The sequence below is a fragment of the Pongo pygmaeus genome, chromosome 11 (assembly GCF_028885625.2).
Source record: "Pongo pygmaeus isolate AG05252 chromosome 11, NHGRI_mPonPyg2-v2.0_pri, whole genome shotgun sequence".
Classification (NCBI taxonomy): Eukaryota; Metazoa; Chordata; class Mammalia; order Primates; family Hominidae; genus Pongo; species Pongo pygmaeus.
The window spans coordinates 124,093,816-124,165,904 of record NC_072384.2 but is presented as its reverse complement, the minus strand read 5'-3'; the positions used below and the strand labels follow the sequence as shown (position 1 = coordinate 124,165,904).

General features: G+C 39.9%; 1 protein-coding gene across 1 annotated transcript; it reads left to right on the top strand.

The window, feature by feature from the left end:
• The first annotated feature begins 32,587 nt into the window (after window positions 1-32,587).
• SCG2 (secretogranin II) lies at window positions 32,588-38,044 on the top strand. Its single transcript, XM_054479042.2, has 2 exons — window positions 32,588-32,773; window positions 35,758-38,044. The coding sequence occupies exon 2, from the start codon at window positions 35,772-35,774 to the stop codon at window positions 37,623-37,625; it is 1,854 nt and encodes a 617-aa protein (XP_054335017.1). The 5' UTR covers window positions 32,588-32,773; window positions 35,758-35,771; the 3' UTR covers window positions 37,626-38,044.
• Window positions 38,045-72,089: the final 34,045 nt, after the last annotated feature.

The window sequence follows — 72,089 nt, the reverse complement described above, 5'->3', positions numbered from 1 at the left end:
AAGTTTCATGTTTTCAGCAGCATCATCATTATCATCATTGAATTATTATGACTTTGAAATAAAGGAAAGTTACCCTCAAGACTGTGCTGTTTGTGTCTTTGAACGTTATTTTGGACATATGAATGAGGATACTTAGACACTCATATCAGTTAAGTGCTACCAAGAGTGACAAGTGAAACAGAATGATCCTCTAGTGAAATCAGACAGGCAATGCAAATCATCTAGACAATTTGGCATGAAAGAGCTGATGTAGCAATTTCCCATTCTTGTCATACCTTACAGGAGAGTTTGAAGGAAGTAAATAACCATTCAGTATTGAACACAAACAGCAGCTCTGAGCTCAGGCCCAGGAAAGAACTTTGTTCACTCACTGGAAATTAAGGCTATGGGCCGAGTATGTTCCTGTGCTCTGATGAGGGTGGTCATGCCACCCAGACAAGGATATGGGATCTATCTACAAAGCTGGGGAAGCAGAATGGTTTAGAGGCTCTAAAGTTAGACTCAGCTTGGACTCATCCTGGCTCCATCACTCACCATCTTTGTGGCCTAGGACTACTTACTGACCTCTCTGAGCCTCAGTTTTCTCAACTGTACAGTGGGGATGATATTACTATTTATCACAAAAGGTGGTAATGAGGATCGAGCAAGGCAATCACAAAAGGGCTTCACATAGTGCCTGACATGGGTTAAGTGCTCAAGAAATATTAGTTGTGATTCAAGGGTGATATTGAATTGTTTACTAAGTGATAGGGCATGAATAGAGACCAGTCTAAATTGTCACTCCCCAGAGGTCTCTTCTGTGCCTGAGGTTATACTTTTGGTAACTGGATGGTGGGCAGGCCCTGGGGGTAGGCAGGAAGGCAGATAGCTTTTGGAAGACTTGAGGCAGCTGCTATTAACCAGCTGGTATGGAAGTATTTCAATATTTTAATAACTTGCATGGCCACTCCCAAGTCTCAGGCCTGGCTGTTATTCTGATGATTATTCTTGCAAAGGAGCATTTTTCTGGAGGCACGAATGCATCACATTACATAGCTTCTCTATGCTGATGACTCACAAATTTACATTTTCAGCCCTCTTCTGCGCCACTGCCTGCTTGACGTCTCCACTTGGCTGTCATACAGGTATATCCGACTGAACATTTCCAAAGCAGAATTCTTGACCTCCTCCGCAGAGGTCCCGTGCCTCCTCCTCTTTCTTCCTCAATTAATGGTACCAGGGCCCTGGTGCATACACTGTGTGCCTCTCTCTTCATGTAAAAGGGGCTCAAGGCTGGGCATGGTGGCTCACACCTGTAATCCCAGCACTTCGGGAGACTGAGGCGGGTGGATAGCTTGAGCCCAGGAGTTCCAGACGAGCCTGGCCAGCGTGGTGAAAACCAGTCTCTACTAAAAATACAATAAGTAGCCAGGTGTGGTGGCACGTGCCTGTAGTCCCAGCTACTCAGGAGGCTGAGGCATGAGAATCACTTGAAAACCCGGGAGGCAGAGGTTGCAGCAAGCCAAGATTGCGCCACTGCACTCCAGCCTGGGTGATGAAGCGAGACCCTATCACAAGGGTCTCAGCAAGTGAATAAACAGACATGTGGTGCCTCACCATGGCTACAGTGTTAGCCTATGAAATGTGGAGCTGGAGGCCATCTGGCAGAGTGAATCCGTGCAGTGCAGCCATGCAGAACTAGACTCGATCCCAGCTTTGTCATTTGCTGGCAGTGGCCTTGGGCAAGTCTCCAGACCTTCATGGTTAAATCATTTTCCTGTCTAATGGGAATAATACTACTGCAGGGTGACATTGTGTATCCAAGATAATATACATGAAGTGACGGACACATAGTAGGCACACACAGATGATGCTCTCATATTTGTTATTACTATTATATTAATGGCCAGAGTCATTCAGATAAAATGTCGGGAATCTCCAGGACAGGCCAACTGGCCAGGAAGTGAGAACTCTTCTTCGTTTTCTTTTCCTTAATCACAAACTTCCCATCTCTGATCTTGAATTTCTCACATTGCACTTAATTCTGTGTTTGCTTAGAGCATCTTTCCTCCCGTGCATTCTCTCAGAACTTTTTCCAGAGTCTCAAATCCTCACCTTTGAAGTCGAACGATAATATTTTCCACTTGTCAGGCTGAAATGTTTGGAGAGTTAAGAAAATGGTCCAAAACTTGGAAATAGACAAAAGGCAATCATTATGGACTGAATATTTTTGTCCCACCCCCCTCATTCCCCCCTCAAAATTCACATGTTGAATTCCTGAGCCCTCAATGTGATTGTATTTGGAGGTAGGGCCTTTGGGAGGTGATTAGTGTTAGATGAAGTCATGAGGATGAGACCCTGATAATGCGATTAGTGCCCTTATATGAAGAAACATCAGAATGAAGTCATGAGAATGAGACTCTGATAATGGGATTAGTGCCCTTATATGAAGAAACATCAGAATGAAGTCATGAGGATGAGACCCTGATAATGGGATTAGTGCCCTTATATGAAGAAACATCAGAAAGCTTGCACAAAGGGGTCATGGGAGCACACAGTGAGATGGCAGCCACATGCAAGCAAAGAGAAGGGCCTCAGAATAAAATCGAACTTGCCGGCACTATAACCTTGGACTTCCAGCCTCCAGACAGAATGACGTTTCTGTTGTTTAAGCTGCCCAGTCTGTGGTATGTTGTTATGGCAGCCTAAGCTAGCTCTGACGATATTACTGAGTATCCTTTCGGGGCGGCATTGCCTGTTGCTAGTAGTCAGTCCCATTCCTCCTTGGGATGATCTAATTTTCTAGTGGGTATATCAGTCCTCCTATTGGTTGATGATTAGGCAATTTCACAAATCTGTAAAGGTAGAAATTAACTTGTAGAAAACTGACAGCAATGCAATTTGTGTTTGTTGGAGGGCAAAGCAAATAATTCCTATCTATAAGATAGATCACTTCAAAAGTTACAGTTTATTACCTACTAGGACATTTGTCAGTTTTATAACTGATAGCAAATTTATTTCAGCTTTCTATTGACTGTCTGACTCAACTCCCCTCTGAATCAGGGTCAATGTCTTATTGGTTTCCTCGTTAATTAATGAGTTGAATGGAATATTTGATGCATTCGTTTTGTATTTATATGAGAATCGTTTGAACTTTCTGAAAATTAGACTTTAATAGGAGCAGTAATGAGTTAGTGTTTAGAGAACACTAAATCTCTGGGTGAAGTGTGTTGCCTCATTGATCAGCATTATAAGAAAGAGCACTTGTAACATTCAAAATTCCTTTCTAAATAGTGTCTGCCTTTCTAGGTTATATTTCAGTGTCTTTCATGTACCTTTGAAGCCATTCTGCAGATTCTTTTTTTTGAGGAGCACATAATGAAGATCTGGGTCATTAAGGCATATTCTCAGTTGTTTTTTGACTTTTGAAAAATAACTTTTTCACCAATCGCTGTCTTTCTTTCCAGGGCAAATGAGCTGCTTTAGATTCAGTGTACCGAAATAGGACATTCTATTTGCTGCCATTCTGCTAAATGTTTAAAATGGATAAAATGTCACCAGAGTAATTTGTGGTTGTTAAATTTTTGATTTCTCTAGTTACACAAATTAATGGAAACAAATCAAATGTCAGCCACCCTTGATACCTTATTCCACCCCAGCCAAACTGTGGGATGTATACCAGGATAAATTATAGACAAATAGTGCTCAGTGACATAGTAAATTATGATGATTTAGGTTTTTTTTCCCCATCATTCTTGTTTCAACACTTAACTGAGTATATGGATTTCTCCTGTGCATCAGAAAAGAAACAAATTTATGAAATTAAGGTGGAACAGCCAATTAATTAATGCTGAATTTCAGATTATTAAAAAGTCTCTGGAGTTAAACTACTGACAGAGGGTAACTTATTAATCCTTTGTAAGTCTTTTTTTTATTATTATTATACTTTAAGTTTTAGGGTACATGTGCACAATGTGCAGGTTTGTTGCATATGTATACATGTGCCATGTTGGTGTACTGCACCTATTAACTCATCATTTAGCATTAGGTATATCTCCTAATGCTATCCCTCGCCCCTCCCCCGACTCCACAACAGTCCCCGGAGTGTGATGTTCCCCTTCCTGTGTCCATGTGTTCTCGTTGTTCAATTCCCACCTATGAGTGAGAACATGCGGTGTTTGGTTTGTTGTCCTTGCGATAGTTTGCTGAGAATGATGATTTCCAGTTTCATCCATGTCCCTACAAAGGACATGAACTCATTATTTTTTATGGCTGCATAGTATTCCATGGTGTATATGTGCCACATTTTCTTAATCCAGTCTATCATTGTTGGGCATTTGGCTTGGTTCCAAGTCTTTGCTATTGTGACTAGTGCTGCAATAAACATACATGTGCATGTGTCTTTATAGCAGCATGGTAAATCATCTTTTTTTCTCTGCACAAATCTAACTGCAGTCACTTTTGGTGGTTAATAATAAATTAACTCCTCTCACACCTGGGCTGTTTTTTGCCAGCTCATGAACATCATCACTACCTATAATCAAAGGCATTCCAGAGTCACAGCCACATGCTGTCCATCAATAATGATAGAAGCAATGGAAACTCATTCCTTATAACGTTGTTTCCCGTGTAATTTTAGACATGATCCCCACCTTTATGGGGGTTACATTCTAGAAGATGACACAAACATTACACAAGTAATTAAAATTCTGTGGAATGTCATGACCCCCGCTGTCTCAGGCCCAGCACTTCTTATGTTTTTCCATCATCATCTTTTTGTTTTTTAATCACAAAACTATCCAGACTGATTAATTACAACTTACCAATGCCTGCTGTGTGTGTAGCACTGGGCTGGTTGGAATTATTCATACTCAGATCCTTGATGATTAATAAAGACAAAGCCCATCAACACCCAGAAATGCCTATGCTAGGGAAAATTACAAATAATTGAGAGGGAATGTGGAGATATAGTTCAAATGGGACAAACTGGCAGTTAAGTGGGATGAATCAGTCTAAAGGTCTAATGTACAGAGGGAAAACGATAGCTAATAATATTGTATAGGCTGGGTGCGGTGGCTCACACCTGTAGTTCTAGCATGTTGGGAGGCCGAGGAAGGAGGATAGCTTGAGCCCAGGAGTTCAAGACCAGCCTGGGCAACATGGTGAAACCCCATCTCTACAGAAAACACAAAAAAATTAGCCTGGCAATGTGGCATGCACCTGTAGTTCTGGCTACTAGTGGGGTTGAGTTGGGAGGATCCCTTGAGCTTAGGTGGTCGAGGGCTGCAGTGAGTAGAGATTGCACCACTGCACTCCAGCCTGAGACAGGGCAAGACCCTGTTTCAAATATATATACAGTATATACAGTATATATATATTATATAAATTATATATTATATATATACATTCATGCTTTATATATATAATTTTCTAAGAGAGTAGATTTGAAGTACTGTTGCCCCCCCCCCACACTCCCCCCCACACACAAGGTAACTATGGAAGATGATGGGCACGCCAAATTGCTCATTGGTAGTAATCATTTCACTGTGTATATGCATATCAGAATATCATGTTGTACATCTTAAATTTAAAAAACAATTGAAAAGCCCCTAAATCATTGGGACACAAAATAAATATAGTGGATATGTGCCAATTAGGAAACAGAACTCCATCCACTCCATGTGTTATTTGCAACCGAGAAAGAGATCACTGTGTACTGACATCATAAAGAAGAGGTTCATGGGGGAAGCAGGGCATGAACCAGGCAAAGGAAGATGGAGAGAGGATAGTTACTGGATGCCACTCAGGGGTGGAACAGCATTTTCTTCAACAAACACTTTTAGAGGGCTTGTTATGTGTCAGGAACTGGTCTTAGTGCTTTCAAAATGCAAACTCATTTAATCCTCGTGGTAACTCTGTGAAGTAGGTACTAGTATTATCATGTCCATTTTTACAGATGAAGCACAGAGAGGCTAAGTAGCCTGTTGAGGTCACACAGCTGGAAGTAGAAAACCATGATTTATACCTGGGGAGGAAGACACCACTGATGTGCTTTTAACCACTGTGCCAGGCTGCATCCTTGGCATCAAGCAAGGCATTTGGAAAGGAAACTGAGCTACAGGGAATCAGTTATACTGTGGACGTGTGGTGATGATGGGCATCTGTGTGGCCCTTTGGGCTTGCAAAAGCAGAGATTGTTTTGAGAGATGGCAGCTGGAGTTACAGATTCATAAGTGTCATCTACCAAGACACACAGGTGAAGCAAAGGGTAGCTTGCATAAAGAGCAAACCTTAATTTTTCCTTGAATACGACACTTATTAAATTCTGCCTATTTGACAGTCCTTAGGCAGTAAGGAGCTTTTCCATTGTCTCTTAGTGGCAGGTTTCTAACCAACAGATTGCAAATCAAAGTGAGGGGGCATGCAAAGATATTTGCAGTTGTGAAATATACCCATGGAGTGACACAGGTCCCCACTGTGTCACTTCATCCAAAGCAATCAACACATACATAGACACTACTGATTAGGAGGAAAAGGCTGTCTTTGTGGAGCAGCAAAGCTTCTATTTTGGATATTTATTGTTTTGCTCTGAGAGCAAAGCTTCAAGTTTAAGGCCTTTTTCATACCCACTGCAAATCAAATTATTAGAGTGCTGAACTGCTGCTCTCATTATTCTGATTAACAATTCAAAACCTGATATTGAATTATTCATGGTGTTTAAATAACTTATCATTGCGAACAAAAGTAATGTGAAACTGTTGCAATTAGAAAAGCTTACTTAAAGCTTGTAGACAAATATCCTTAATTAAGTCATATTGCCTGCTGGAGATGGAGTTTCTGGGAACCAAAGAAGAACTGGAGAAATGGAAGTCCAAGAGGGGTAAAAAACAAACAAACAAACAAAAAACCCATGTGTGTGAAGGTACTTTAGTGTACCCACATGATTTTGGAATGCTTGAGGGAGCCTCAAGCAACAGTCCCTTGAAGGCCTACCACTGCCTTTGGAGAGTCTAGTTAATTAGGTCAAAAAAAGGGAATTTAGAACAATATGATACATTCAGCTTTCAGTTACTGGAAAAGTGACAGGAATGGTGGATGCTAATGTGTAAGTAATCAAAAATTAAAAAAAAAATACTGACCCAGGGGCAGGAAAACCAGTCTAAGGAAGGTACAACTGGCATCATCTTGAGTGTGGTGTCTGAGCACTGCGGAAACCCTGAGGCTCCCTGGTTGTTCTGTTTTGTCTGCTGCTCCTAGATTTTCTCTAAACCATTTTCTTATTCTCAAGTCCTCAAATGGGAGAAAGAGGTTTGGGGTAGATGAGAGACCACTCCATTACTGAGCATGTTGAAAAAAAACCAAACAAACAAACACCATTTATCATGTACTACTGAGATGACTGGGTCTGTGGTTCCAAAGCCAAGCACTAGCTTGTTCTTGTCTCATAAAGAGCTCATAGTCATGCTGGAAAAACAAAACAGCAGATGGAGTAGTCATGCACAATGTGCCCAGGACGCATAGCAGAGGGATGGAGTTCTCTTAGGGTCCAGATGGCTGGATACCCAGAGGCTGGAGAGATTCACGGTTCCCAGTGTTGAGGTCTCACATGGGTGGAATAGATAAGTCACTATACCAGTCAATGTCCTTGGTTTCAAGCAACAAATACCAATGGGATAACTTTGGCAGCAATTAATGGAAGGCAGCTCTTTCCAACAATAAAAGGCTAGCGGGGCAGACTTGACAAATGGGCAACAGTAGGGGAGTTTGGAAAATAAGGTCAAGGCAAAGTTATCTCATTATACTAGTTGGTGTGGGTAGTTATCATTGGTATCTTCCCAGAGATACACTTGTCACCATGCCACTGGACCCTGCTCCACATCTTTGATAGCCTTTGTTCCTCCTTCATGGAAACACTCACCAAGAGTCAAAGTGCTGAGTGGGAGCACCTGATTGGCTAAGCCTCAGTTACATGGCCCAATCCCAGATGTCAGGGCGCAAAGTTGAGAAATATCTCATACACATTTTTGCAAAGTGCGGCTCCTTCCCAAGCCTGCCTCCTACCTATTTGGGGATTTCTTCACATAGGAAGGATATTTGGTTGCTGGGTGACCAGCATCTTCAGCAGCACCCTCCTCTAGCCAAACACCTTGTCCTTCAGCCATGAGGTATTCGGGCTGACTGCACAGGGAGAAGTACACATGTATGTACCCAACTTCCTGGGACATACCTTGAACCAACCTCCACTACTGTCTAGAAGTGTTGAGAGGAAACATATCCTTTATGGTACATTGTCATACCCAGATATTTAGAATCCTCCAACCAAAATTCCAGAATGAATTCCTTAAACTGAACAAATTCTACAAAGCTCTACAGAGGCGCCAGATGGTGCCACTCCTTCCCCTTCCTCTTGCTGCTGTAAAAATATATTATAAAGTGGAGGAGTTAAACAGCAGGAATTTGTCTCACAGCTCTGGAGGATACAAGCTCAAGATCAAGGTGTCAGCAGGACTAGCTCCTTCTGAGGGCTGTAGCTGTCAGGGAGAAAAGTGCTCCCGGCCTCTCCCCTGCTTTTTGTGGCTCGCTGGTGGTGTTTGCTATTGCTCAGCTCCTGCTACATCACCCTAATCTCTGCCTTCCTGTTCCCACGGCATTCTCCCTGTGTGCGTATCTGTGGTCAAATTTCCTTTCTCTGTTTAGAAGCACACACATTAGATTAGGAGCACCCTATTTCAGTATGATTTCACATTAATTTAACTAATTTTATCTGCAATGACCCTATTTCCAAATAAGGTCTCATTCTGAGGTATTGGGGACTTCAAAATATGAATTTGGGGATGGGGAGGACAGAATTCAACCCATAACAACAAACTAACCAACTCACCTACCAGTCAAATATACAGAATTTTTCTTGTTTGAAAAAAATTAGGCACAGAAAGAGTTCAAACAAGGTAAAGGAACAAGTAAGCCTGTTTTCTGGACAGCAGGAATGGAAAGTTCTATATTGTTGAAGGCATGGCCAAATTAAAACTCCTTGGTTAAGATCTAAGCCACTTATTATAAATGGACACGCTAATGTAAAGTTTGAAGCAAGCAAATCAACAAATAAGCAGGGGCGCGAAAAGCCAGGATAAATCTAAATGCCTCTTAGGAGCATTCTGTCCATTGGCCAAACAACACTCAGTTGAAGACTAGAACTTCTACTCTACCAGCACCTACTTTCACCAAAACTTACTGCCACAAAGGAAGGAAATGTTTGCCACAAAGGAAGGAAAGGCTGTTTTGTATGTATGTAATCCTCACAGAATTAGAAATTTGTAATTTAAAAAATATTCCTCTGTTACGTCAATCTATTCAAACACCTTCATTTTTCACCCTCTGTTTTTCTTCTTCTTCTTCTTCTTTTTTTAAATTTTAAGATAAAGTTGCTCTGCTGATGTTCAAGGCCCTTTGTCTTCTGGCCTCACTAAGCCCACCTAACCTTATTTCCTTCTCCTCAACTATTTTCTGCTCCAGTTAGGGACCTTCTGCCGAATACTAATGATTGCTCTGGCTGTTCAGTCTCATTTCCTTCCTCTGTTCAAACACATGCAGCCTTTCTTCTTCCTTTAAGTTACTGTTGGTTGATTTTCCCTTTGAATTGTAAGTGGCATTCTAAACTTCCAAATGTCTCAGCTGTGTTGTGGGCTAATGTCTGCTACTTTTTCAAGTGCTTCAGCTATGACACTACAAAAGCTTATATATTCTTTGGTCAAAAAGAGAGGTGGCCTTATACTCACATCTTGAATCTCCCTTGATTTCAGCTATACTGAGCAAAATCAACCCTCAATAGATCCTTGATTGGAAGGAGCTTTTTGGTCAAAATTCTAACCTTTCCCCCAGATATCTTGGTTGAGGAAACATGACTGCAGTAGCTACTGTGGTATCTTTGAGAAAAGTCTACATGATCAATATCTAACAGATCATGCACTCCAACTATAATGCAACAAATTAGAAATTAATAATAAATATTAAGTGATTAAAGAAATGATAAAACTCATATGTAAGAAGACAGAGTACATTAGTAAGGACTATCTCTTCTTTTCTTTTTTTTGTGGTTTTTTTTTTTTTTTTTTGGTAGAATCTCACTCTGTCACCCAGGCTAGAGTGTAGTGGCATGATCATAGCTCACTGCAGTCTGGAGCTCCTGAGCTCAAGGGATCCTTTCACCTCAGCCTCCCAAGTAGCTAGGACCACAGGCACGCACCACTACACTTGACTGATTTTTGCATTTTTTGTAGAGAACTGTTTCCAGGCTGGTCTCAAACTCCTGCACTCAGGTGGTCCTCCTGTCTCAGCCTCCCAAAGTGCTGGGATTACTGGCATGAGCCACTGCAACCAGCCAAGGAATATATAAGTAGTAAATAAACCTATAATTATATTACATATAATATATATTATATATTCATATATATTATATATATATAATGGAATACTACAGAACTATAAAAAGGAATAAATTAACAGCATTTGTAGTTACCTGGATGAGCCTGGAGACTATTATTTTAAGTGAAGTAGCTCAAGACTGGAAAACCAAACATTGTATGTTCTCAATGAGATGTGGGAGCTAAGCAATGAGGATGCAAAGGCATAAGAATGATACAATGGACTTTGGGGACTTGGGGGGAAGAGTGGGAGGAGGGTGAGGGATAAAAGACTACAAATATGGTGCAGTGTATACTGCTTGGGTGATGGGTGCACCAAAATCTCACAAATTACCAGTGAAGAATTTACTCATGTAACCAAATATCACGTGTACCTCAATAACTTATGGAAAAATAAAAAACATTTAGGTTAAAAAAAAGTAATAGAGAAACTGATATACTAATAAGTATCAGAGAAACTCCCCTGCTGCCCCCACTCATTCTCTGTCCCCATCTCAGGCATGGATGGCTTAATGGAACTCCAATAAATCTATAGGGAACACTAGATCCCTAGATTATGTTAAGTTTTTCCAGAAAATAGTAAGACAAATACAGTCCAGCCTATTTGAGGTTAATATAATCTTGACTACAAAAGCAGGTTAGAAAAATTTTTAAATAAAATATAGACTGATCAAATATAATATCATATTTTAAAAAATGATCAAATAGGGTTTTCTCTAAGAATATAAATATTATTTAACATAAAAATCTAACAGAGAAATAACCCACATTATTTGACTAATGAAGAAAAATCTTATGATTATTGTAATCCCTGTATCAAAAGCATTTCATAGATTTAAAACTTATTTGTGATAAGAACTCCTCACAAACTAGAATTAGAAAAGAATTTTCTTAACCTAATTAAAATAATATTCCAAAAATCTGTGGCAAATATTATACCTAATAGAGAAGCTACATACGTATTATGTCTAAGGTCGGAAAAAAAGACAAGGATTCCCTATATTAGCACTTCTGTTTTCAGAGTACTGGGGCTCCTGGCCCAGGTAGAAGTGATAGAGTATACGGATTTAGGAAGACAAATAAAACTGTGGTTGCTTTCAGATGATATAACTACCTACATAAAACAATCCAACAATCACAGCATATAAACTATTTGAACTCGCAAAGGGATTAAGTTTAAGGGTATGAGATTAAGCTCCAAATAGCACTATAATTGTTCTATACTAGTACCTAATATAACATCATCGAAATTACGATACCTTTTACAACAGCAACAAAATCCATAAGGTATTTAGAAATTATCTTATGCAAGAAGACAAACTTTCAAGCTTTAATTAAAGACATTGAAAGTTATATAAATAAATGGAGACATTTACTGGATATAATGACGATATTGTAAAGGTATCAATTCTCATGAAATTAATTTTACATTCAATGGAATAGCACTTATCAATCCCATTGAACTTTAAAAAGAACTTGCTAAACTTATTTGGAGAGAAGGAAGATCCAAGGCATCCAAGTTAACCTTAAAAATATCGAGTATATACTGACCTTTACAGAAATTAACCTACAAAGTCATTATAATAAAAAAGTACAGCATATGTTCATTAGCAGACATAGAGACCAATGGGATACAATGGAGAGCAGAGAGAGAGAGCCCATGAATATACAGAACTTCGTGTACAATAAATGTAACACCACAGATCAATAGGGAATTGACAGATAGCTTAGTAGTTGAGATTGGGAAAAGTGGCTCACTCTAAGGAGAAAAATAAAACTGGATTTCTAATAATACCACAACCAAAGGTAGACCTTTAAAGGGATTAGATACCTAAATAAAGATAGTAAAACTATAAACCTCATATGTAGTAAAAGAATATAGAATATTTTTTGTGACACAGTGGTAGAGGAAATCTTTTAAAATACAAAACCTCAAATGAATATTTTAGAATAAAAAATGATTATTTTGATAATATCCAAATTATAAATTTCTGTTCAACAAAAGACACCATAAGCAAAGTTAATAGATGGCATAATGGGATAAAATGGCTGAAATATTTAAAACTGACAAGGGATTTAAATCTAGACTCTACAAGATATCAGCCACAAAACAAAAATAGTCAAAGGATATAAATAGACTAACCAGAAGAGGAAGTCCAAAGGCCTTCAAGCATATGGAGTCTTGTTCAAACTCATTAGTAATCAAATAAATGCAAAATAAAATAACAAGATATCACTTTACACATATAAGTTTGGCAAAAAGTAGGAGGCCGGAAAATGCCACCAGTTGGCAAGGATGGGCATGTGAGGATAGAGAAGCCCTCAAGAGCCTTTGGAGAACAATATGGCATTTAGAAAAATAAGAATATGCACAGATGTTAATGGATACACACAGGGATACCTTCTGCAATAGTGTTTGCAGTGAGGAAGTGTTGGAAGCAAATGCAGCAGCCATCACTGGGTCAGTGGCCAGTAAGGTACGGGGCATTCATACCTACACCGTGCTGATTAGATTCACACCTGGCAACTTGGATAAACCATAGCGGCATAGTGATGAGTTATAAAAATACAAGAAATGGAAGGAGACATTTAACACAATACAATGTACGCAAATTAAAGATACACACACACAGAACAACAAAGCCCATTTTGCAAGAATATAAAAAAGCAAAAAGATACACATTAAACACATGAGTTTGCTTGCCCATGGGGACATGGTTAGGAGTTGGAGAATGGGAATGGAGAATGGAGTTAAAAGAGAATTTTTTAAAACTTGCCTTCTGGGAGAAGGAAACTACTTAATTGGGCTTGGAGAAAGGAGCACTTGATGCGATGCTCTCAGGCTGTCAATTAGAAAGCACCAGGCGAGGTGATGCGTCACCTCACCCGGCTCAGCATTGCAGAGGCTGGAAATAGAATCCAGGGCTTGGGAGTCTGCCTCCCACGGATAGGGTCAGAGGTGCTGGATGCTGGGCTTCTAATTGGACATGCTTGTGTCAGAGAGCAGAGCAGGGGCTTCCAGCACAATGCTCAGCATATATGATTAGCTTCTGTGACGCATTTTAAAGAGAAAGCAACAAGGAACAGTGACACTCGGGCATCCTGTGATTAAGCCCTGGGGGTTGTCTATCACTGCTGTTATTTTACAGTTACAGCCATGTCAACCATCATGCAGATTGTGTTTCTAAGTGCCCTTGGGCTTTCAATGGATGTACTCTGCAGTATCCTAAGGGTGTGCTGAGAACACAGACTGCGTCTTCCAGACAAGTAGTCAAAGTAAGGTCCTGAGCACTTGTGACTTTCTCCTTGGCAAGGTGAAGCCCTTATTTTTTGCCCCCTCCCTCATGTATTATTTTATGATCCTCATGTTGTCTACATGGTAGAGATCCTCAAGTAAAGTGAGTGGCCTGTTGAGGCTCTCTCAGGGTGGGTGTGCTAAAATGCCAACCGATTCACCAGTCAGTTTGACTAGACCTGCCTCTCCAAGCTCCCCACCGACCCTCTCAACCAGTCACAGATGCCTTTAACTTGCCTACCAGTGAGCCAGACCTCATTGGCACTAGGCTTATCTCTCCAGCCTATCGAGTCCAGAGCTGGTCTGACTGTCACTCACCTGGACTCTCACCTATCTTAGAGGAGTGCTGGATGCCCATCCACCTGTGTGCCAGGTCTGTTCCCGTGCAAGTTGTGTCATCTGGTCTGTGACTGCAGGCCATGGCCTCCCCTTTCCTGTACAGTGCTGCTTGTTCCCCTCAGGGGACTGGGATTTTTTTTTTTTTTTTAATAGAGCATCACTCCAGTGCTGGGTACTGTGATTAAAAAGTCAGCATAGGCTGGGTGCAGTGGCTCATGCCTGTAATTCCAGCACTTTGGGAGGTTGAGGTGAGTGGATCACCTGAGGTCAGGAGTTCGAGACCAGCCTGGCCAACATGATGAAACCCCATCTCTACTAAAATTACAACAACAACAAAAAAAATCAGCTGGGTGTGGTGGCATACACCTGTAGTCTCAGCTGCTTGGGAGGCTGAGGCCAGAGAATTGCTTGAGCCCTGGAGGTGGCGGTTGCAGTGAGCTGAGATTGTGCCGCTGCACTCCAGCCTGGGTGATAGAGGGAGACTGCATCACACACATACACATACAATACACACACACACACACACACACACACACCAGCACTGACAGATATGGAACCTTCTTTCAGGGAGCTTACAATCTAGAGGGCCAGACATAAAAAAAATCATAAGAAAAACCCAGGAAAGCCCTGTGAAAGTATATGTATTAAGGTGCGCCCAGTATTTGTTTTAAATGAGTATGGTAAGATGTGCAGACACAGAAATGATTGTTATGAAGAAAGAAGTTTATACTCACTGATTCCTAGAAACAGGAAGCACACCACACCATGCCATGCCATGCCATGCAGGGCCACATGGGGTAGGGCCAGGATGGGTCAAGAGGCAGAGATGGGGAAGGGCAGAGCAAGCCCCTGAGCCTTTACTGGGTTTAATGGGAGGGAATGGGTGAGGCAGAATAGGCACACTGAGTAAGCTTGGGATTGGATAGTTGGAATAATCTGGGGGGGGGTGTGAGCTCTAGAGGGGGTCTCTGGTTGTCCCGTAGTTGGCCCTGGGATGATTTAGGGTAGGGTAACGTTGGCATGGCTTGTGACAGTTTGGTAAAAGAGATAGTTACAGGTGTGAGCTGTGCATTTCTTGGTTTGTGTATTAAAGGCCTGCTTGCAGGGAAGTAGAGAACAGCTGACCTTGGGAGGGGCAGTCTCGCCAGGATCAAGGCTCCTAATGTCAGAGCATCAAGAATGCAAAAAATAAGAATTTATAGTCAAAACAGTACGAAATTAGTTTCTTAGAGAGTCTATGAAAAAGGAACCTGCTTTAACCTGGGGTGTCAGGGATAATTTCTATTAGGAAATGATGAGTAAAGTAAGGACTACAGACTGTAAGTAGAAGCTAAGCAGAAGGGGCAAGAAGCCACACTCCATGCAGAGTCAGTGGAATGTGCAAAGATTCTGGAGCAGTAGAAAGCCCCACATAATTGAGGAACAGAAGGCAGAGATGACAGTGAAAGAGCAGGACTTGGGAGACAAGCAAAGGCTGGCCCTGCAGGGACTGGTGGTGGGAGGGGGCGGGGGCAGCGATCAGGACTGGGAGTTAATCTAGGGCAGCAGCTGGCCGTTGAAGGATTCTAAACAGGTAGTGGTCAAAACCCTACTTGGTTGGACTTTTTTGGATTCTCACGACTGACTTAGATATGATCAGAACCATCCTCCGGAAAAATGCGTCCTGTTACTATCTCTCTAGCCATGAGGAACGCCACCAGTTTTGCCACATTCCTGGTTTCAAGTGTCACTAGACAGACTGCCACCCAGGTGTGACTGCATTTGCCTCTCCTGACTGCCTATGTGCTGGCAGCCAGGACTATCCCTTACTCCCGTCCGGCAGCCCCAATCTTCCTCTCTCAGCTCAGGTAGCCATGGTCTCAGCTAAGGGAGGGAAATTCTAGTGGGATTTACTCTCATCAAATCTGCAGAAAGTTGAATGACTCCAGGAAAAGTGGCGCTCTGCTGGAAGGACTCCTTACTCTCCTCCCAAGACTGCTAATGAATGAGAGATTGGCATGGAGAGGAGCACAGAGCTGAAGTCAGGTCGGCTTTTTCCCCCCTTAAAAATGCACGAATAGCAAGTTAGCAAGGCTTTAATGGAATTACATGCAACACCTAATTTGGAGCAATTAGGTGTAAGGCAATAGCTCTATGTGTTCAATTGTGAAGTTGCGGGAGCATGTGTCCCACAGCGGTCTTGAGATTCATTTCTCCCTCTTAGAGTCCTGTGTCAAAACTTCGGAAGCACCTTGATCTTCTGCATCTGCCTTCTCAACCTGAGTTGTTTTAATTAACTCTTTTCTGGATATTTCTAGATTACTTATTTTGGTCTAAGCTTTGCAGACAAGAAAAAAAAAAGAAAAGAAAAGAAAAAGAAAAAGGGCCAATGAGAGTGGGAGGTAGGGCCAGACTGCAAGGGAGTGCACCTTCACTAGTTTGGGAGGACAGTCAAGGTCGACCACAGCATCTCCCTGTTTGCAGCATCAACATCTTGGGCTGCAGCTCCTCCAGGGCTGGCTGTGCTCCTTGGGCTGAAGTAGACGGGAGAGGTTGGAGGTGTAGCTGTGGAGCAGTCCGCTGGTGCACTCCTGCTGGTTTAAATACTGGGGCGTGTAAACCTGGGCCATGCCATGGAAGAAACACAGGACTTGTAGAATGAGAAGACTGATCTAGATAACTTCTTTGGCAGCGGGGGGGGGGGGGGGGGGGGGGTGAGGTTGGTTCCTATCCAGTAGACAGCCACCTGCCCCGGATGTGTGAAGGGTCTTTAAGCTGATCTGGGCCTGCCCTCCATTTATCTGGAAGTCTCCAGCCTCTTTAGAGGACCTGAAAGTCTGAATTTCCCTTCTTTAGAAGCTCTGGCTTGAGGCGTTGAATGTTCTCATTAAGATGCAAATTCATTCTCCACACAGCTGCCCCAGTTGTTTTCCTCATGTTGTCATTTATTTCCTTTCTCTCCTTAGAAAATTTGACAATGAAGCCCAAATCCCCTCATCTGCATTTGAGACAGTGTCTGTCAAGACTCCAGCCTTGCTTGACTTTCTCTACACAATCCTCGTGGGCAATGCGGGGTGTGGTCAGGAAGGCAGACTGCCTGCGGGGGTCTCTGCTCCTCACTTTAATAAACATCCAAGCTTGGGAAAGTTGTTTGATCTTTGGGGCCTTCAGTTTCCCACTCTGTGAAGTGCGAACAATGAAGGTGCCTATCTCATTATTATAGGAATTGCATGTTTTAATTAATGTAAAGCACTTAGCCCTGTGCTTGGAACAAGAGGAACCTGCATTAAAGGTTGGCTGCTGTCCTTGTGGCAAACCAAAGTCTTTCCCTCAGCGAACCTCCTTCCTCCCCAGTCTGTATCTTGCTCAGTCCTTTCCCTCAGGAGAGCAAGTTCTTACCTCACTTTTCTTCCTCCTGAATGCTTCTTCAAGGTCTTGTTCAAATGTCACTATATCCATGAAGGCTCTCTTTAACTTTTTGGAGAATTAATTGCTCCTATTCCCTCTTGGCCTTTTCCTTGTGCCTGTCTCAAGAACATGTTTTATTCTGTTTTATCCATCAAGGATGTATGTGTATGCCTCCTTCACTTTCCCGCCCCTGCCCCCCTCAATGCACCCACCCTCAGTCCCAGCCACTAGTCTGTGAGCTCGAAGAGGGCAGAGAGCACAGCACCATTACTTTCTGAATAATTCAATCAGTTCAATAAACATTTGATGAATGAGCAAATGAATGAATAAATGCATGAGTGGAAGGTTACCCAAATAGCGTGTTCTGTCATTATTACAGATTGATTCTGTCAGAGAGCAGGGCTTCAAGAAATTGAGATTTCAATGTGGTTGGTGCTCATGGCAGGCTAAGGTCTGAGGTTTGAGATGCATCTGTGGAGGGACAGGCTTATGTGGGGCCAAGATGAGGTAAAGGGGTTCCTAAACAAGTACCTCTTCCTCGTCAACCTCCTTTAAAAAACCTCTGTGGTTTTGGTTTGAGTTGATGGTGACAAGTAATTACATGAGTAATGATAAGCACAAAATGAGGCAAATCTGAATGTAGTAAGGCCCATACCCATCTTGCTGGATTTTGCACCTATAGTTCAAACTTCCATCAGTCATGGTGGTTCTTTTTTTTTTTTTCTTTCTTTCTTTCTTTTTTTTTTTTTGACAGAGTCTAGCTCTGTCACCAGGTTGGAGTGTAGTGGCATGATCTCAGCTCACTGCAACCTCCACATCCTGGGTTCAAGTGATTCTCCCGCCTAAGCCTCCCAAGTAGCTGGGATTACAGGCATGCGCTGCCACGCCCAGCTAATTGTTGTATTTTTAGTAGAGACAGGGTTTCACCATATTGGCCAGGATGATCTTGATCTCCTGACCTCGTGATCTGCCCACCTTGGCCTCATAAAGTGCTGGGATTACAGGCGTGAGCCACTGGACCCGGCCAGTCATGCTGGTTCTTGAAGGAGATAATTGTTTCCATGGAAGATTCGTGGTGCTATGGTAGGAGGCTGGAAGGGAGAACACATTCACCATGTACTCTATGTAAGACCCAACTATACAGAATTTGTTTCAGCAATACCCAGTTGGATTTAGTTTTGTTCAGTGGGGATTCCATTTATTTAAAAGATGATTGCCAAATTCTCAAGTTTAAATTTATTTCACTCAACTAATCATGGTTTTGAGTAGAATAAAAGAGTGAGACTATGAGGGGAAGCCGTAATCTTAATACTGATGAGAGATTGAGATTTCCTGTAACTGTGTATCACCGCTAACCTGGTGCCTGGCTCTCCTTTATAGCTAGCCCCAGGGTAGCAAAGAGAAGGCAGCAGTAGAGGAAGATTTTGAGGGCCTCTTGGAAAGCCTTCTCATTTCCATGGCTCCTGGGAAATGGTGATCAATGATATAACCAATGGGTACTCTTGACAGTTTCTCTTTTGTCTTTGTTTTTCTTATGCTCCACCCCAGTAGTTTTTGTTGCCTTCTTAGTGGTCCCTTTAAGCAAAACTGAGAGTGTCATCCCAAGTCTCCAGAAACTCAACAAAGGACCTCTGTCCCCAGTTTCCTGATTTCAAACCCAGTCACTGCTCTATGTTCTACTCATCACTGAATTCTCCTTTTCAGAGTGATCATTTAAATGCTTCTCTCTTACTAGATCTTGGGAACTGGGGACAACAGGACCAGGCCTGGTAGTCAACGCAAGATACCAGGAGGCCCAGCGCCCACCCCTAACCCTCTGACTGCCTAGGAATGGGGATTAGTCTACTTATTTTTTTCTCTCCTTTGATCAAGGGTTAGTTGGTATAGAAAAAAGAATGTTGCAATCTCAAAATGTGCTAGGCACTTATTTATTAAAGTATCCTATTTAACAGCCACCACCCCCCAACATCCTTATGAGGGTAGAAACTATTATTAAGTGGTGTCACCAGAAATCAAATCTAGATCATCTGACCACAGGTCACTTGTGTCTATTCATGACCCTGTCTAAACTTCGGTTTCCTCATCAACAGAATGGTAATGATATTAGCTTGAACCACATGAACTTGCTATATTCGATCATTTTCTAAATCTAAAAATGGCAAGTTAACATAGTTCAACATGTAATATTCCCAATCGGTTGAGTGTAAAGATATAGTAATTGTAAACGGTGTGACGTATAGTCAGCTTAATAAACATTAGCTATTCTCATGATCACATACCCTTCGTTTTGCCTCTTTATCTTTCCTCACCCAAGAAATCCTGAAAAGTCATTAGCTGAGTGTCCTATTGTGACTGCTTGATGAGAGCTATGAGAACTTAATTCCATAGCCCCAAGATCAGGAATATCCTAAAAACATAGAATGTCTTGGCCTCTGGCAAGTATTTCGTCCCTTTCTCTCTTTCTCTCTCTTTCTCTTAAAAAAAAAGAAGACCCCTTCTTTGACTTGATTTGTTATCTTTGGGTGCAAGAGACATAGTAAAGCCCTGGAGCATGTAGTGTCTTCTAGAGCAGCACAGGTGTGGGGACAGGCTCCAGACACAGAGATAAGGCTCTAAAACACCCACATACCCTGTGGGTCACGTTCACGGTCCGGGAGCAGCCTGCTCTACTCTTTGGACAACTGAAGAAAGCTCTGCGTAAAGCTGCAGACTTGCTGAGAGATTGAGATGAAGCAAACGCTTCTATTCTTTCTTTGTTTTTCTTTGAGACAGGATCTCACTCCATTGCCCAGGCTGCAGGCTGGAGTGCAGTGCTGTGAACATGGCTCAATCTTCTGGGTTCAAGTGATCCTCCTGCCTCAGCCTCCTGAGTAGCAGGGACTAGAGGCGCATGCTGCCATGTCTGGTTAATTTTTATTATTATTAATTTTTGTAGAGATGGGGTCTCTACATGATGCCCAGGCTGGTTTTGAACTCCTCGGCTCAAGGAATCCTCTTGCCTCGGTCTCCAAAAGTGCTGGAATTACAGGCATGAGCCACCACACTCAGCTGCTTCCAATCTTTTCCTGGCCAGCTTCCGTCCATTTTAGACACTCAAGTTCAAAGGTTCCCTGCTATCTAAAATCTCCAGCCCTCCTATGCAACACTAATCATGGTCTCTCTCCAGCCACTGGTCGCTTGTCTTCCCATTTATCACAGCCTGCTGTGATGTGTGATATGGTTTAGATGTTTGTCTCCTCCAAATCTCATGTTGTGATGTAATCCCCAATGTTGGAAGTGAGGCCAGGAGGATTGGATCATAGAGGTGGATCCCTTGTGAATGGTTTAGCACCATCCCCTTGGTAATAAGTGAGTTCTCCCTCAGTTCATGTGAGATCCAGTTATTTAAAAGTCTGCCCACACAAACCTGCTGCCACTCCTGCCGTGTGACATGCCTGCTCTTATTTCACCTTCCACTGGGACTGTAAGCTTCCTGAGGTCCTCACCAGAAGCTAAGCAGATGTTGGTGCCATGCTTGCACAGCCTGCAGAATGGGGAGACAATTAAACCTCTTTTCTTTATAAATTACACAGTCTCAGGTCTTCCTTTATAGTAATGCAAAACAGCCTATGCAATGTGTATAGACATTTTCCTCACTAGTCTCCACATGAACAGTCCTTGAATTTTATTTGCTTTGTATTGTCGGTGCCTGATGCAAGTCTTGGTGAAAAAAAAAAGGTCAATAAATATGTCTTAATGATAACAGGACTATATTTATTGAATGCTTATTGTTCTGATTGAAGTCACACAAAACCCTATGAGGTAACTGCTATTATGATTTCCATTTTATAGAGGAGAGAGCAGAGGAACAAAGACAATAAATAAATAGCTTGGGGCTCCACAGCTAGGAAGAGGAAGAGGCAGGTGCAAACCCAGGCAGTTTGGCACCAGAATGTGCCCATTAACTGACTCTCTGTCTCTTTTAATACGTGGATGATTCTTGACTTTTGGCTAAGATAAAGATTAATGAAGCCGAGTTTAGAAGAAAGGGATTCACCATTGTAGGAAAAAACCCACAGGATTTTAATCTCCTTATTATTGTTAAAAGACCCAAGTCCTACTTCAGCTGGTGGATGCTAGCCAGACAGACGCAGACAGTTTAGAGATGTTAGAGTTTAGGTCCGGACATAAATACCCCAAAGGGAATCTGAAGGGGCTCATTCACTCAGAACCCTCTATCTGGCTTAGTAGCCAAGAGGTCTGGGGGCCTTGGAGATGGTCGTCATTTCGGTGTTTGCGTGTGAGGCCCCCGCCCTGGTTCCTCCGAAACCGGCTGCATCACCAGCATCGTGTAGTTCTCCCATCAGGAAAAGACACAAAAGCATCATGACATTTAAAGCCTTGTTCCTGCGTCTCATTAGGGCAGAGCCCGAGGATGACTGTAATGAACGGCTGCGCCGCTGTGAATGTGTAATGTGCAAACTGCTCCCGCCGTGCCCCTCCATGCGGGGCTGTGCGGAGACACTGATGATTAAAACCGTGAACCTGGCCTTGGGCTGAGGAGGCGGTGGCGCAGGCCTGGAGGAGGCGTTCACTCTCATTCATTTCTGCTGCTGATTCCCCCGAGCCGCTCAGCCCCGGCGGAACATGACTCATCGTATTCCGTATAGCCGTGTGTGTTTTGACTTAAAATCCTTCCGTCTGACGCCAAGCCCTGCTGAAGTCAAGGGAGCCAGAAGCAGCCTCCCAGAAGAAACTCCACCTCCGCCGGCTTGACAGAGAAACAGGCTTCTAGCAGTTACGCAAACACTTGCGTTTCTTTTCTTTTTCAGTCTAATGGAGGAGAGGCTGCAAATGACTTGCTTTGCAACGGCGTCCAGAAATCAATTCTAATCACATCAGTATAAAGGAAATTATTATGTTTTAAGGTTGGCTACAATGTTAAAATTCAGGCATGGCAAGCCCTGTTTCAGTGAATTCCCAGGGACTGGGAGCTGAATAATAATCAGGGAAGGCATCTGCAGAGTGCCTCAGACCTTGCAATGTGTTTCTACAACTATTATATAATTGAATCCTTGCAGCAACTCTCTGAGGCCTCAGCCTAGGTAATGTTACCCTCATTTGACAAATGAACAAACCGAGGCCCAGGGAGGTTAAGTAATTTGCCTAAGGCCACACAGCAGACCCAAGCCCAGTTTTCTACCTTCTGCTGTACATAACTCCTGCCTATTGAATATGTTCTGAGGCAAGTTTTGCTGTGGAACTAAAGTGTTAAAACACACACACACACACACAGACACACACACACAATGTTTTTGGTCACTGAATTTTTTTTTATTTTTTTTGAGACAGGGTCTCACTCTGTTGCCCAGGCTGGAGTTCAGTGGCATAATCACAGTTTACTGCAGCCTCAACTTCCTGGGCTCAAATGGTCCTCCCACCTCAGCCTCCCAAGTAGCTGAGACTACAGTTGTGTGCCATCATACCTGGCTAATTTTTAAAAATTTTTTGTAGAAATGGGGTCTCTCTATGTTGCCTGGGCTGGTCTTCAACTCCTAAGCTCAAGTGATCTCCTGCCTCAGCCTCCCAAACTGCTAGGATTATAGGTGTGAGCCACAGTGCCCTGCCTGCTCAATGAATCTTGAGAACCCTTGGAGACAGGAAGAAGAGAGAGGTGAGAATATACACAAGAGTTTTGGACTCCAAAATGGGAATTAAGCCTCACTACAAGATAATACAAAATTTCCCCCCCAAAAATTAGTCGTTTGAAGTATTACTTTGTTATCTGTAAGCATTATTTGTGCTACTATTTACTTAATTTTTTTCAATATTGAACCTCTTGTTAAGCCTAAATCAAAGAAGGTTTATATCACTGCATCAACTTGAAAATTTTATTGCCTATATAAATGGAAAGAAATTCAAACCCTAAGTTCAATACAACCGTAAAGATGTTAATGAATTTCTGGTTAGATCCTGCAGCCTGCAGAAAGCTCAGTCTAAGGCCAAAAAGGAGGATCTTCAAGCATCAGAAAGGTGTTCATGCTAGCCTCCAACTGATAGTTTCTTTTTTGTGTAACTAGGAGAATTGCACAAGGAATACATTTCAGACAACTATAGAACTTAATGCTACTTAATGCCATGTCTATGCCTGGCAAAAACATTCCAATAGTGTTATGGGTATGCTTTTCATACTCTGGGAAACAGATGCATCTGATTGGCCCCTTGGAGTACAGGAGCACCCAGGGGAAAGCAGGACAAGCTTTTCACTGTCAACTGGTCTTATCTCCTTTCTTTGGGTAAGATTATCACTAAAACTCTGTCAACATTCATGCTATAGCAATATTCCAAACTGGTCGTGTTCAATAGTTATATCAATCAAGCTGGGCTAGGTTATGTGTCATAACAATTTCTAAAAATCGATTGCTTAAACAACTTTATTTCTTTATTTTCTCACCTTACCTGTTCATGAAAGGTCTGGAAGGTAACTCTGCCCATTGCAGCCAATCACAGAGCAAGCTATGTGATCAACCACCACCTCAAAACTTGCCTGCCTCTATGGTGAGGGAAAGTGCCCTGAGACATGTCATTCAACTCCAAGCTTATTGGCTAGAACTTGTCACATGGTGCCATCCAATCACAAGAGTTCAGGTGGTGCAATTCTATCATAAGCTCAGGAGGAAGGAGAGCCAGAACTATTTGGTGACCATTACTAAGAGCTACAACAAAATCTCAAGGTCATAGATTCACTTGAGAACCTCTTTACAGCCCTGGAGCTTCCTGCAACAAAAAGCACATGATCACATGTACATAAATACTTGCATTTAATCTGATAGGTTTCAATGGACTTCAGGTTAAAAATCTGTGCTCTAATAATGGGGTAACTGCATGCAAGAGGTAAGGGTTAATTAAGGAAAGTTTTACTGAGAAGATACATCAAGTAAAACTTTGTTTTTCTTTTCTTTCTTTTTTTGGAGATAAGCTGGAGTGCAGTGGCTGTGGCATGATCATGGCTCACTGCTGTCTTGAACTCTTGGGCTCAAGTGATCCTGCTGCCTCAGCCTCTCAGGTGGTGGTACATGGGCCTACAGGCATGCCGCACTACACTCAGCTAATTAAAAAAAAATTTGTAGAGATGGAGGAATGGAGTATTACTATGTTGCCCAGGCTGGTCTTGAACTCCTGGCCTCAAACAATCTTCCCACTTTAGCCTCCCAAAGCATTGGGATCACAAGTGTAAGCCACCATATCCAGTCTCAAGTAAAACTTTTTAAAAGAATCAAAATGGTGGGGAAGAGGGGAAGAACTTTCAAGGCAAGGAGAATGATGCAGATGAAGATGGTCTGAGAAGATTAAGTATGTCTTCTGATTGAGAAGATTATAGGACCAGCCAAAAATCTAGGAAGGGTGGGAATGCAGAAGTATCAGGGAGCATTAAAAAAATCAGTGGAAGACCTTGAACTATGCAAAGTTAATCCAGTTGGCACCAGTTGAGCAGGGGAGGCTCACGATGGAAAAATGTTGAAAGATAATTTGCTATGGTGTTTAAAGGATGGAGCCCCTTGGCTTGTACTTAGGCATTTAATAGATATTGACTGCTTTTTTTTTCCCATTGTTATTCATTTTTTCCCATCGTCATTTCCCATCAGTTATGCAGTCAGCAGTAGTTCCTGAGTGCTAGTTCAAATTAGAAGTAGATGTTATTTCCCTTAAGGTGCCAACACCTAACTTCCTGGAATAGAAAGGCATGTATGAAAGATTAGTGATAGACACTTGAAAGGCTGGGGAGAGATTTTGAATGGCCAAACATAAGAGAATGCTAACAGGCTATGAAAATGGATAAACCAGAAAGGGGCAACTGGGAAGAATTGGCAATGGCTGTGGAAATAAAGGGATGAGGCAGTGGAGAGGGAGAAAGTACAAGAATAAGCCAAGGAGATAATAGTTCCATGATTGACTGGAGGGACAAGACTAGAATTAGTTAAGAGAGAACTTTGAGAAGGAGGTAAGGGATTGGAAGGAAATGTGGTCAGTTTGGATCTTGATATGCTTATTTTTAGATATTATTATTATTATTATTTGTGTGTGTGTGTGTGTGTGTGTGCGCTGAAACTCAGGCCTGTAGATGTTACTATTTTTAAGCATTGGTTTGGCTGGGTTTTGGGTACAATGGACTTATGTCCCAGACTTCTTTATGTCCTCAAATACATTAAAGTCATTTGGGAAGAGAGTAATCTAAGAATCCCACAAATAAAAATGTTATAATATATTACAACTATACTAAGTACTAACCAAGAGAAATATTTGGTTCCATGAGAAAATATTCTAGAGAGAATTGGCTGAGTCAGAAAACTCAGAGAAAGTGCCCCTGAGGAAATGAGCTTCCTCAGAAGCAAGATGTTGACTGGGCAAAAGCGGGCAGTGTGGAGGGGTTGGGGAGAACTTTCTAGGCAAGTGGACTGGGATGAAGGATATCCACTCTGAACTAGATGCTGTTTTCAAGTCTTATATTGAATTAGGCCAAAGACTGTGCTTTGGAGCTGTGGTCCAGCACCATGAATTATGAAGAAAATTTAACAGAACTGTTTCATTTAGAAAAAGCAAACTGGCTGGCGAGGCCTGGTTCTGGTGACAGAAAAGAGGACCAAGACTTGCTCCACATAGCCTTCCAGGGCAGAACTCAGATCCATGGTGAAGCCACAGGGGGTCATATTTCAGCCCAGTACAAGGGGGGAAATACCCACAAAACTTGAGAATAAATTTGCCCAAAGATGGAATAGGGAGCATTGGGAGGTAATGAGTTGCTATTTTTTGGAGGTATTTAAGGAAATTTAATATTATATGCTGGGAGTCTGTTTGTTAGAAATTTGACAGAGCAGATGCAAGCAATGAGCCAGGTTAGAGTGGATGACATTTTATATATCTTTCCAATCATAGCAATCTATGAGCTAATTTGTACTCAGATAAACCCATCTGTATTTATGCAAGAATCAATTTGAAACCTCTATAAAGCCAGGAAGAGATGTTCTTTGCAAACATCAGTAGCGTTTCCATATCGGAAGCAAATAATGGTCTGGTGAGCCAGTCTCTAGGAAGGCTGTCGGAAAAGGTCAAGTGTATTTACATTTATATTTGGTTTTAAGCTAAATGAACCCTTCTGGGTGGGGTCTCAGAATGTGTGTTGCTAACAGATTGCCGAGTGGTGCTGATATTGCTAACCTGGGACCACCCTTTGAGAATCACGACTCCAATACATGCTTTTAATCATGCCCCTGTAGTATACAGGGCCTGTGTCCTTTCTTCAGTGTCAAAGTAGTGAGATGATTTGATTTGTGCGCTAATTCCTGCTAAGGAGGTAATAACTGATTAATGAATTATCCCTTACAATGGAGCTCCTAAGGACCCTGTACCAAAAATTCTAAAAAACCTCAAACCACCTATGATGTAGAATACAGACAGGCTGGCTGGATTTGGGGGAGAAAGTTCTGGGTTAAGGAGCCTTTTCTCAGCTCCCCACATCATATTATATATGCAAGTGCCCTACCTCCAGAAGTGATATATTCATTTTGCCAATATAGAAAGCACTCCAAAATTCCTACAAAGGCTAAGTGAACTGTGAAAAGTCATCTGGTGAATCCGTGGGAGCCCTGGACACAAAATGCTAAACTTAACCATAAAGATGCTGCACTTTAACCTTGAAGACTTTCTTACATCTCTCTGGGCTTCTGATTAAAAGGAGGGGTAAGAGAGTGTAGGTGGGAGATTTCCAAGCCAAAAAAAAAATCGTTATTAAAATATTGGCATGTAAATGCTGAAAACATTGATTAACAAAACAATTATGCCAGGAGAATCTGAAAGATTGAGACATTCATCGTTGTTTTAAGCAAAGTAATTAACTTCCAGTGCACAAACTTCCTTCTCCCAAAATCCAATGAGGGAGCAGATGCCCAAACATTCATGGTATTAGATTAAGAAAATGGTACTTGCATTTCTTCCAAGTACCAGATGGTTCCAAGAATCCAAAGTCAATGAAAAGAAGAGCCTGTGTTTATTTGGTTTATACAATTCTTATTGAGGGTTTATGAGAAAAATCATGTTTTAATACCTACTAGACAAATAAAAAAAATTTCACAGCAGACTCTCATTCCACAGAGTAAAGAGATCAAGGGGTAGAAAGAGCCTTAAATGTTATCTAGTCCACCTAGGGCTGTCAGTAATGTGGTACCTTGATATGCAGAGCAAACATATTACAAAGAATAAACAAATACTGGAATTAAGAACAGCTCAATTTTCTTTCTATGTGCAATTTCATATTTTTACTCAAATACTTGGAAAATATTTTACAAAATGAAGCAAAAGTTAGAAAAATATAGAATGCTCCTGTAGTGGAGGAAAATGTTCCTTAAAAAAAACTAAACTGAATTTGCTAGCAGTGCATGCAATGCAAATGAATAAAGTCAGTGCATTTGCATAAGGATGCTACTGTAAGAGGATTAAAAAATTCCAAGAGGAAATGTGTGAAGCTTTGGTAGCAGGAATGAGAAAACTTTAATTCAACTCGATTCACAAACATATTTTTGGCATGAGGGTACAATAATAGAAAGCAGAGTTTCTACCTCCTAGAACCTAGTGGATTTTGTCTGGGAAACTGTGCAGTCACATTATTAAATAAGGTATACCCTGTTTCTGACTTCTGTGTTCTCCAAACAGCAATTTGGCAGGCCCTGCCTTTGCAAGGGAAGTGGAAAAATATTTCACTCTTCTTTGCCACTGAGTTAAAAAACAGTCATTTGTTAATAAAGTGCACTACAACTAAGAGAATGGAATTTAGATTTTGGAAGCAAAAGATAAAGGTGGTAAAGAGTAAACAGGGAGTGTAAAGAAAAAAAAAGTAAAAAGAAGAGAAGGCAGGCAGGCAGGTGAGGACTGAGCAAGGACAAGTAGCCAAGGCCCTAAGGGGCCAGGGTAGACACTATACCCTCCTTGCTGGCACAGTCAGGCGAGTGCTGGAGGACCTCAGCTTAAGCGTGCTGCACCTGGACTCCTCCATGAGAGTCTGATCTTCCATGGGAGGGAAGGGCAGCCAGGGAGGCAGTCAGAGACAGGGAAGAAGCAGACAAGAGAAAAAGGAGAAACAGGACACATTGGCCTTGTGGATCTCAATTGCTTCCATATAAATTGAAACAAAATGAGAAGTGTGATGGACTGTAAGAGCGAGATGTTTCAAATGAAAAGATTACTAAGGTAGAGGATTGCTTGTATGAATGATAGAAATCAAAATCTTGTCTAGATAAAATATGAAATTGAACAACAAAGAATAAAATGACCAAGATTTAAGAAAATCCGGTCATAAAAACAAACTCATCTGTTCTAATTACTTAGCGTTAAATTGTGAATGATTAACTTGAAATTAACAGCACCCTGGTGAGGATGCAAGCTAATTTTCTAAAAATCCATTATCATACATAGTACATAATTATTTTGAAAACGTTCACAATATAGAGATTCGTTTCTTGGCAGCGATGATAGTTGGCAATTTAGACCTAACAAGAAAATTAAAATTTTCTAAGGCATGTTTAAATCATTCCTTGAAACAGGCTCAGGGATACAAAGATTTATAGGTTATTTTAATGTTTTATACATGCTCTAAAATATTTTACATCAACAAACTATTGAGATATATATATGTGTGTGTACATATACGTGTGTGTATATATATATATCATTTTAAATTCTTCTCCAAATACATTTCTATTTGAGAAATAGCTCCCTTTAGAACAAATAACTACTGGCAAAAAATTAATGACTTTTGGAAATATGTTAAATATAATACATTGAAAAATTTTTAAAAACAAAAAAAAAACAGATGTTGGTGATGTTGGCAGTTTTGTGGAGAAAAAGGAACGCTTATACACTGTTGGTGGGAGTGTAAATTAGTTCAGCCATTGTGGAAGATAGTGTGGCGATTCCTCAAAGATGTAAACTACCATTCAACCCAGCAATCCCATTATTGGTTATATACCCAAAGGAATATAAAGTGTTCTATTATAAAGACACATGCATGTGTATGTTCATTGCAGCACTATTCACGGTAGCAAAGATGTGGAATCAACCTAAATGCCCATCAATTACAGACTGGATAAAGAAAATGTGGCACCTATACATCATAGAATACTATGCAGCCATAAAAAGAATGAGATCATGCCCTTTGCAGGGACATGGATAGAGGCAGAGGCCATTATCTTTAGCAAACTAATGCAGGAACAGAAAACCAAATACCATATGTTCTCACTTGTAAGTGGGAGGTAAATGGTGAGAATACGTGGACACAAAGAGGGGAACAACACAGCCTATCAGAGTGTGGATGGTGGGAGGAGGGAGAGGATCAGGAAAAATAACTAATGGGTAGTAGGCTTAATACCTGGGTGATGAAATAATCTGTACAACAAACTCCCATGACACAAGTTTACCTATGTAACAAACCTGCACATGTACCCCTGAACTTGAAAGTTAAAAAATATGTTTGGGGAGTTTGATTTTGAAAAAAACAGGCTGGTGAATAGAATATTCCTAATTCAACAACTGCTCTCTTATTTGGAAGATGTATGCCCCATAGCATCAAGGCTGTGGTCTAATGTTTATTCTTGCTTTCCATTGGTGCTGCCCCAAATAGAAGTCCAGGCCTATGCCTATGCTTTTCTTAGACCAGGAAAAGCAACTGGACAACTGGGGATTTTTGTCAAAGAAACTAAATTCTGGACTTGGGTCCTTAATGATTAAATCCATCCCATATTTATTTCTGTATTTCCATCTCTAGCAGTGTCTGAATCATAGTTTTTATTGTAGAAATATCATAGAATGGACTTAAATTCAAATTCTAGCTCTACCAATTATGAGTCAGAAAATAGTGGTCAATTTACTTATTTCTGAGCTTTAGTTTCTTCATCTGTAAAATGGAGATAAAAATACCTATTTGTTATAGTTGTCAGGAGGATTAAATTAGGTTCCAAGTACAGTGCTTGGATCATAACAGAACTCAATAAGTGAGAGGTATTTATCATAGTCTCATAAGATAGGCAGAAATTCAATAGCCCACAATGGCTTATTGTTCTACCCACATCTTGAGCCTAGTGGAGCCAATCCATCCCAGCAACAGCCTCCTGGAATCTCACATCTACTTGGAGATTTTGAATGAGGTTTTGCATGTCTTTTGGATGATTGAAGATATTTCCAGGCAAGATGTTGACTCTCTGGGGCTTTAGAAGAACTGTAGCTTCTGGTTCTTGCCAAAAAGTTTAGTTCCACATAAATGAATTAGCCTAGCCAGGATGACTTTCTTAAGGGCTTTTGAGACCTGTGCTGAACAAACTCAATATTTTAAGAATAATTGCAGAGTTTTCTAAAGCTGTGTTGATACTGGTTAGTTGAACTGGTCACACAGAACTGCTGGACAGAAAATTAGGTCAAACTCAGAGCAGCTAGCCAGGGCTTTGTTAAGATTTAAGACAATCTTAGCTAAGGATATCAGTGAATGAGCTGGTGCCATTGAGATGATGCTTGAGAAATGGGTCATATTTAGGTCTCTTCAACCCAGCATTTGATCATGCCCTAAAAAACCACTGTGAGGCAAAATTTGTTGGATGAATTGGCTATATAACCCCAGTCTGAGTGTTTATGAGTTCATGTCAATCCACAAATGATGATCTCCTAGTTGTTTAGGAAAACCAAATAAGGAGAATCAAGAGGCATATTTTTCCAAGATTTTTTCTGTAAGACTTTAAGCCATTTCCTATTTTTTCAAGGAATTCAAAAGTACTAACATAGTTAGAAATCATTGTAAGAAAACCTGATAGTGAGAAATCTCAGCTTAGGCCTTTTATTCCAGGACATTGTTTTCCCCGGAATTTCTAGGTTGAACCCATTGGCTATCCAAATGGTCCCAAACACTACTAGCTAACCTCTCTATTGATGCTTTCCAATTTATATGAAAATTATGTGTTTATTTGCATGTCATCCCCATTAGCTGAAAGGCTCATCAAAGGCAAAAAAATCACTTATTTTTGTATTAGTTAACAATTGTGCATTTAGCAATGTATCTGGCACCTAGTAGATATTACAATTTATTGAATCAGTGGCTGATTGTTCATTTACCAGAAACACATGGGATCTCTTATATAGCAAGATTCTGTTGCATTCTTAAAGTATATGTCACCATACACAGTTTTTAGAAACTCATATCTTTAATAAAATAAAGTTTAAAATTTATATCTATATAAATTATTGAAATATATAATCAGGTTATCTGGTAAGGCAGAAGAATGATTATGAATTATAAATCTGAGAGGTTGAGAGTTAATTGCTGTATTATTCCCTGGATTGTTCACATTCATGGAAGGTATTCAACTCCTCTGATTCAACAGGAGAAGGGAAATATTTATAGTACAACTTCCTTTCGATTGCAAATGAATTCTAGTTACGTATGTGTCACATTTTTCTCAAACAGTGAAAAGACTTTTTTTTTTAAGTAGATGAAAGTATTTTCATCAGCACTCAACTTCTGAGCTTCCCTTTCTGAGATCAGATATTTTGAAAGACAGTAACAGAGATATAAAGAGTTATTAGCTACTAAACTTGAAGTCTTATAAATACCCGTTTAAAAAACTATATAAGCTATTAAAGTTGACTCATATAAAAGAGAGACAACTCTCTGTTTTATTCAAATAAATATGATTTTAAAAGAATGATGGCTGTGGTCATGATAAGAAATATGGCCTTTCATATTTATAATGTGTCCTCCATTCATCTTGGGTATAACAGGAAATCGTAATGTAATTTCTTTATGGGCAAAGATGAAAAAATAATCCTTGTCTGTAAAACTTTCTTATAACAATGACGACAACAATTAGAACAGTGACACCAAGAAACTATTACAACAAGATGCTAGAACATAGATGAGATTGTCTTGCAATTAGCCATGTCTGTCTGACACACGTTTCTCTCTTTGTAAGAGAAATCGTGCAGAGCAGTTTATTCCGTCTCAAAGATTTTGATAAAAGAAAAAGGAAAACTGCAATTTTTGCCACAAAAAGACAGGTGGCGTAAGCATGCAACTTTTTTTTCTTTTCTTTTCTTTCTTTCTTTTTTTTTTTTTTTTTTCCAATATAAAGTGATTATTTTCTCTCGGTTCTTTGAAAAACCTCGCTTGTGCTGGGGTTTGTGGCTGAGCCCGGTGACGTCAGTGTGGCAGTGCGGAGTCAGGCGCAGCGGCTCCCTATAAGCAGAGGAGCTGTCCGTGTGCTGAATCGGCCCGAGAAGCTCGCCCGGAGAACGGGGAGGAATATGCTGTGGAGCTCCTCTGCCATATAAACAAAAAGAGGTAAGGCTGCTTTTCTCTTTGATTTATTGGAAAGTTCCAAATTGCATGCTCTTCTTTTAATTCCTAGCTGAGAAGAAAAAGACTGTTTGGCAAGCTTATGTGGATAGGATAACTGAATAGCAACCTGCTGCTCATCAGCCAATGTAAGGACACTACATATGTGTATATACATGATCGGGTCTATGCTTTATACTACTTGATGTTGGATATTTACCAACCAGAATGTTACTTAGATAATCATATAAAAAAGAGTGAAAAAGTTAAGGATTTTAGTGTCAATACACAGATTAATGTAAAGTTAACCAAGCCCAATATCTTCTTTCCAAAATTTATTATTTCTGCCACTAAGAGCCAGATACGAAGCCAGGGGTATAATTTGTATGTTTAATATTCTTAACAGTAGGCTTCCAATGATTCAAAGGCTGTTAAGCATGTTAGTCATAAAGGCAACCAATTTTGGAACTAGTTTTTTTTTCTTTGATATTTATCTTACAAGAGCTCTGAATTAACTAACCATATAAAATTCTTTTCTGAACTTGTATATTTGAAAGAGCTTACATTATTATCTCCTAATTTTAGTTCTAAGATATTAATTTAGGATTTTCCTGAACACTGGATTCTTCCTTTTTCCAGGGCAAAATATTATCTTGGGTTATAATTTGGCTGTGACCATGAATTACAGAGAAATGATCATTTTGAATACATGATGAAAATACTCATAACTTTGTAAATTGTTATTGTTATTACTATAATTTGATTTAAAGAGGATGTTCAATATGTTGCTAAAGATTTTGTCTAGGACAAGTATTTCATTTTTTCTGTATCCCAACTAGTTGAATTGCTTAAATTACATATAGTCGCCTGCATGTTTCAATGCTCTAGTCTGATTTGAACAGAAAAGACATTTTAACTTGAGAGATTTTAATGATAGCTATCAGGGGAAAAATAATGTTCTAATTATTTGGATTTCAGAAAATTCAATTTTAAATCAAACCCTATATAGAATCGTAGAGCTGTTGAAACATCTTTACTACTTGAAAGAGCTGCTACCTGGGAAAAGAATCCTTTGGGTCTCACTCAAAGGCAATAACTATGTCATTCAAACTAAAGCTGAATAGATAAGCAAAGGGTAACACTTGTTAGGCTGTGGTTTAAACAACTGCAATGAGTATTCTGCTTCAACTTTACAGCAAAGTGCAGTTCCAAGATAATGATTTTAAAGATGAGCATATAATCCATATGTTAAGACTATTTCAGTATTGTGGCTTCAAAGAAAATAAGTTCAATAAGGTTTTTAAGATTATTATTTCAAATGCCAGTGTTGAAAGTTGATTACCAAAGCTACATTAATACTGAAATAATATAAACAAGAGTGCATAATGTATTTTTACTTGAACCTCATTATTTTATGAATAAAATTACTTATAGTAAACATGTATTTATAATAAACATTTTGGAAGTATCTTCTCAAATGCCTTTCAAGATTTTTCTTTCAATAAATTAAGTACTCTGGTAAATGTGAATCATTTAAATAAGTATATAGGTATGCTAAAATGTTTTCATAACTAAGCCATTATTGGGCTCTAAAAAACTGGAAACAAAATCATCAGCATAATCTTGTGAACAATGGTATTTTCTACACTTGATGTCTAAGCTAACAGAAAATTGTATACAAATAACTTAGCTTATCTATCACAAAACCATGATCTGGTAAAGATATGAACGAACTTGTAAACTCCTCTTACATTAATTTTGTTTACAACAAAATAGACAATATTAAAATAGTTTTTTCAATGTTAGCAATATTAAATGTAAAACACATAAAAACTAATCCTCTTACTAATTCCTATGTAAGATTTTAAGGCATTGGAGAAAAAAATGAATGGAGATTTTTAAGTAGGAAGAATTCAGCACATCATCTGTGTTTATTTGAATTGCGATTTACATAGTGGTTATTTTAAGATTTTTCTAAACAGTATGAGTGATTTAAGATTTCACAGGTCCATACCAAAATAGACACAGACAGAAGACAAACTGAATCTGAACACTCACAAGTTCAGAAATAGACTAGCTAAAAAAACTTATGTTCTCTCTGTAGCATCTGTTATTATTTACTATACACTCTTGAGGGCTGATGAAAAGTATAACCACAATTGCATTTTGCAAGACAGTCATAATATAAATTATTAGAAGAAATATGAAGCAAAGAGATTTTAAAACACTTTATTGGTTTAGCACGTTCACACAAAAAGAAACTTCATTGATTTAGTCTACTGGCTGGAATCCGAGAAGACCCGTGTTCTGGAGGTTATTTATGGATCATTGGATTTGGTATCAGATTGAGAACAAGTTATTTCTGAAAAATATATCTGGATAGGACTCCCCAGAAGGTAATTCAGTGTGATTGACATATAACAGTATTACTTTGTCATATATGGTCATGTAACTGCAGCTGTGTTTCAACAACAAACTTAGATGGACATTTCAGGAAGTAAACCACATTTTTTTGACACAACTTTAAGGACATAATTTGTGGGTGTGTATGTGTACATGCATGTTTTAAATTAAGCCAACACATTATTTTGCCAATAGACTTCAATATATAAAATAATTAAAACATATTGGGAAGTATTTGCTGCTTTATTATAAAGAAACAACATGTGCTAAACATCAAACTACAAGTTCTGTAAATGAAAAAATAAAACTTGGGAAATCTCATATCAGTGTTTTTGCTGTTGTTTTAACTAAGAGAATGCTATGCAAGTTTTTGGTGAATGAGTAATAATTTTGCTAAAGATTCCTGTGGTTTGCTTGTGGGAATCATGTAGAAAATATTCATGAATTTTTAAAAAGAGTTATCCTAAGCTTAATGTGAAATAATATCTACTATGTTTTTTCCTCACCTCAATGATCAATTATTTCTTTTGCTATAGTGTCTTCTAGTTTGTTTCATTTGTGTTAACTCATATTTTCTATGTTTTAAGGAAATCTTTCAAACATGGCTGAAGCAAAGACCCACTGGCTTGGAGCAGCCCTGTCTCTTATCCCTTTAATTTTCCTCATCTCTGGGGCTGAAGCAGCTTCATTTCAGAGAAACCAGCTGCTTCAGAAAGAACCAGACCTCAGGCTGGAAAATGTCAAAAAGTTTCCCAGTCCTGAAATGATCAGGGCTTTGGAGTACATAGAAAAGCTCCGGCAACAGGCTCATAAGGAAGAAAGCAGCTTAGATTATAATCCCTACCAAGGTGTCTCTGTCCCCTTTCAGCAAAAAGAAAATGGCGATGAAAGTCACTTGCCCGAGAGGGATTCACTGAGTGAAGAAGACTGGATGAGAATAATACTCGAAGCTTTGAGACAGGCTGAAAATGAGCCTCAGTCTGCACCAAAAGAAAATAAGCCCTATGCCTTGAATTCAGAAAAGAACTTTCCAATGGACATGAGTGATGATTATGAGACACAGCAGTGGCCAGAAAGAAAGCTTAAGCACATGCAATTCCCTCCTATGAATGAAGAGAATTCCAGGGATAACCCCTTTAAACGCACAAATGAAATAGTGGAGGAACAATATACTCCTCAAAGCCTTGCTACATTGGAATCTGTCTTCCAAGAGCTGGGGAAACTGACAGGACCAAACAACCAGAAACGTGAGAGGATGGATGAGGAGCAAAAACTTTATACGGATGATGAAGATGATATCTACAAGGCTAATAACATTGCCTATGAAGATGTGGTAGGGGGAGAAGATTGGAACCCAGTAGAGGAGAAAATAGAGAGTCAAACCCAGGAAGAGGTGAGAGACAGCAAAGAGAATATAGAAAAAAATGAACAAATCAACGATGAGATGAAACGCTCAGGGCAGCTTGGCATCCAGGAAGAAGATCTTCGGAAAGAGAGTAAAGACCAACTCTCAGATGATGTCTCCAAAGTAATTGCCTATTTGAAAAGGTTAGTAAATGCTGCAGGAAGTGGGAGGTTACAGAATGGGCAAAATGGGGAAAGGGCTACCAGGCTTTTTGAGAAACCTCTTGATTCTCAGTCTATTTATCAGCTGATTGAAATCTCAAGGAATTTACAGATACCCCCAGAAGACTTAATTGAGATGCTCAAAACTGGGGAGAAGCCGAATGGGTCAGTGGAACCGGAGCGGGAACTTGACCTTCCTGTTGACCTAGACGACATCTCAGAGGCTGACTTAGACCATCCAGACCTGTTCCAAAATAAGATGCTCTCCAAGAGTGGCTACCCTAAAACACCTGGTCATGCTGGGACTGAGGCCCTACCAGACGGGCTCAGTGTTGAGGATATTTTAAATCTTTTAGGGATGGAGAGTGCAGCAAATCAGAAAACTTCATATTTTCCCAATCCATATAACCAGGAGAAAGTTCTGCCAAGGCTCCCTTATGGTCCTGGAAGATCTAGATCGAACCAGCTTCCCAAAGCTGCCTGGATGCCATATGTTGAAAACAGACAGATGGCATATGAAAACCTGAATGACAAGGATCAAGAATTAGGTGAGTACTTGGCCAGGATGCTAGTTAAATACCCTGAGATCATTAGTTCAAACCAAGTGAAGCGAGTTCCTGGTCAAAGCTCATCTGAAGATGACCTACAGGAAGAGGAACAAATTGAGCAGGCCATCAACGAGCATTTGAATCAAGGCAGCTCTCAGGAGACTGACAAGCTGGCCCCGGTAAGCAAAAGGTTCCCTGTGGGGCCCCCGAAGAATGATGATACCCCAAATAGGCAGTACTTGGATGAAGATCTGTTAATGAAAGTGCTGGAATACCTCAACCAAGAAAAGGCAGAAAAGGGAAGGGAGCATATTGCTAAGAGAGCAATGGAAAATATGTAAGCTGCTTTCATTAATTACCCTACTTTCCTTCCTTCCACCCCAAGCAAATCCCAACATTTCTCTTTAGTGTGTTGACTTCTATCCTGTTAACACTGTAATATCTTTAAATGATGTACAGGCAGATGAAACCAGGTCACTGGGGAGTCTGCTTCATTTCCTCTGAGATGTTATCTTGTGTATGGATATGTGTAAATGTTATGACTCCTTGATAAAAAATTTATTATGTCCATTATTCAAGAAAGATATCTATGACTGTGTTTAATAGCGTATCTAATGGCTGTGGCATTGTTGATGCTCAAATATGATAAAGAGTGTCCTATAATTCTATTGAAAATTTTTAATATTTATTGAATTATTTTGTTACTGTCTGTAGTGTTTTGTGGAGTACTGGACCAAAAAAATAAAGCATTATAAATATATAGTTTTATTTATAAGGCCTTTTCTATTGTGTGTTTTACTGTTGATTAATAAATGTTATTTCTGGACAACTTTGGACTCTTAATTATGGAAAACCAGAGACAATGTCTATGGAGCAAGCAGTATGAAGCCAAAAGAGAAAATCATCTTCACCAGACAATTCAGGTAAGAAGTAATGAATTTTATACATGTGTTCATGGCACCTGTTTGCAGAATGCTGCATCCTTATGCTTGCCTATGGTTTTCCTTATGCTTGCCCATGGTTTTCCTCAAATATATAATCGATAGAGTCTTTGTTTTAGGTATTTTTTTACTCTTGATTTATATAAGTAAAAGAAATTTAAGTCTTCAATACCCATAGGAAGCCATCAAAACAAAAACAGAAAGAAAAAGAAAAGGCTGCATAGATGGCAATCAAAAATGACTACAGACTTGAAAGGAACCTGTCTATTCCCAGGTCATGTTGGTCCCCAAAAGACAAGGCTGTTGCCTCCCTCATGTGACTTGAGAGGGGCCAAAGGACCCCCAAACTGACCGTTAGGTAAGTGAAGAAGCACAGTAGCAGTAGGAACAGACCAGCCCCATCTTCTGCCCTAGTGGGCAAGGTAGTGCATGATTATTACAGCGCACATCACTTTAGTGCAATGTCAGCCACCTAACACATGAACAGAGAATCAACACAACATCAGCAAGAAAATGTATAGAGCAACAAAACAATAATGGTCATAAACAAGGAAATAAGCAATAGCTTTCATTTTTTGAATGCTTATTGTGCTACAGGCTCTATACTAAACACTGTACAAACTTTGCCTTGTTTAGTCTATAATTTGTAATTATAAACTGTAATTTGTTTACTCTATAACTTCCCCCTCCCTTTTACAATAGGAAAAATAAAACTTAGAAAGATTAAATAATTTTCCCAAAGTCACTTAGCATTATGAGTTGTCAAATCTGTGTTCTCAACCACTTCACTATGCTGCCTCTCTGGGAAGTGCCCTTTCAACCGAGGAATGGACATTGGGGTTGAATCGTGAGAAGCTCCCAAGGTTTTAGTATGGATCACTTCCAAAAAAGGACACGTGTGTGTATGTGTGTATGTGCATCATGTGCGTGTGTGTGCGTGTGTCTAGGGGGACCATCCCTGAACTATCAAAAGGCTGAACTGTCATACGGCAGTCCCAGAGCCTGGATGCTTTGGGGGAAAACATTGAATGTAGGTTTTGTAATTTATAATTTTGCCCAGATTCTTTTCTGTCCATTGATCATGCAATTTTGTGGTATTCTAGAATCTGCAAGTGAGCGGGAACTTAGAAGCAGTTATCTCTACAGTGTTTCTAATATGTAGACTTTACTCTCAAATACTCTCGAGATAGGGGGTTTCTCCCTCACAATTCAGTATTATGAATTGGACACTACAGAGTGGCTGCTCCGCAGAAGGAGCTTTCTCACAGGTTATTACAATTCATTTTCTACATAGCCTTCTGAGATTGATGTTACTTGTAGCTTTGGAAGCTCAGACAGGTAAAATAAGTTGCTTCATTTGTACAGCAGGTTACTGGTGAAGTGGACTTTAACCCACAACTAACCATAACTCTCAGGCATGCACCCTTCCATGTGGGTCTGATGCTTTATCATACATGGAGTTAGGTATGGGGGGAGGCCGGGAAACAAAGTGGGGCTCCTTCCAGTGGAGAGATCTAGGATACTTATGTTGCTTAAAGTTTAGAGAACGTATTTATATGCCATGCTTTGCAGGCATCCACACACACCTTCCACCCATTGTATACTCTGTCCAGTCTTCTATGTCATGCTATATAACTCATTCCTCGGATCCTAACTCAACTGTGTGAATATTTCCATTGTAGCCCTAAGCAGAAATAAGAACTTGACATATGCATCTCTACCGAAAAGAAATTTGCCTTCACTGTGATGTTTAAACAGTTTACTGAGAGGTCAGGCAAGGAAAGCAGTAAAACTGACACGACACAGCAGATGAGGCTCCTATCTGGGATTTATACACAAACCAGGAGTATTCCAAAGCCTGCACTCTTGGCTACACTATGCTGCTTTGTTCTTGAAACCTCGGTTAGGTCTGAAATTCCAGGATTCTCTAATGGAGACATTTCAGGCGTCAGGACTGGCAGTTGAGAAGATGTATTAATTTGAGATACATATTCTTCCCCGACCTCCGTTAGGCATCAGTCAGCAAGCACCTTTGCCTTTTTGCAGTACTACCGTATCTTCAACTATTGACTTATCAGGCTTACTTACTTCTGAACCAAATTTTTTTTTCATAAGTACTTTAGTATGTAATTCCCTAGCATAAGAAATTAAGCTCTAAGTACAATTCAAAGATGTAGATGACAAATTAGTTGCAATTAGGGCAACACTGTCCCTGTCCTTGCCCAGAAGCCTCCTTCATTAGAAGTCAGGAGTAGCTCAGACCTCCAAGCAGATACCCACTGCAGGCTACTTGTGGGAAGAGAAGGAAACTGCATGTGCACTAAAACAGGCCCCCTTGCAGGAGTCCTTGTTTCCATCAGCAGGAATCAGATAGGAGCCTAGTACTTTATGTTCTTGGCAAGCCCCCACCTACTGACCCTTCCTTCCCCTTTTCACTCACAGCATGTCCTCCCATCCGCTTGGGGAAAATTAGGACTAATCTGATTGTATCCTTTATAACAAGACTTTTTTTTTTTTTTTTTTTTTTTTTTTTTTGAGATGGAGTTTTGCTCTGTTGCCAGGCTGGAGTGCAGTGGCACAATCTTGGCTCAGTGCAACCTCCACCTCCTGGTTCAAGCGATTCTCCTGCCTCAGCCTCCTGAGTATCTAGGACTACAGATGCATGTCACCACGCCCAGCTAATTTTTGTATTTTTAGTAGAGACAGGGTTTCACCATGTTGGCCAGGATAGTCTCGATCTCTTGGCCTCGTGATCTGCCTGCCTCGGCTTCCCAAAGTGCTGGGATTACAGGCGTGAGTCACCGCGCCTGGCCTTAAACCAAGACTTTTTGTTTTGTTTGTTTTTTTGAGATGGAGTCTTGCTCTGTCGCCCAGGCTGGAGTGCAGTGGTGCGATCTCGGCTCACTGCAAGCTCCGCCTCCAGGGTTCACGCCATTCTCCTGTCAGAGTATCTGGGACTACAGGCGCCCATCACCGTGCCTCGCTACTTTTTTTTTTTTTTTTTTGTATTTTTAGTAGAGACGGGGTTTCACCTTGTTAGCTAGGATGGTCTCTATTTCCTGACCTCGTGATCCGCCCGCCTCGGTCTCCCAAAGTGCTGGGATTACAGGCATGAGCCACCACGCCTGGCCTTATACCAAGACTTTTAAGTCACCCTCTTCTCTCACTCTCAAACCTCCCTAAACTTTCTATATCACCTTCATGGACTGTGATGGTTAATACTGAGAGTCAACTTGATTGGATTGAAGGATGCAAAGTATTGATCCTGGGTGTGTCTGTGAGGGTGTTGCCAAAGGAGATTAACATTTGAGTCATTTTAACTGGGAAAGGCAGACCCACCCTTAATCTAGGTAGGCACAATCTAATCAGCTGCCAGTGCAGCTAGAATATAAAGCAGGCAGAAAAACGTGAGAACTAGACTGGCCTACCTTCCCAGCCTACATTCCCATGCTGGATGCTTCCTGCCTTGAACATCAGACTCCAAGTTCTTCAGTTTTGGGACTTGGACTGGCTCTCCTTGCGCCTTAGCCTGCAGATGGCCTATCGTGATTGTGTGAGTTAACACTTAATAAATTCATATATGTATATATATATCCTATCAGTTCTGTCCCTCTAGAGAACTGCATGGACCCAAAGTTCTCCTTCTTCCTTTATTCTATAACCTTTCTCAACATGCTCTTTGATACTCAAGGTTAGTCATAAGCATGACACCCTGCATCCTCAACCTCTTCTATGAATACTCTCTTCAACTTCTTGCTCTAAGGGAAACCTACCTCTCCTCTAAGTTTGCTGCTTTCCCTGCATCCCTCTTTCTTGCTCCTTTCTTCTGCTTAAAGTACAGTTTCTTTCTCTCTTCCATAACAATATCCAATGCTTTTTGTCCTTGCAATAGTTTGCTGAGAATGATGGTTTCCAGCTTCATCCATGTCCCTACAAAGGACATAAACTTGTCCTTTCTTATGGCTGCATAGTATTCCATGGTGTATATGTGCCACATTTTCTTAATCCAGTCTATCATTGTTGGACATTTGGCTTGGTTCCAAGTCTTTGCTATTGTGAATAGTGCCGCAATAAACATACGAGTGCGTGTGTTTTATAGCAGCATGATTTATAATCCTTTGGGTATATACCCAGTAATAGGATGGCTGGGTCAAATGGTATTTCTAGTTCTAGATCCCTGAGGAATGGCCACACTGACTTCCACAATGGTTGAACTAGTTGACAGTCTCACCAACAGTGTAAAAGTGTTCCTATTTCTTCACATCCTCTCCAGCACCTGTTCTTTCCTGACTTTTTAATGATCACCATTCTAGACAAAAAACCAAACACTGCATGTTCTCACTCATAGGTGGGAATTGAACAATGAGAACACATGGACACAGGAAGGGGAACATCACACACCGGGGCCTGTTGTGGGGTGGGGGGAGGGGGGAGGGATAGCATTAGGAGATATACCTAATGTTAAATGACGAGTTAATGGGTGCAGCACACGAACATGGCACATGTATACGTATGTAACTAACCTGCACGTTGTGCACGTGTACCCTAAAACTTAAAGTATAATAAAAAAATAAAATAAAAGAGAAAAAAACAATATCCAATGCTGAATCTCTTGCCATCAACCATTACTACTGGTGGTTGCAGTCATCTGCTGTCCCGGGTCACTTCATCTCATTCCTGAAAGGTAGCAATGCCTGCTCACTGTTGCTTTTTCTAGCACTGCTTCTGTCTTAACGTTTGTTGATTTCAATATGCATAAGATGATTTTTCCAGCCCAGCCTCCATTTTTCTATCATGTTTTCACTTACATGGTTATGCCTCTGATCTTTTCCTTACCAATAACTATCCTAAATGTCAATGCCAAACATTTCACTCTATCAGTCACCTTCTTTATTGTCAGTGTGCTTCCTCTGGTACTTCAGTTCTAATAATCCCTCCACCCCCAAAATTGAATCCAGGCATCCTGTCATATTTCCACTCTCTGTCATCTCTTTTATTCTTCATCACCCACTTTGTCAAGCATAAATTTCATGGTGAGTCATTATAATCACTACCTAGTAAACATTTTAACTCTCTTCTGTCTCTCATGTTCCATTGCATTCTCTTTAGTAAACAACGACTCTAGTTAAGTCCAATTCTCCACCCCATCTTACCTTCTCTCCTACAACTGAGCATAGCAGAAGCAAGACACATAACAACACTGACTGATTTCACTTTAAATTCTTGCTCACTGCCCTCAAGTGGACCATAATGCTGACCCATAATCCTCATACACCCCTCATCTATTCAGTCTCTCACTCTTTAGGCAATAATATCACACTTTTCCTGCTGTCTGAAAATATCCAGCACTGTCTGCACAATCCATGTTCTCAAATGGTTATCTGGCTTCATGTTTCACTAAAAATATAAAGCAACCCCAAGGAAGAGATGTACAGATGCCCATCTCCACTTTACATCACCTACCTGCATCTGCAATACACTCTCTGCTTTCCTGATTCATTTTTCGGGGAGAAGGGAGGTGACTGGTCTGTGCTCCTGTCTTATTAACATCTGTCCTCTTGCTTACTATAGAACCTTGTTTCATTAAAGTTCCCCCTTTTTGTTGAATCAACTTTCCCCTCTCTACTGATTCATCCCTATGAGCATACAAATAGGCTGCTTTCTTTCATCTGCAAAACCAGCTAAACAAGCAAACAAACCCTCTCCTGACCCCATGATGTCCTACATCTACTGCCCTATGTCCCTTCCCCTTACAGAAAAATTCCTGTAAAGAGTTGTGTGTCCTTGTCCAAATTCTCTCTTCCCATTCTTAAATCCCTTCAGTCTGGCTTTTGACCTCACCTCTTCACAGAAATGGCTCTTGCCAAGGTAAAAGGTGACCTCCATATTGCCAAATCTGATGGCCAATTCCAAGTTCCTATCTTATTTGACTTAGCAGCATTAGACAATATCGTCACCTTTTTACCTTTGAACACCTTCTGTGCCTGGTGTCCGGCCACTAAATATGCCTGGTTCTCTCCATACCTCAATGGCTACTCTTTTATTCTCCTTTGCTGTTCATCTTTATCTCCCTGGTTGCCAAACACTGGAGACCAGAGTCCAGACCTTGGAACTCTTCTCTTTTCTATCCACACTTATTCCATAGGTGATCCAGTTCTAGCCTCAAGGCTTTTACACCAACTATTGGCCAACAATGTCCAGTATGTGTAGTTGAGAATGTTTCCATTAACTCCAAACTCATATATTCAACTGTCTAGATGACAACCTCACCTGGATGTCCAATAGGTTTCTCAAATGTCATATAGCCATAGAAGAATTCCTGATTTCCCATTCCTTGGCAAAATTCCAGCTCCTCTTGCAGACTTTTCTCTCTCAGTTGTTCAGAACAGGACTCATATTTTCTTACTCATTTATTTCATCCCAACACTGCTCTTTATCTTATAATACATTCATGACCTGGCATCAAATCTTGTCTTGCCAATCTAAAATACATCTGCGTTTCATTTTCTTACCACCCCCACTGTTGCCAACATGCTATAAACGATAATCATCGCTCACTTGAGTTATTGGAATATCTTCGTTTTGGTTTTCCTGCATCCACTCTTACCTTTCCTATATGTTAAACATAGAAACTAGTGTGATCCAATTATAACCTAGATTAGAGCATACAGAGTGAGAGTGAAAGTTATTCCCATGCTCTGCAATGTTCTACATGACCTAGCTCTGAACTCATTTCCTGGTACTTTTTTCATTATACCCTCCTTCCTAGGTGCACTGACCTCCTCACTGTTCTTGAAAGTGGCAAGCATATCCCCATTTGAAGACTTCTGTATTTTCTGTTTCCTCTTTCAGAAATGCTATCTCCCCAAAGAGCTGCATGATTTTCTCCCTTATTTCCTTCAAGTCTTAGTTGAAATATTGACTTCTTGGTCAACTTCAATTCCTACACACCTTTTCTATCCCCTTTTCTTGCTTAATTGTTTTCCCCTTAGCATTTGTTACATCCAACATTCTCAACTTACAATTATAACTAAGTTATTGCCTACTTCTTTATCACCAGAATGTAGTCTTTCTGGGGGTAGTTATTGTTTATTTTATTTATTGTTGCATCTCTAGATTTCTAGATCAGTAACCAAAAACACAGAAAGTACATAGGAAATAGTTATTGACCTAATGAATGAGTGGGGGATGAAGGAATGAGGGTAGAAAAAAGGAGAGAAAATAGTGTGTTGTTCTGTTCTTGCATTGCTATAAAGGAATACCTGAGACTGGGTAATTTATAAAGAAAATAGATTTAATTTTCTCATGATTCTGTAGGCTGTACAGGAAGCATAGCCCCAGCATCTGCTCTTGGTGACGGCATCAGGAAGCTTACAATCATGGGGGAAAGCAAAGGGGGAGCTGGTGTGTCACATGGTGAGTGTGGGTGCAAAATGGGGGAGGAGGTGCCACACTCTTAAACAACCAGACCTTAAGTGAACTCAGAGTGAGAACTTCACTCATTATTGCAAGGACAGCACCAAGCCATTCATAAAGGATCTGCCCCCATGACGCAAGCATCTCCCACCAGGCCCCACCTCCAACACTGGGAATCACATTTCAGCATGAGATTTGAATGATTGATCCAAATTGATATGCTGACCATAGCAATAGGAAGAATAGAGATTAACTTTGAATCTAGAAGAATGAAACAAAGTAAAGCCTTACTAAAAGAATAAACTTGATAAGTATACGATTTTATTATATAAATTATTATATTAATTTTTTAATCAGTTATATCAAGTAACAATTTTATTACAGTACATCAATATAGATTTGGTGACATTTTAAATTTTGACAGAATGGAATTAGTGGGGGAAATAAAATTCTTGATCCAGATTTCAGTATCTTTCTTTACCAAATCTTTTAGCTTTGCCCCAAGGAAATGTAGCAGCAGCATTAGAGTTCAATTACCTCTCTAACCTAGCAGGAAGGGGGTAGGTAGGAGCTGTAAGCTTGTGAAAACTGGGCCCAGCTAATTTTTTCAATTTAACTTATGCATTATCAGAAGGACTCAGATCATGATTAGGCAATCCTCTAAGATGCCATAGTTTTCTTGAATTACAAAATTATAGTTATTTTGGTATTTTTATCAATATAGGTGAGAATTATAGTTATTTTGCCCTATAGAAGAAAAAGATTACTGTTATTATAATGCTATGGAAATTAATCACATGCTGATAAAAGTTATGCCAGCCTGAATATGTAGCTACTAATGCTATTTATGCTTTGACTATTATTCCTCACAGTTGGAAGGCTGGGAAGCCCCATGGGCTTTGATCAAGGAACTTCTAAAGGGTGAAAAGAACTAGGGACTGAAAAGCCAGTGGAGTTTTCTTGGTGACTTTAAGCCTTTTGATTTGGAACAAAGATGATAATTTGTCTGCAAGTGTTCAGACTTTAGTATCTACCTTCCAGATGGTTTATTATAGCAACCATCAGCAAATTTTTTTCTGGAGAACTGAAGCCACATGCGTATTTATAGTTAATTTCCATGTCATTTGCATGTGCCCTACATTCACCCTGTTTTCTATTTTCAGGATATATTCGCCGCAAAATGTGTTGTTGATACCTCGAGGTTTATTGTTTTATCAGAGTCTTTCTTTTCCCTTGATACCCTTTTATTAAAGCATTACCATTGAGGTGACTTCTGGACATCATAGAGGGTCAGTGGGTTTGGGGGCTGGAAGGCTTAGATAAATACTAGACTACAGTGTCTATGCTAAGACTTAATAATTGATATAGTTTGGCTGTGTCACCACCCAAATCTCATCTTGAATTGTAGCTCCCATAATTCCCACATGTTGTGGGAGGGACCTGGTGGGAGATAATTAAATCTGGGGGCAGTTTCCCCATACTGTTCTCGTGGTAGTGAATAAGTCTCACGAGATCTGATAGTTCTATAAGGAGAATCCTCTTTTGCTTGGTTCTCATTTCTCTCTTGCCTGCCACCACGTAAGATGTCCCTTGCTCTTCTGCCATGATTGTGAGGCTTCCCAAGCCATGTGGAATTGTGAGTTCATTAAACCTCTTTTTCTTTATAAATTACCCACTCTTGAGTATGTCTTTATCAACAGCGTGAAAACAGACTAATACAATGATGTAATAGCCACAGTGGTATCTCCTGCTGCTCCAGCTTGTACTTATATCTTGCTTTTGGTTCCTCCCTCCTTTATCTGCTGTTAATATTTTAGTCATCCTTTGAGGTTTAGTGCACACACTGCTACCTCCCCTGAGAGTACTCCTTGGCTTGCCCAGTATTTTGTAAAAATTTCATTGTAATATTTATTTTTCTTGGTCTTGCTACGCAGCTGTGGCTAGGCAGATTGACCCGTCTGTCGCACCTATTAAATTAGAAGCTCTTTGAAGTCAGGGACCAGTTCTCAATATCCTTTCAGTATCCTGTATGATGTCCAGCACTGTGCTTCCTTCATGTGAGCTGCTCAAAACTCGTATGTTGAATAAATAAGCAGGTATTACTAAGCATATCTTCCTCTTTGCACTCCACATGGTCGTCTGCGTGGCCTTTTGACCTTGGCATTTTCAGAATATCTGAAATATCAGAATGGTGCCATGCTTTAAAGGACATCTAATTCAATATGTGGCTTAATTTAAGTTAAAAGCCTATCCTAGAGTCCCACACGGCCTCCCCTTTTAACTGCAATTTTCTAATTCTGAGGTCCAGAAACACTCAACAGCTTTCTATTTTGAACAATGAAGTCTTCACACGTGTCTTACTCGGTGAGTTCGGCCCACTACATAACAATTTAAATTTTCTCATGTTGATTGGCATGTCAATTCCTGCATCCCAGCTCAAAAAGCATTCAGATTTCCATTCCAAAAACTTCTCTGATCTGATGCACGGGAGCTTTTAAAGAATATAGTTTGGGGATAATAAAAAACTGCAAGAGTAAAATCCTGGCTTTCCTACTTACCTGACAGGCATGAGATCTAGCTGGGTCTAAGGTGGGAATTATATTTACCTTTCAGGGCTGTTGTAAGGATTTATTGACAATGTGTGTGAAGTGGCTTTACAGTCCCTGGAACAAAGTGTTGTCAAATATAAGGTAAATTTGTGCAATCAATTAGCCAACAACTACTACTAATCATTTGTACTGTGTAAATCTTAATATTAGGCATTAAATAGGGAGAAAGCTATAAGGGATGCACATAATGGTTTCCCCATAAATAGACCACACTGCAAAAGCACTTTTGTTCCATTTACAAACAGGATTATTTCTCATGCTGCAGCTATTTTGAGAAAGTGGTTTGTAATGAAGCAACAAGTTCTGATTCCATCTGTCATGGGGTACAATTTAACTGGGGCCATTTCATGGGAATCGGAATGTTTAGAAGCCCGTGGGTGGTATGAACCAACATTTCAGGTTTATTTTAAGTTTAAAAATCCCAATTTATGCTAAAATTATCCCATATGGACAGGGGAAATAGATGAGATCAAGTTTCATTTTGATATGATTTTCCTATCTACCTACTGCCCAAATTCCATTATTTTTAAAAAGAAGTGAATTTGCAATGAGATAATGAAGATTTTTTTATTTGTTCTCTACTGCCCTTAGGTGATACGGTGATAAACTAACCCCTATAAATTTAACATGGATATTTAATAATCCTGATAGTTTTAAAATACAACATACATTTTGAAAGAAACAAAAAAATCATTCCTTTCTGTTCTTCCCATTCATAGGCATTGCACAGTGAACTGATGAAAAAGTAAATAAAACAGAAGCCCCACCCTTCCTCTTTAGTGATAATCTCATAATTCAATTCATTCTGAACCAACAGGTTGCTATGGTAGCAGGAGACTCAGGGTTACAGCACTGAACCGTTCGTTCTACAATGTGACATCAGTGCAGTGCAGGAGGCTCTTCAAAATTCATGGCAGTGGTGAAAGCAATTTTGTGCTTTAACTTGCAGGCTCCCTGCATCTTTAAGAAAATAAAAATAACAAGGTGGCAATGACAGCCTGAGCCTCTTTAATAATTTAGCAGCTTTTCCAGGGTGCCAAGTGCAGTAAGCTGTGATCTGTGCTTTTTATTTATTGAGTTTAAGACTTTATCCCAATAAGACTCATATTATTAAAGAAAAGCTACATGCAACAAAAAATGAACAAGAAGGGTTTCTAATTATGTGTTCTAGGTTTCTATTCATTTCCAGTCAGAGAGAAGCTAACGGTTTAATTTTTTTAAATGTGTATGTTCAGACACACTGAAACTGTGTTATAACTAGAACCCTTGGAACACAGAATTCAGTATGAAATGTTCACTTTTGCATCTGTTCATTATGTGAAAAATGCCTTCCTAATATAAGGTTATATATGTAAATATCACATATACATAATATATGATTCATAATATGTGAAGATATTATAAATGTATATTATGCACATGTGCATAATATATGTATACTAAAAGGCATTTTTGATATAACAAAGTCATATGAAGTACTCCACATACATTAATATTACTTATACACCTATGTAAATATATATGATCATTTAGTCTCGCTATTTAAAGTCCTAAGTTTAATAATTGCTAATATCATCTAATATACCCTCCCTGTTTTCTCCCGTACAGAGTTATTATCTCTCCTTTACCCAACTGAAATCCTAACCTTTTCTGTGGATGCAGCTGTAACCATGAAATTAAAGAAAAATAGCTAAGCCAATAGATCAGCCTGATTTCATAAGTGCACAGTTTATTCTTATTTGCTGTGACTTGGAGCATCTTGGTACTGGGCTGCATTAGGATTAGAGATGTGTAGGGTCTAGTCCATTCTGAAACTTGATGTATCTCCAAGGAGATGCTCCAATTGGGGAACTCAGGGGAGGAAGCATGTTCTACCAGGATGTTTTGTGCCTCAATGACTTGGCATATTTCATTCCTTTCACCTGCATGATCCTCCACTCTTATTTTTCTGCCAAGCTTTTTTGTTCATTTTTAAGATGACTTGTGAACTCTTTTCCCACATTGCTTCCTGTTCCAAACACCCTGCCTTTTAAAGCCTAGTTAATAGAAAAAAAAAAAAACAATGAAATCTTTTCCTTCTTTACAGTAACTACTCCAACTGCACTTACCATATTCTATTGCAATTGTCTGTGTATATGTAACTCTAGGATAAAACATTGAGCTATTTGAGAACGTGCAACATGTAGTGAGGAACTAAGTAACTTTTTGTTTTGTTTTGGCATGCTCAGCATCTCATTTCACCTTTCTTCTGGTCACATCACCACACCTTGCTTTGGAAACCTGCCTCTCTCATGTACACACATTAGGACTGGTAAACTTAGCATCTCCCGACCTACAACCGCAATGCCACATGGAGCCTGTAGATTGATCAATGATGGTAGCTCATCCTCTCAACCATAGGGAAGGTTCAAGGATGGTCATATGGCCCAAGCTGGGCTAATCAATATGAATGTTGTAAGAGAGAATGTCTTGAGACTTTGAATATTTTATGCCTGAATATATCTATTGCCTTGTTTGATGGCCAGGCTTGAGGCTGATGAAGGGCATGGCAGATGTAGTCATGTGTCACTTACTGAAGGGGACATGTGCTGGGAAATGCAGCATTAGACGATTTTATCTTTATTTTATTTTATTTTTGAGATGGAGTTTTTGCTCCTGTTGCCCAGGCTGGAGTGTCACAGTGTGATCTCGGCTCACTGCAGCCTCTGCCCCACTGGGTTGAAGTGATCCTCCTACCTCAGCTTCCCAAGTAGCTGGGGTTACAGGCACGCACCACCATGCCTGGCTAATTTTTAAATATTTTTAGTAGAGATGGGGTTTCACCATATTGGCCAGGCTGATCTCGAGTTCCTGATTTCAGCTGATCCACCCGCCTCAGCCTCCCAAAGTGCTGGGATCACAGGTGTGAACTACTGCACCTGGCCTATTTTATCATTGTGTGAACACCATAGGGTGTGCTTACACAAACCTGTATGTATAGTCTATTACATATGTAGACTATATGATGTAGCCTATTGCTCCTAGGCTACACGCCCGTACATCATGTTTCTATACTGATAGCTGTAGGCAGTTGTAGCACAATGGTAAGTATTTGTGTACCCAAACATATCTAAACATTAAAAAGATAGAGTAAAATATGGTATAAAAGATTAAACATGGTACACTTGTATAGGGCGTTTGCTGTGAATAGAGCTTGCAGGCTGGAAGCTGCTCCGGGTGAGTCAATGAGTGAGGGTGAGTGAATGGGAAGGCCTAGGACTGTACACAACTGTATACTTTATGAACACTGTACACTTAGGCTATACTACATTTATCAAAAGATTTTTCCTTCTTCAATTATAAATTAACCTGGCCGGGCAAGGTGGCTCACACCTATAATCCCAGCACTTTGGGAGGCCAAGGCAGGCAGATCATCTGAGGTCAAGAGTTCAAGACCAGCCTGGCCAACATGGTGAAACCCCGTCTCTAATAAAAATACTAGCTGGGTGTGGTGGCAGGCACCTGTAATCCCAGCTACTCAGGAGGCTGAGGCAGGAGAATTGCTTGAACCCAGGAGGCAGAGGTTGCAGTCAGCTGAGATCATGCCACTGCACTCTAGCCTGGGTGACAGAGTGAGACTCCATCTCAAAACAAAAACAACAAAACTAAGACACAAACACACAGTTTAGTGTAGGCCCACACAGGGTCAAGATCATCAATATCACTGTCTTCCACCTGCATATTTTGTACCACTGGAAGGTCTTCAGGGGCAATAACATGCATGGAACTGTCATCTATGATAACAATGTCTTCTTCTGGAATACCCCCTGAAGGACCTGCCTGAGGCTGTTTTACAGCTAATTTTTTTAATAAGTAGGAATACACTCTAAAATAGTGATACAAATATTGTATAATATACATAAACTGATTACATAGTTGTTTCTTATCATTAAGAATCATGTACTGTATGTAATTGTATGTACTATACTTTTACATGACTGTCAGCATAGTAGGTGAGTTTACACCAGCATCAACACAAATGCATGAATAATGTATCGTGGTATGAGGTATAATGTCACTAGGTGATGAGACTTTTTCAACTTCATTATAATCTTATGGGACCACTGTTGTAGGTGTGGTCCATACGTGGTTATGTGGCACATGACTGTACTTAGAGTAAAGGGCTCCTGGGGAAACTGAGGTGAGGCTGAATTTGCCAGGATCCACTAACAAGCACTGACAAAGCTGAGAGGGAATGGACTGTGGGTCAGGCCAGGCACAGACTTCAGCTTGAAAAGCCAGCAGGACAAGGGTCCCTCAGTTGGACAAGGGACATCGTCTCAGGGTGCCAGTAGGATGCTCCGGGAAGCAGACCCTAAGATGAAGGTGGGAATATGAAATGTACTTTGGAAAGTAACACCCCTGAAAGAAAAAGGGAGGAAGCAGGATGGAAGGAGCAAGCTCTGAGATGAGATACAGAGACACAGACACGAAAGTCACTGGCAGTCCCATGGGATGGTCCAGATGCTCTCTTCATCTGGAAGAACTACCCTGCTGTGCATGGAAATGGCCAGGCCCCATCCCACTTGCTCAGGCATGGCATACGCCACCACAGGAAGAATATGGCTGGGTGATCACTTCCTTGCTCAGACACTGGATAGGGCCGCGCAAGAAGAGTGTGAGCCCAGCTTGAAAGTTGAGGCAGACCCTGAAGGAACTAACAGGTGGAGGCTCTCAGACAACCCCTTGCAGTTGGGCAGGGAGTTGTTTCTTGAAGGGGGATTTGAGAGATGCACTTTTAAGTCTGAAACACCCAGAGACCAGAGTGAGATAGTGACATTTCATCAGGGAACACCCACTCTTTCCTGGGGTTACTAGGACACATAAGACTTCCTCCTACCCTGACCCTATTTTAAGGAGGAAAGCAGAGGAGATGGGAGATTAAGAGGCCTAGTGTTTTTAACAAATAGAAAGCTATTTCCTAAAGAGACTGTTTAATATATTGTTCTGTGGTTTAATTTGTTTTTCTACTAATCCAGTGATGAAAGCGCAGGAGAAGAACTGCTTTAGTTACAGGCAAAATAAAGATACTATATTTTCTCTTTATAGATAAGTAGTAGTTGCATTTTGTGGCACTGTCATCAGTATTATTATTACTGTTGGATTCATAATGTAGTGCCAGCAAATAGCTACAGAGAATACTTTTGCTGTGAGTTTGAGCAAAGTACTTCCAGGAAATAGTTATTTTTAAGATTTTATATATTTTGTAATTTTTTCCTTTTTTGATGGTGGGCAGAGTTGTTGGAAAGAAAAGCAGTTGCTCCTTCTTTTTTCTTTCCTTTGATAATGTGTTTCTTCCCTTGCATTTACATTTTAAATCAAGAGTAGAGAGTAAGGAAAATTGCGTCCTTGCAGTGAATGTGTGTTGGATGGTGACTTTCATCTGAGGATTTCAAAGGAATGCAGTTTATTGGTTGCATGTTACATATTGTAGCTCATGTATTTTTTTCTGCACTGCAGGACACAAACACTCAGACAGTCTGGCTGAATTCTCTGTAATGGAAGACAGCTCAAAGCCATGAGTCATGTGACTCATTCAGGCTACAAGAGAAATAACAGCAGGCTATTGGAGCTGAAGTCAGGAGAACGGGAGCTTAGTTTTCTACTGAATTCATTCTATTTCATACCACTTCAACCCGTTCATTCATTTATGTATTCATTCATTCTTTCACTTTCATTTTGCTTTTTAAATCACTCATTATTTGTTGCTTATTAAACGCAGAGCACTAATGGTTAGCATGGTAAAGATAAATAAACATTGAATTTTGCCTTTGAGTTGGTGACAGTCTAGTTAGGGCAACTGCCTTATAAAAATGCTTATTTGCGGGAAAAAACTATAAAATAAAGCTACATGTAAGCTATTAGAGATGCATGAGGAGTGAGACGTTTAGGGAATTGTCTGTGGAACAGCTTGGATTTCCCTGCCCTGCACAGTAGACCCAGATACCTGAAATGGACAAACAAAACAACAAAACAAATGCGTCAAATCAAATCACAACAAAATAAAAAACACATAAAGCAGAACTAGGTTACAGGCATACTGTGAAGAACTAGTAGCTTCTACTCAAACTATCCAGGCACGTTTTGTCGCCCCCCTCCCCGCACCTCATGCATCATGATGTCCTCTTTATCTTCTTTGAGGATTTTGGAACTATCTAAAACATCCTGGGAACTGGGATCTGGAAATCACAAGGTGCTGTGTCAGCCCCGACGCTGGCTCTGATTTCTACAGGTGCTTTGGAAAGATGATGGCAGGAGAGGGGCTTGAGGCTAGGAGCCTGATTTACTTCCTGTGGACTTGCGCCCTAGCTCAGTGCTTTTTACACTTGACTGCGCACACGAGTCACCTGGAAATCTTGTTAGACTGCAGATCCTGGGCCAGGTGCGGTAGCTCATACCTGCAATCCCAGCGCTTTGGGAGGCCAATGGGAGTGGATCACTTGAGGTCAGAAGTTCAAGACTAGCCTGGCCAACATGGAGAAACCCCGCCTCTGCTAAAAAAAAAATACAAAAATTAGCTGGGCACAGTGATGCACACCTGTAATCCCAGCTACTCAGGAGGCTGAGACAGGAGAATTGCTTGAACTCAGGAGGCGGAGGTTGTGCTGAGCAGAGATCATGCCACTGCACTCCAGCCTGGGAGACAGAGCTCAACTCCATCTAAAAAAAAAATGCAGATCCTGGTCCAATAGGTCATGGGAGGTGGGCTGAGATTGTGCATGTGTGACAAGCTCCTGGATGAGGTTGATGTGGCTGTCTGAGCCCTAAACTTTGAGTAGCAAAGCTGAGGGATGTATTATCTCTGAGTGGGGCTAGGGCTAGGGTTAGGTAGAGCAGACGTGACACTCCTGTAACTCTATTATTCCTCCGGACACTATAGTTAGTTGGGAGCAATTGAGACATAAATGGATTATGGTTTTCATCACTGAATTTTCTATTTTCTCCTCCTGGGACCTGTTTCTGGCTTCCACTGGACCCCAGTATCCTTATATACTCATCATCTTCTTCCTCTAAGAACTGCAGGGGAGGGGTCAGAAGACCCGGCTCCATATATTGGCCAAAATTAACTGTATGTCAGATAATTACATTGCTCCAGTCCCGATTTCTTCATTTGTAAAAACAGTCAGTGACCAGATGATTTATAGGACTCATCCACTGCAGCAGTAGGATTTACAAGCCTGGGAATGCCTTGTTCATAAAGACACTGTTGTCATTTTCTATGGTGGTATTGATTCCACTCTGAGGATTGTATTGGATTTATACTTACCTCAAATGGTGGAATGAAAGGTTTAGATCCTGATAATAGACTACCCTAAATAGCATATAGGTGGCAAATAGGGAAGGTTGCGCTTCATAACTTAAGTATAAAAGCTTAAGTTAGGAACTTTAAGTATAAAAGCTTTCTCTTCCTCCAAAAGGTGCCATAGGTGGTTTTGAGTGGGAACGAAAGAAGAGGGAACGAGTCATTTGTCTATCAAGAAATAGCATCATTCAGGCTTAAGCCTTTTGAAAGTGATACAGAGGTCATGGTAGGACGGTGAAAAGGTCCCAAGGGCATGTATTCATGCATCCAGAGCAACATCCTGGCTCTATAGTAATCACATCCATTGACTGCAAAAGAAACAAGCAGGTGACTCATGAAATCTTCAATAGGTCTTTGGGCATCAGGAAGCACAGCATTTTCTGCTACAAAGTTAATGAAATTGATTCATCCAATCAAACATTCTACAGGTTGACATGCTCTCTGTCTCTAGTCTTCTCTGCCTCATTCTGATAAGCAACTTCCTTGGATCACTGGGAACAATTCTCCCAGAGATAGGAAAGGTAAGAAGAATATGGGGTTATCCAATTTGAAGAGACATTACTTTCTTTTCTTCTTAAAATTTTTATATAGATTTAGGGAGTGTGATTGCCATTTTGTTACATGGATATATTGCACAATGGTGAAGTCTGGGCTTTTAGTGTACCCATCACCCTAATAACGTTCTTCGTTCCCATTAGGTAATTTCTCATCTCTCAGCTCTCTGCCACTCTCCCTCTTTTATTTTTATTTTTTAGAGACAGGGTCTCACTCTGTTGCACAGGCTGGAGTGCAGTGGTGCTCTCATAGCTCAGAGCAACCTCCAACCCCTGGGCTCAAGCAAGCCTCCCAGCTCAGCTACCTGAGCAGCTGGGACTACAAGCACACACCACCATGCCCAGCTAATTTTTTAATTTACTTTTTTGTAGAGATGGTGGTCTCACTATGTTGCCCAGGCTGGTCTTGAACTCCTGGCCTCAAGCGATCCTCCCACCTTGGCCTCCCGAAGTGCTGGGATTATAGGTGTGAGCCACCACACCTGGACCTCTTCTGTCTGAGTGAAGAGACATTAATTTAAAAGGGAAATAAACAAGGAGGTTTTAAAAATTCCTTTCTCACCTTGTGCATACACAGGACTCAGGGTTGCCTCCAGGACAATAATTTCCATATATGTGTCTTCGAACATATTAGGTACTCAAACTTTTTTTTTTTTTTTGAGATGGAGTCTCACTCTGTCGCCCAAGATGGAGTGCAGTGGTGTGATCTCGGCTCACTGCAACCTCTGCCTCCTGGGTTCAAGCAATTCTCTTGCCTCAGCCTCCCAAGTAGCTGGGATTACAGTTGCTTGCCACCATGCCCAGCTAATTTTTGTATTTTTAGTAGAGATGGGGTTTCACCATGTTGGCCAGGCTGGTCTTGAACTCCTGACCTCAGGTGATCCACCAGCCTCGGCCTCCCAAATTGCTGGCATTACAGGCATGAGCCACCCTACCCGGGCATAGGTCCTCAAACATTTTATATGGAATGTAGCATTAACCAGAGAACCTTGATACTGAGGTCTTGTATCCTATGTAACCAAAGTGCTAGTCTTCAAAGAGAAGGCAGCTAGGATGTAGAGCCCTCAGAGAGCTAAGAGTAATGCTCCTCCCCTTGACTTGCATGGCACTTTCCACCTCATTTTGTTCCCTGCCACTGGAGCCTGAGTCCTTGTTCTATGCCAATGGATCAACACATGGGGTGGACTATGGGAAGGAAGAAAACAGAAGACCGTATGTGCCTGTTTGCCAAGAGCAGTGCAGGTTTCAGTCTATTGTCCTGGTGTCCCATCTGCTTAACATTTTTTTTTTTTTGATTTTTCATTTTTTAGTGACATGTTTTTATAATGAGTAGTTACATTTAGATAAATTGGAAAGGGTTTTATAGACCTCGACTATGTACTTCCAGCTTCTGCCTTGGTCACATGGTTTTGAGATTCCTGTGCAGAGAACAGAGTTCTTACTTTAATATAGGGTTAAATCTGAAAGACAATTAGCAGTAACTTCTCTTTCCCCAGCTCCTTAAAGATGGATGGTAAAAGACACTTTCCTCAAAGACAGCAGGAAGAATAAAATCAAGGACACTCAGACATAAGGGGTTAGGAAAACCCAACTCTTCCCAGCTTCAGATGGTGGTGGGAGAAATATTTGAGGCTGTTGCCTTTGCTAGCTTTTGTTGTGTTACCAAGTTATGCCCTGACTTTTACTGTGACCTGTGAGATTTGGACATTTGTAGAGGCCGAGTGCAGTGACTCACGCCTGTAATCCCAATACTTTGGGAGGCTGACGTGAGTGAATCACTTGAGCCCAGATGTTTGAGACCGGCTTGGGCAACATGGTGAGACTCTGTCTCTACAAAAACTACAGAAATTAGCTGGATGTAGTGGCATGTGCCTGTAGTCCCAGCTACTTGGGAGGCTAAGGTGGGAGGATTCATTGAGACTGGGAGGTCAAGGGTACAGTAAGCCATAATCACGCCACTGCACTATAGCCTGGATGACAGGGTGAGACCCCATCTCAAAAAACAAACAGACAAAAAAACTTGCCAGATTGCCAGTTGGCGGGGACTGGAGTCAGTGGGAAACTTCAGAAATTACAGGTTAGGTGAAGATAAACTATATGTGGGATATGGACACTAAACTATTTTGCCAGAGTGCTTAGAGAGTTATCGAAACATTCTTGCTCTGGTGATTTTATCATTTGTTGTACATTGCAAGTCAATAGCTAATTATTTATTTTATTATCTCATAAGATACTGTTTTTTAATTTTACAATAAACCTTTGGCACAGAAATAAGCTAAAGTGATAATAGTGCATGCTTAATAAAAAATTATGTGCTAATTTTCTCTTTCTCACGAAAGTTGCTGACGAACTTTTAATTTGGCTTAATTGTGGATGTTGGCTACATTTGTCACCCACCATGGGAACTCCAGTAATAAAGCTGACCATAAGAAAATAAGAAGACGTAAATCTTCTAAAGTTTCAAAAGTCAGTCATTATATTGTGGAAACTGTGCCCAAAGGCAATGACTTAATATGTGTAGTGGTAGAAGGCTTAGTTACATATGATGACTTTTTATTTAGATCAAATTACTTTATAAATTAATTTATAAATGTTTTTATAATTTATAAATGTGTTTATAAGTTAATTTAACTCATTTTCAATTGTAAGTGATAGCCATTAATGTGTTGGCTTCATGAGCAGAAGGACTTTGCAAGCAAAATATGCCAGTTTAATATCAGTGTTGTTAGATATTTTTGTAGAAAATTAATTAATAATATTTTTGACATTTCTGATGTTTTTTTCCCCTGATTCCCCTGGGTGTTTAAGCTCATTTATAAATGCTTTCCTCATGACCTGGGTCAAAGCAAGGCACAAAATTAGCCTAGATTCGAGAGGTGGGGAAAGAGACTCCATATTCTCATGGAAGGAGCTGCAAAGTCACATTGCAAAGATACCTAGGTATAAAGAGGAAGACAACTATGACCATCTTAACAATCAGCTATACATCTTTCCCCTAGAAAATTATACTAATTCTACATTACTGGAAGGAAAACAAAGAATGTTATGCTTATAAATACTATAGATTATGTGTCCTAAATGTGCCTTTAATTAATGTTCCCTTCTCCAATTATATGACACTGTTGTAGGTTAGGAAAGCCTTATCATTTCCACCATGTTGGCCAGGCTGGTCTTCAACTCCTGGCCTCAAGTGATCCACCTGCCTCAGCCTCCCAAAGTGCTGGGATTACAGGGATGGGTCACCATGCCCAGCCTTGCTTTAACAGACTCTTACCTATTTTCCTTTCATCCAATTTGACCCCACTCCAAAACATCCTCTCTGTTACTCCTATTCTGAGTATGTCACTTCATTGCTTAAAAGTTTTTAATAATTCCTTATGACATGTGAGATAGACTCTGCAATCATTTATCATGGCATTGTAAGGTGCTCAATGGTCTTGCATCTGTCTCTGTTTCTAGACTTCTCTCCCACCATGCTACAAAGTGCATATTCGGGCTACAGTCGATTGTCCTACTTGTAGCTCTCCAAATATGCTATTATTTCTTACTTGACTGGAACTTTACAACTACTGTACCTTTGTCTGGAAAAAATCCTTCACTGCCTATCATCCCTTATTCCATCAACTTTCCTGTTTGGCAAACACTTATCCTTCAAAGTCTAGCTCATGTGTCACGTCCTCCAGGAAGCCTTTCTTGCACTTCCAGATTGTGAGAGCTTTCTTCTATGTGCTCACATACTCCTCTGAATAATTCCATGATAATAGTTACCATGAGGTATCACAATTAACATTTTCCTTCTCTAACTTGCTGCGAAGTCATAGAGGAACTATATTTGGACTTCTGATTATCTAGATCTTACAGTAGCGTATAGCCGGTAGTATATTTGTGTTGTGATCTTTTTCCATAGAGAATAAATGTAATTACACAAAAGGCAGACAATTTAAATTAACTCTGCTTTGAAGTATACGTATTTTCTCCCTTATAATTACCTATCACTTCTAGAAATTGATTTAAATTTATCAAAGGAGGTGATAATGCAATTTTTAAATAAAGGAGATTATTACTTGTGGTAGTAAGTATAGCAATAGCTCAACTGTTTAGTTCAAGTTTTATTCTACAACACTTAAAATTTAGGTCAGTTCTTTGATTTTTGCATTGAAAGGTTTTTCCTACGAAATAAAAAAACGGGCTCTCTAAAGAATTCTTTGGTAGTGGGAGGGGATGTTAATTCTGTCTATTATAAGAAAAAACTGTTATATACATGTTTAAAATTTTTAAATTGAAATTGTATAATATTAAAAAATAGAAAGCCCATCACTTAGGCTTAATTGATAATATTAATTTGTTTTATATGAATCATAACTATTCTACAAAGAAAATGTTAAAAATACACCTAAAATTTTCCCTACCGCTGTTCTATTCATCTCATTCTCCTCCAAGATGAAGCCATTCATTCATTCATTGGTTTATTCGAAAATAATTATTAAGAATCTACTATTTTTTGGGCAGTCTTTAGGTGTGAGGAATAGCTGTAAATAAGTTCCTTCTTCATGAAATGCACGGTCTAGATTGTAGTTGTAAGCTCCATTCTCCGAGTTGATGTATATCACATCAAGGTATGGTTTTATACATTTATCATATATGTATGTATTAGTAAATATTATGTATATATTATATAAATTAAAGGTTATATACTTTTATTAATATATAAATTTAGTATATATTATATTGAATGACATAAATGGTATACCATCAGGATATCTTTTTCCAACTTTTTTTTAACTTATAGTTACGTTTTGTGATTTTCCTTGTTTATCCTACTTAGTTCATTTATTTTATAGTATTTCATGATATGATAGGACCACAGGTGATTTACCCCCCTACTCTTTGAGATCCTGATCTCAATATTTTTGATCTTAAAGACTATTGTATTAGTCCATTTTTGAAGCGGTATTGTTCTTTGATTGGTGGATAGTAAGGTTGTTTTTAGGGGTTTGGTACCACAAAAATTGCGTGAACATTTTTCAGTATGCTTCTTTATTCATATGAGTTTCTGTTAGACAGCTACAAAGACATAAAATTACTGAGCTAAAGGACGGGAGCAACATCAACTTCTAGGACTTGCCCTACTAAGTGGTTGGAACAATTTACACTCATTGGCAATGTATGATTCCCATTTCTCCACATTACCACCAATACCCTAGTGATTTTTTTTTCCTCCAAAGTCATGGGTGACTTGAAAATATTGTTTACTGGTAGTCAGTTCATCTTCTCTGTGAATTTCCTGTTTATATTTTTGTCCAATTTTCTGTATGTGTATTTGTCTTTTTCATGTTGGTTTGGTAAGATTTATTTTATTTTTCATTGTGTGTATTTGAGGTGTTCATGATAGTCGGATATACACATACATTGCGGAATAATCACCACAATCAGGCTAATCAGCATATCCATCATCTCAAATAGTTAACTTTTTTTTTTGGTGGTGAGAACCCAGGATCTACCCTCTTGCCAAATTTCAAGTATACAGTACAGTATTGGTAGCTATATCTTCACTGAATTGGGTGATGCCTGCCCACATTGGTGAGAGTGATTGTCTTTACTCAGTCTATTGATTCCAATGCTCTAGAAATAATGTTTTATCAGCTATCTGAGTATCCCGTCATCTGGTCAAGTTGAACATAAAATTAACCATCACAAATGCCATGGAAATTTTGACAGAGAATGCACTGAATCTGTAGATCACTTTGGGCAATATGGAAATTTTAACAATATTAATTATTTCAATCCATGAGCACTGGGGTGTATTTTTCCATTTATTTGTGTTCTCAATTTCTTTCCTCAATGTTTTATAGTTTTCAATGTACAGCTCTTCCACCTTCTAGTTAAATTTATTTCTAAGTATGTTATTCTTTTTGATGCTATTGTAAATGGGGATTATTTTCTTAATTTTTTTTTGGTTAGCTAGTTATTTAGAGTCTAGAAATGCTACTGATTTTGTATGTTGATTTTGTATCTTACAACTTTTCTGGACTTACTGATTAGTTCTAAGAATTTTTTTGTTGGAGTCTTTAAGATTTTCTATATACAAAATCACATCAACTGTGAACAGGGACAATTTTACTTCTTTCTTGCTGATTAGGATGACTTTTCTTGCTTGCTTTCGCTAGGATTTCCAGTCATGCGTCAAGTAGAAGTGGTGAGAGTGGGTATCCTTTTCTTGTTCCTAATCTTAGAGGAAAGGCTTTCAACTTTTCACTATTGAGTATGACATTAGCTGTGGGCTTGATATATGTGGCCTTTATTATGTTGATGTACATTTCATCTATACGTAATTTATTGGGTTTTAATCATGAAAGAATGTTGAATTTTGTCAAATATATTTTTTCTGCATCTATTGAGATGATCATATGGTTTTTATCCTTCATTCTGTTAATGTGATATATCACTTCATTGATTTGTGTATGTTGAACCATTCTTGCATCTCATAGATAAATCCCACTTGATTGTGGTGTATAATTCTTTTAATGTGCTGTTGAATTTGGTTTGCTAGTATTTTGTTGAGGAGTTTTGGATCTATATCCATGAGGGATTTCGCCTGGAATTTTGCTTTCTTGTAGTGTTCTTGTCTGGCTTTGGTATAAGGGTAATACAAGCCCCATAAAATGAATTTGGAAATGTTTTCTCCTCTTCAATTTTTGGAAGAGTTTAAATATGATTGGCATTCATTTTTCTTTAAATGTTTGGTAGAATTCATCAGTGAAGTCATCTGGAGTCACACCTTTTCTTTTTCGGAAGGTTTTTGACTGATTCAATCTCTTCACTTATTAGTCTGTTCTGATTTTGTATTTGTTTATGTTTCAGTCTTGGTAGTTTTATGGTTTTAAAATCTCTTCTTTCAGACTGTGTGTCTTTTAACTTTCCTTATGATGTCTTATGTTGTGCATAAGATCTTCCATTTTTAAGGTAGTTTAATCTCATTCTTTTCTTTATAGTTTGTACAATTTAATACTTGTTTACTAAATCCTTTTCTGTCCTCATTACAGAAATCGCCTATATTTTCTCCCAAAAGTTAAAAAATCTTGCATAGGTTTTTAGTTCATCTGGATTTTTCTTTATAATAATGTGGTGTCAGACAGGGACCTAATATTATCTTTTACATGTAGCTATTCACTTATCCCTTTTTAGTTAACTAGTTCGTCTTTTCTCTTTGCAATGTCACACCAAATTGACTTGGGTTCCCCTTGCACTCAGTGATCTGGGGTTTTGATGGCTAAACACTTGAGTCATGTTTGAATTTGAAGTACATAGCACTTCCTCTGCCCTGGCTGTATGACTGTAACTAGATTCTTCTTTACTCCTTAGAGGTTAAGTTACATTTTGGGGCAGGCATGGTGGCTCACACCTGTAATCCCAACACTTTGGGAGGCCGAGGCAGGAGGATTGCTTTAGCCCAGGAGTTTGAGGCTAGCCTGGGCAATATGGGCAATATGGTGAGCCCTCATGTCTATTTAAAAAAAAATAAAGACAAGGAAAAAATAGGTTAAGTTACATTTAGCTGAAATCTTCGCTGTCTTAACATGGGTGAATCTTTTGCCCTTTTGATCTCTTTTCTACTTACAGGCCATTGAGTTTCTCCTCTTATGTCAGATTGGTGCACAATTCCATTCCCAAGCTTTGCCCCTTGTTTCTTAATATTTTTACTGATGGCTTGAGATGTTGAGTAGAGAGGTTATCCTTCCCATACTACAGCACTCTGCCTCCATGGGGCTTTCATTCTATTATTTGCTGATGATGCACTTACATGTCACTCTAAGGCCTCTGATCTGGACTCGTGGCACACAGCTCTAAGACATGTACATCAGTTCCCTGCTCTGCCCTTTTCCTCTCAGATGTCCCCCTTTAAATCTCACTATGTATATAAAATACCAAACTATGCTTTTTAGGAGTTATTAATTTGCTCCTCTAGAAGTTGCTTTTCAACTCAAAACAATTGGCTTGCAAGCTTTTAAGACAGAACCATCTGAAGGGAATGGTCAATATTCAATGGCTGTGTTAGTTTTATATTACTGCATAACAAAGTGCCACAAACTTAGTGGATAAAACAACATGTTTATTATGTCACACTCTCCATGGGTGAGAAATACGGGCATGGCACAGCTGGGTTTTCTGTTAGGGTCTCACAGGCAGATGTCGGAGTGTCAGCTAAGGCTGTATTCTCACCTGGAGTTTGAGGTACTCTTCCCAGCTCCTTTATGCTGTTGGCAGAATTCAATTATTTGCAATTGCAGAACTGTAGTCCTTGTTTTCTCTCTCTTTCTTTCCTTCTTTTCTTTCTTTCTTTCTTTCTTTCTTTCTTTCTTTCTTTCTTTCTTTCTTTCTTTCTTTCTTTCTTTCTTTCCCTTCCTTCCTTCCTTCCTTCCTTCCTTCCTTCCTTCCTTCCTTCCTTCCTTCCTTCCTTCCTTCTTTCCTTCCTTCCTTCCTTTCTTCTTTCTTTCTGCCAGCTTTGGGCTGGAGATTGCACTCAGCTCCTAGGCATTTCCCTTGGGTTCTAGCTGTGTGGCCCCTCCATTAGCAATTTGCAACATGGCTGTTTGCTTTTCTTCCAGGCCAGCAGCAGCACATCTCTCTGAAGCTTCATGTTCTTTCAGAGAGAACACCTGATTAGTTAGACCCACTGAGGATAAACTTCGTTTTTATTAACTCCAGCTAACTTGTTAGTAACCTAATTTCAGGAATAATAACCCAAAATATTCACTAGTGCCACCCATTCTCAAGGGAAGGAGAAGATACACTGCAGGAACACCAAGGGGCTACCAAATGTGGGGACCATCCTAAAATTCTTCCCAGCACAGTGGGCTTGTGTTCTAAACCACTTTCCCCGTATCTGAATACTTGAATACAGTGTGCTCTTCCTGGTGGAGTTTTTGTGGAAAGTCCAATAAATAGAACCCTTCCCTCCTGTGTGAATTTTTAAAAATGAAACTGAGAATGTAAACAAAGGAGCCAGCATTTGCAGGAAAGAAATTTATCTTTATTACTGATAAAGTTAATGTAATGTAGCTTAGCGATGAAATAAAAGTGCTGTTACTTCCTCTGCACACCCAGTTTAGCATCTGGGGCTCAGTTCAGGGCAAGCTTTAATCTGCAAAAAAAATCATTGCCTCACACTGGTCTAGGGAGGAGGAGGAAGATGAAATGCCATGTGTATAGCTTTTGATAGATTAATTCCACCCAAGACCAATGGCATTGCTCACCTACAGGTAACCTAACATATTTCCAGAGAGACAGAAGTTTTGGTCCAGAAGCTTAAAGGGCTTAGGGAAAATTCCTCTTCATGGAAACCAGAGATGGAGAAGAGAAGTTCCTCTCAGATACTTATTTATGCTTTGAATCTGTTTCTAAAAGTCAGACTTTCCTAAGTTGAATAGGTTTAAAATAATAATAAATACCTTTTCTCTTCTCACCAGAACATCAGAAGCACTTGCTACTTACTGCTGATCAAGCGATAAAATGAAGAAAGCTATTTGGAAGATGTTAATTTCACATAAGAATGAATAATCTAAAGATTTGATGCATCAATCCAGGACATGCTAGGTATGGCCAGGATGTTTTGGGCTGTGCAGGTGCTTCCTGTATTCACATGTGGAGCCTGGGAGGCTGACGAGCTCACTCACTGAGCCTGAGGTAGAGGAATCTATCACTTCATTCTCTTTGTCCTCCCATCTCTAAGCAAGAAAAACAATTTATTTTATTTTCATAGAAACTCAGTTCCCTAGTGCAAAATGATTTTAGCTTATCACTAAACTGAATTAAAATGGCATTCGCAAAAAAATAATGTATTTTCCTTTATACTACACTGGTAGCCGGAGGAAAATTTGTTTTCTTTGGACTGAGTGGGAGAAGGCAAAGCACGTATACAACTCTGGCCACTCATTTCGCCTTCCTGTCTAATTCACAGTTTCTTTATCCGAGAAATAGAAAAAATATTCAGACTAGTCCATGAGTTTATGAAATATATGGCTTTGTTAAAAGAGTTACACAAATACAGTTTGTTATCAATTATCACTGAGGTGATTTAAAGCTAAATTCTCAAATTCTTTTCCAAAACATTGATATTTGAAGAGTCTATCAATTCTATAAAACATTGATTGAGGTCATTTTTCACTTCATTTGACCAGGTATGAAGAAGTTTTTCTTCTTGAGCTTTACAGGGGATTGAAAAGATTGTTTAGTTTCCATCTATACCACTACTGAGGCTTTTATATTTCTTTATGATTTTCTTTGTTTAGTTTTAGGAGTGCATGACATAGTTATCTGCCTTCCATATTCTTCTAAATTTAAGAGTTTCAAAAATTTCGATTCAAGACTGTGGCATAGGCCGGGCGCAATGTTTCATGCCTATAATCCCAGCACTTTGGGAGGCCAAGGTGGGCAGATCACTTGAGGTCAGGAGTTCAAGAGCAGCCTGGCCAACATGGTAAAATCTTGTCTCTACTAAAAATACAAAAATTAGCCAGGCATGGTGGCCTGCGCCAGTAGTCCCAGCTACTTGGGAGACTAAGGCAGGAGAATCACTTGAACCAGGGAGGCGGAGGTTGCAGTGAGCCAAGATCATGCCACTGCACTCCGGCCTGGGCGACAGAGTGATACTCCATCTCAAACAACAATAACAACAACAACAACAACAACAACAACAAACATACTGTGGCAGAAGGTAATTGAGAAATAAAGGCAACTTGGACTTGAGGGATCCCAGAGGACTCACGCCTTCTGGATAAGAAAGAAAATCTATTTGTAAAGCTTCTATTGATATTAATGTCAGTGTCCTCTTTGTAATTTAGGGTTAAGTATTTACAATTCCATTATTGTATCTCTCACATTTTGAAAATTTAATTCAAAACCCTTAAAAGATGAGTTTGCTTGGATTACTGTCCTCCCTTTGGCATCATTTGGATTCTTGAATCATGAGTGGTGATTTCCAGAATGTCAACAGAGTTCAATAAGCTTTGATTAGACCAATGTCTCCTGCCGATTTCAGAAACTCAGGGCCATACCAGAAATGTTATTTGTAGAGCAAACGCTCCGGGATGTTTACAGAAGAGCCTCAAGAAGAGAGAAGAACAAAATGGTATTTGGTGCCTCCAATTTCCTCCACTCTTTGAAATGCTGAAGGGGAGGAGAATCACTTGAACCTGGGAGGTGGAGGTTGCAGTGAGCCAAGATGGTGCCACTGCACTCCAGCCTGGGTGACAGAGGGAGACTCCGTCCCCCCCCGCCCAAAAAAAAAAAAGAAAGAAGAAAGAAAGAAAGAAAAAGAAAGAAAGAAAATGCTGAAGGGGGAGTATCAGCATGCAGTTCATCCGGCTGGGCAGGGCCATGGGCCTAGATGCTCCACCTGGCTACCTGACTACAAAGTGGCTAGTAGAAAAAAAAAATCAATTGACAACTGTAATTAAGACATTGTATATTTACTATAATACACACACAAACATAAAGAATTAAAAAACACATTAAATTGGTTGCTAAGCTAAATAAGTCATTTAAATCAAGCATTCGGATGTCTATTTTGCAAGTCATTTTCAATGTAAACCTCCAAGTTGGTCTCAAATTGTTCAGCTTTCTTCATCTATAAGTGAGGACTTCATGGGTGTTTGCTAATTTTATTAGCAAAGTGTTTTCCTGAGCGAGAATTATTTTGGGCATTCATTCATTCAAAATAAGCATTTATTAAGTAACTTCTGTGTATAAGGTATCACATTAAAAGCTTTATGATGACTTCCATGTGAAGGTATATAGGGACTTTAAAAAAATGGTTCCTATAAGCTGGGTGTGGTGGCTCATGCCTGTAGTCCCAGCATTTTGGGAGACTGAGGTGGGAGGATTGCTTGAGGCCAGGAGTTCAAGACCAGCCTGAACAATATAATGAGACCCCCACCTCTTAAAAAAAATTAGCTGGCAGTGGTGGCACATGACTGTGGTTCCAGCTACTTGGGAGGCTGAGGTTGGAGGATTACTTGAGCCTGGGAGGTCAAAGCTGTAGTGAGTTGCTGCACTCAAGCCTTGGTGACAGAACAAGACCCTGTCTCAGAAAAACAAAACAAAACAAAGCAAAAATCTGTTTCTGTAGCAGGCACATTGCTTCATTAACACCACATCCTGCAATTGTATAAAGAATTGTATTCTAATTTTCAGCTGCCAGGACAACCTTTAGATGGTGCCACAATATGTCACAATGAGCAACCTACTTCCTAAAGTAGAATATCTGGGATGAGAACTTAAATATTTAAAATATTTCAAGCATGAAAATTTCTGTTAGCAGAGATCATTGAGAACCACCCACTAAGGCTAGGCCATTCATTCATTCATTGACTAACTCAAAAAGTAAATATGGAGGCTGGCTATGGTACCAAGAACTGTTGGTTCTCAGGGATACAACTGTGACATAGGCATAGCCCATAATTTCAGGCAGTTTAAGTGAATGGGTATTTATAAAGCCTTTATCTTGCAGTGATACCACAGTGGTGGGTGTAGGCCATTATAGAGGTGCCCAGGAGGAGTGTTGACTGTATCTTTTGGTCTCAGGGTAAGCCTCCCAGATAAGGAATATTTGAGTCAAGTCAATAGCAGTGTTATCCAGATGACAGGGAAGATGGGAAGAGTGTTGCTGCAAGAGGGAATAGCTGTGCAAAATTCCAAATTGAGAGTGTGACCCAAATTCTGATGCTGCAGGAAACTTAGTATGCTGGGAACACAGGGTGGTAAGGTGGGTGCTGTCAGAGATGAGAAATGAAGCTGAAAGAAGGCAGGGTAGGGCGAAGGGTCCTTTCTGAGTCAGGCTAAGGGATTTGACTTTTTTTCTGAGGACACTGTGGAGCAATGTTCTGGGCACTGGTGCTGATCACCTCTTTCGTGCTCAGCGCTGCCCAGGCACTGTGGGAAATCATAACAAAGTGAAAAATTTGTTCTGTGGCCTCTGAAGAACTTTAGGTTAGCTGGGATGATAGCAGGAACAAAACAATTAGTGAGAAGTTGGGAACCAACAATTCTTGGTACATAGCCTCCATCTTTATTTTCTGAGTCAATGAATGAATGAATGACCAGCATTAACCAAATGCTGGGCCTGGGGGTTCTGATCACCAAGAGTTGTGTTGTGGATGGAAGCCAAAAAAGGGAGGTCAGTGAGGGCAAAAGAGGAGATGGGACAGCTATATGTAGAGTTACACCCTAATTAATTTCCATATGGATTCCTACTGTTTACTGCTCTTCAAGCCAATCTAAGCATTAAGTATCCTCCACATTTTTCCAGTCTATATAAAACATCATACAAGCTCTGTCCCCTTCCAATGGTAACAGTTGCCTATCCAAAACTACTTTCTCTAACTAGTCTAACTAGCAGGGACTACATGAAGTTATTAAACATCTGTTTGCTTTTCTAAAGTTCTCATTTCCTTTTCACAGAAGGTCGTTCAGATCAGGCAGTTAAAGAAGAATCGAATGTGGGTTGAACTCTTAAGAATTGGGGTGAAGCACACAAGTTTTTGGGTGATCCCATGTTGTAAAAACAGCTGTTGAGATCCTCATTGCAACCATTTTTATCCTTTTTGTTTTTGAGATGGAGTCTTACTCTGTCGCCCTAGGCTGGAGTGCAGTGGCACGATCTCAGCTCACTGCAAACTCCGTCTCCTGGGTTCAAGCCATTCTCCTGCCTCAGCCTCCTGAGTAGCTGGGATTGCAGGCATGTGCCACCATGCCTGGCTAATTTTTGTATGTTTAGTAAAGATGGGGTTTCACCATGTTGGCCAGGCAGGTCTCGAACTCCTGACCTCAGGTAATCCACCTGCCTCGGTCTCCCAAAGTGCTAGGATTACAGGAGTGAGCCACCATGCCCGGCCCCTTTTTCTTGTTATTCACTACATTTGAATACTATTTTTTAAGCCTTTGATTCAACAGAAGCTATTTTCTGATCAAATTAGCCTTCATTTCTCACTGCATGTACCTAATAAGATAGAATACAAGGAAAATAATTAATCAAAGCCATAGTGGGCGTCTGGAATGCACCCAGCCATGACTGCAATGCGAAGGCAGCCCTCCCAGTAAGAGGGTCATCCCTTATGGAGGGCGCATGCTCTTGCATCCTTAAATTATTCTGTGCTATTCAATAAAAACCACCAAATTGCTTTCTTTGCAATTACTCTGAAAAAAAAATTGTTCCATTAGAGGACCTTCCCATAAAGCTCTTATTCAACTGCATAATTTCTTTTTAATCTATTATTTTTGAGGAGGACCTGAGGCATGAATAAGTTTTGTTTAAAACTCTAGTGATTTGCATCTTACCTTCACTGGGTGCCCAGGTTTCCTATCATTGGTTTATTTACCCATTGTTTCACTTATGGGTTTTTTTGTTTGTTTGTTTGTTTCATGTACAGTTTTTTTTTCTTTTTTTTTTTTTGGCATTTCCTTAAGAAATGTCAATGTCTAGTTAGGCCAGATTCATGACAATGTTTCTTTCAGTTATGTTATAGTAAATGGTCTGAAATTACTAGATTCAAGGAACATAACTCAAATGATATCTTGAGTTCATAAAGAGACCATCCCAGGAAAGGCTATTATAGTGAAGCTATTTATTACTCATCTTTTCAACATTACAAGTTAAATAATTATATATTAGAAAAAATCCCAGTTAGTAAAAACTGCTTAATATTCCTAATTCTAAATTAGGGGTAAGTATGAATATATTAGAAGTGTAGACTCACCCTTTTTCCTTCACAGTTCTTGGTAGTAATTTATGCTCACAAAGAACTGAAAGCCTCACAGGAGCCCTTATAATGGCCCATCAAGTGGCTTTTTACTGTGAAAGGCAGGGTCCCTGGCTATATTAAAAAAGGTCCCTTCCCTGATTTTCACCCCAAATTGAAGACAACCAGACAAATGGAGAGGGGGCAGCCTGATTTCCTCATATGTTTATAGGCAGTGAAGTTGGAAGCTAGGAGGTGGGGAGGGAAAATGAGAGAGAGAAAGATACAGAAAGAGAGAGAGAGAAAGAAAGAGAGAGATTGAGAAGGAATATCAGGCTGTCTCTGGAAGGCAGATGGAAAGGCACAGAACCTGTCCCTTTGTCCTGGATTCTTTCTAAACAACCTGATGAGTCATTCCTCCTCCCAGACATGGGAAGCAGTGAGTAATCACTAAACACAGATGATGGAAGTGTCCACTCCAACATGACACCTGCAGGGAGAAGAGAGAAAGCTCCATCACCTTTAAAATGAGAGGTCTAGCCCTTCATGGCCCATGTAAAGAGAATAAAGAGCGAATTTCACCTCTCCAGATGCTGCAGATTTTCTTCTTGCAGGCTTGGCAAAGCAAAGGCAACAATCTGAACTCCTTCTCACTTAGGAGATTTTTTGCTCTTAATTTAAAGGACGGTTACTACAAACAAATATCATGTGTATTACCAAGGTAGTTTTTGTCCAACTCAATTTTAAATTTTATTTGAATGAAACATAATTCTTTATTCTCTAATGCGATTAATCTTTCATGCTACATCAGTATATTGTGGAGGCAGTTTGTTGAATGGGATGATCCTAGAATTCCCCAATTTTATCAGTCTCCTCTGGCCCTGACTTGAGGAGGGCTTGCAGATGAAAATTCCAGAATGGAAGAACTGCTAAGCATTCAAGGAAACATTGCTAAGTCCTAGAAAAAGACCGTGGTAGTATGAGATGGAGAGAAAAGTGACGATTTTTAATTTAGTTGAACTAAAATGTAGGTTTGGATTCAATGATAGGCAGAGAGAAAGCTGTCTGAAAACAGGATTTTGGGGCTTTTGCAAAGAATACCCTGTTCCCTAAATACCATCTCTACCTGTTTACTGATAATTCTGCTAGCAATGAATAGAGCAAAAACATTTCACTTTGTTGTGTGCTCACTTCATGTCAGGCACTAT

What these genes read in the sequence shown, in the direction of transcription:
- SCG2 (XM_054479042.2), top strand. Translation starts at nt 35,772, where the DNA reads ATGGCTGAAGCAAAGACCCACTGGCTTGGAGCAGCCCTGTCTCTTATC.